Source organism: Mchenga conophoros, linkage group LG7 (genome assembly GCF_057382185.1).
Source record: "Mchenga conophoros isolate Kocher_MC1m ecotype Shallow Benthic linkage group LG7, M_conophoros_male_GT1.1, whole genome shotgun sequence".
Lineage (NCBI taxonomy): Eukaryota > Metazoa > Chordata > Actinopteri > Cichliformes > Cichlidae > Mchenga > Mchenga conophoros.
Window position 1 is genome coordinate 60,949,220 of NC_140532.1, and position 57,121 is coordinate 61,006,340.

At 42.3% G+C, this 57,121-nt stretch overlaps 3 protein-coding genes across 5 annotated transcripts; 1 reads left to right on the forward strand and 2 right to left on the reverse strand.

Moving 5' to 3' along the window:
• The first annotated feature begins 634 nt into the window (after positions 1-634).
• On the forward strand, positions 635-38,400 carry sptan1 (spectrin alpha, non-erythrocytic 1). Of its 3 annotated transcripts, XM_085280570.1 has the most exons (56): positions 635-783; positions 8,134-8,373; positions 8,461-8,586; positions 9,212-9,352; positions 12,299-12,579; positions 12,691-12,835; positions 12,935-13,089; positions 13,564-13,699; positions 13,851-13,952; positions 14,047-14,184; positions 14,268-14,378; positions 14,504-14,581; positions 14,676-14,831; positions 14,973-15,177; positions 16,354-16,535; positions 16,617-16,860; positions 17,024-17,146; positions 17,277-17,494; positions 17,824-17,916; positions 18,014-18,148; positions 18,353-18,501; positions 18,726-18,782; positions 20,070-20,268; positions 21,105-21,209; positions 21,307-21,339; positions 21,445-21,480; positions 21,990-22,037; positions 23,989-24,080; positions 24,223-24,367; positions 24,445-24,626; positions 24,730-24,829; positions 24,932-25,129; positions 25,207-25,353; positions 25,449-25,552; positions 26,787-26,949; positions 27,209-27,223; positions 28,057-28,188; positions 28,558-28,695; positions 28,781-28,885; positions 29,055-29,263; positions 29,348-29,468; positions 29,900-30,021; positions 30,107-30,239; positions 30,336-30,434; positions 30,540-30,699; positions 31,835-31,911; positions 32,116-32,325; positions 32,440-32,736; positions 33,068-33,180; positions 33,543-33,560; positions 34,827-34,881; positions 36,671-36,867; positions 36,982-37,035; positions 37,114-37,260; positions 37,761-37,908; positions 37,983-38,400. In XM_085280570.1, the coding sequence occupies exons 2-56, from the start codon at positions 8,137-8,139 to the stop codon at positions 38,106-38,108; spliced, it is 7,440 nt and encodes a 2,479-aa protein (XP_085136696.1). In that variant the 5' UTR covers positions 635-783; positions 8,134-8,136; the 3' UTR covers positions 38,109-38,400. The 3 variants fall into 3 exon arrangements, with proteins under 3 accessions (XP_085136696.1, XP_085136697.1, XP_085136698.1); XM_085280571.1 differs by lacking the exon at positions 27,209-27,223; XM_085280572.1 differs by lacking the exon at positions 21,990-22,037.
• Positions 38,394-45,739, reverse strand: dync2i2 (dynein 2 intermediate chain 2). The gene is made up of 9 exons (XM_085280576.1): positions 45,319-45,739; positions 44,059-44,319; positions 43,716-43,825; positions 43,413-43,570; positions 42,768-42,877; positions 42,367-42,534; positions 39,113-39,345; positions 38,859-39,016; positions 38,394-38,734 (listed from the first exon to the last, which is right to left on the reverse strand). Exons 1-9 carry the CDS (start codon positions 45,394-45,396, stop codon positions 38,496-38,498), a joined length of 1,515 nt encoding a protein of 504 aa, XP_085136702.1. The 5' UTR covers positions 45,397-45,739; the 3' UTR covers positions 38,394-38,495.
• Positions 45,740-48,794: 3,055 nt separating this feature from the next.
• Positions 48,795-54,028, reverse strand: setb (SET nuclear proto-oncogene b). The gene is made up of 8 exons (XM_085280577.1): positions 53,798-54,028; positions 51,984-52,041; positions 51,750-51,892; positions 51,474-51,577; positions 51,280-51,393; positions 50,932-51,102; positions 49,990-50,124; positions 48,795-48,920 (listed from the first exon to the last, which is right to left on the reverse strand). Exons 1-8 carry the CDS (start codon positions 53,865-53,867, stop codon positions 48,900-48,902), a joined length of 816 nt encoding a protein of 271 aa, XP_085136703.1. The 5' UTR covers positions 53,868-54,028; the 3' UTR covers positions 48,795-48,899.
• Between the last annotated feature and the right edge of the window lie 3,093 nt (positions 54,029-57,121).

The following is a 57,121-nucleotide window of genomic DNA, read 5'->3' on the forward strand; positions in this document are numbered from 1 at the left end:
CATCTGGACATTACTGTTTGTTTGCTTCTCTCTGGATTTTGTATGTTATATGCACTTCAGGCAAAAATAAAAGGGCTCGGTCCTTGTCCATGACATGCCTGTGTCTGTTAGTCCTACATTTGGGTTCTTAACCTGCAATTCTCCAAATTATGACACTTTCAGCTGTACTTAAACTGTGAAAGTAATTTTCACTTAAAACAAAATATCAAGTATTATAGGTTCATATCTTTAAAAATGACTCTAACATACAATACTTCCTCTTGGAGTTAATGTAAAAATAGTATGAAAAGTTTCACAGCTCTGATGTGCACTCAAAATAATTAACTGTAATTAAAATGTTTATTTTAAGGCTTTGAGTGCAAAAATACAAGATTTACGCGTTTCCGGAAGATTGTTGTCTTGTCGAATTTGCACTTTTTATCTTTGTAGATTTGTATCACCATTTTATCATCTTGATTTGATAGCGTCTGTGACCGGAACCGGCAGCACTCATATGGATCGTTACTCGCAGAGAAAGCCCGGCGGGTTACGTTTGTGTCAAGCCAACTAACAGAAAGAAAGCCTGGCGACCTTGGATGAGACTGGACGCTGTTATCAGCAGAGCTTCGGCTTCTCCCGTCACTCCTCGGTTGTTTCCGCGCAGCTGCTGAAAATGACGTCACATTTGGGTTAAAGAAAAAAAAGGCCACCCCCATCTCCATCGACAGCGGTTGTACGTCCTTCGTCGTCGTTTCGCCTGGACAAGCACCAAGTTGTAAACACTTTTTTGATAAACCCACTGAGGTAGGAAAGTGCTGTTATTTTGAATTGAGTATATTACAACAGATTCCATGCACCATGTTTCCAAACTGGAAACGATTTGTTGAATTAATTTCATTGCTCTCCAAATACCGTGCATTCGATAACTGAATGGCTAAGGCTAACCAGCTGCAAGCGTTTTCATTGTTCGATGTTTTCTAAGCTGGTATGTAAAAACCCTAAATGACGAGCGAAGAAGTAAACCTGTTTGGCTCTGAGGCGGTCGGCTTGTTAGCTTTAGCCGCCTACCTAATGACGTTAGCCTTCATTGATACCCGTAAATGTACGCTGCATTCAAACAAAATGATCGGTTTAAACTTGGACAAGTCGATTGATTGATGGGGGTTATCTATAATAAATCTTATATGTAAGTTGTAATGTTGTTATGATGCCAGTCGTGGGCGATTTAATATGCTCTCAAGAGCGAGTATAGACTCATGAGCTGCTAGCTGGCCCGTTAGTCTTAACAGGTTTTTTCCTACTTGTCCAGTGAAATTGATCTTCACTCACAGTTTTTACACTTAATGTTTTGAGAATTAATCAAGCATTGGTTTATAATATTTATGGAAGCGGCTACATTAGCTTGTCGGCCATGCTACAAGGGAGCCGCCCAGTTCAGATGAATACCTTTGAACATCGGGCCTTATCTGTCTCTCCTGCTTGTATCTCAGTGCGGACTGACTCACAGTTAATCATTTATATGTAATTTGGTGGAGACACTGCTAATCAAATAGGCTAGTGTTTAAGGAGTTTAGTAAGGATGTGAAAATGACACTGTCATTTACATACATTTTGCGCTCAGTTGAGTCACTTATATATTAACAACAGCAAGCATCTGTTCTTTTGTAGCCCGGTTATACGATGTTGATGTTTTTATTGTGAAACAGTTTTGCTGTTTCCACCAGTTTTCTTGCAACTTTCCTAAGCATTGTGCTTTGTTGTCAAAAGCAGTTGGACTCACCTACGCTTGTCTCATTAATGTGTGCACTAAGGAATGTAAATACATGGTGCCACTGTATAATCGATATCATGATATGACACTTTTATGTCATAAAAGTTTGTACCAATGTTATCTTGAACAATACCATATAATCCTGTATTCAGTACCTCTAAAGAAAAACTGTTTGTGGATCTGTGTTTCAGTGGGATCTGTATGTGTTCTAACTTTTGCCAGACCACTTTCACAACTTAAAATGTCAGTGTCGCATATTCTGCAAGCCCATGTCATAGTCTGAGCCATTTAATAGTAACAGGAGGGACGGTGGAAGTCACTGGAGAGGCAGCTGACTATAGCTCCTTACACTTACTGTCAGAGTTTGTATAGTATAATCATTTATTTAAGAAAGCATAGCTGTGTCTGCTTTCATGTACAAACAAAACATATCAGCTTATGTGAGACCAGTTAACATTAATTTATTCTGATCTAACTAATATCAGACACAAATTGTCATTGGTTGAGCTAAAGAAATAAAAATCTAAAATATGAGCACAGAATGAGGCTGTCAAATCCACCTGAGATATCGGCCAAGAGTGCTTAAAATTAAAGTTTCTGTTTGATTGTTTATTGGATCAAAAAGCAAATTGGTGGGGATATCTGGAATCCAGAAGTGTGCAAAGAACTCTTTTACTGTCATCAGTATAAAATTTCTATGAGGACAGTCTGATTTGAAACAGTAACTTGGTGAAAAAGCTGGACCCAAGATACTAACATCAGCAACATCATTGCTGCACCAGACCCTGTGGTTCTGTCAATGGAAGACTGAGTATTTCTAACCAGCAAAAGCCAAGCAGCCTGCATTGCTCACAAATTGCTATTCTTCAGTAGAACTACACTGTGACTATGACCTAAATAGAAACTAGGCCCCCTGTCTCCAGGCCTATCAGGTCTGCCTGCAGAGGCACCATAGCCAGTCTACTAATTTTCTTTCTGCTGCATGAACTTTCCGCTCATCCTAACACCCAGTTATTCGATCTCAAATGTATAGTGATGTACTTTAAGCATTATCTGATGAACTTCCTGAAAGCGCCCTCTTTTTGCCACTCCTCCCCTTTGATGGCTTTTTAATGACTGCTGGATCGATGGCATGTACTGTAGCCACCCTATACAGATCTGCAACATGTCGACAATTGATAAACCCAAACTCAAGGTAATGATTGTGTCTGTGTAAGCACTGTGTGGCTCCGTGTGTTGTTAGTGTGTTGCACTTTGTGTTTTGGTTTCTTTAAGAAAGAAGATTCGAGAAAAGCGTAGGGCAGCTGGGATGTTATTTTGCTGAGTAAAGGGATGGGAGGAGGTACAGAGCAGAGGGAGAGAGTGAGAGAGAGACGCATGGGCAGGGCTACATCTTGGCTTATTCTCTTGTACAGCATAGTCATTGCAGGTGCAATGCGTCTGTCTGTGGAGTAGATGAGACAATTCTTTTTTTATCGTCAGTATCAGACTTTTAAGGGGTACAGTAAAGTCTATAGATGCTGCTGCAGGCTACGACTTTGCCACAGATGTAGCCTCTGCTCTTTCAAGATACAAGAGAACCTGAGGAACCAGACTTGACATATCTGGTGTGTGTATTGCTTTGGTTTTGCAGTTTTCTGATCTGGTCTGGATTTCAACTGAGCCTGTTCTCATGGAGACATTATGGGATAACAGGTTTCTTTATTGCATGTCTTGTGTTGCTGTGAAATTCTTTGCATGCACATGAAGTCTGATATTAACATTTAAAAATTTTCTCTGTTAACCTAACAAATGCCCTTCAAAGTCTGGCTGTTCAGTCTTTGAGAAAACTCTTAGATTTGTTGGCTTACTCCTCTCTCGTGCCTGTCAGATAACATTTTTTTTTTCAGGGCTAATGCTTTGATTAGTGCTGGTTTGCACATTTTTTTATCTTCAGTTCTATTTAATGTATTATATAAAGTTAACCATATAATTTCGATGTCAGACATAGATTTAATATTTACTAAAGGGGCTAATCCATGGATAATATGTCTTTTCCTGGAGTCTACTGAAGTAGCTACAAGCAATTTACAGTATTCAAAATAATATTGCTTCCCTTCAGTCTATCCTTAAACAGCTTACCTCGTCTCCCCTGAGGGCCACACTATGTTTAAGATGTGTCTCCCAATTGGCTGTGTGTCTTCGTCAGTATTAGACTATCATTTGAGTGTGTTCGAGATAAGCATATTCGATTTTCTCAGTGATGTCACAGAGATCGAAGAGTAGAGAAACAGTCTGAGCATAATGAGGTGAGGATTTTTACTTGTAAAGGCTTGGGTGTATATGACACTGACAAAACTGTAACACTGTATATGACAGAAAATATTGAAAATCCAAATACTGTAACATTTGTTAGTGATTAAGAGAAGGCCACAAACGTGCTGGATTGCAGGATAACTCCCTTTATACCATCACCTTCATCCTCCACTATTCCTCAGTAGGGAAAAAGGCCTGCCTCGGCTCATGAGACGTGACCCCTATTCAAAACACATGTTTCACCGAAGTGATTGGGTGTTGCTGAGTGAATGACTTCATCCGCTGCTCTGTGGACGTCTCTGATATAAACCCAGTGTTTAGGAAAGCTCAGCGCACTCTTAATCTGAGACATGTACTTGATAGAGTTGATCCTGTGTGGTTTGTCCTTGGCTTGATATTCACCTCCTGTGATCCTGTCTACTACTGCTACTGCAGAGAATCTAAGTTGGCATTAAGCACTTTGTTTAATAAGGCTTAATAGCTGTGTTTTTGTTAGCATAACCATGGCGTTACATGGCGTAGTAATGGGTTTTCATACAATGGCATGTTGTTTCTGAAATATGACCATATTATACAACTCTCCAAGTTGTTTGCCGTGTTACACATGTTAGAGCTGTGTTTATGACATGGAATACCTTCTTACATTTTTATATCTTAATGGTTTTACTTTAATGGCTTTGATTCTACAGAAAGGGAAGCATAGACAGTGACATACAATAAAAAATTCATGCAGGTACTTACAAGCACTTTTCTATCCTTACTGAGCACTCAAAGGGTGTTTTAGTCTACAAGCCACATTCATATGCAAAAATTGGTACAGCACTTAAATGCTTTTTACCTACATACACCAGTGGATACAGTGGGTTCATGTTGAGGTTTAGCATCTCTCCCAGTGACACATTGACATGTGATTTAGAGGTGCCGGGGATTGAACCACTCACCTTCTGATAAGTTGGCATCACAGTTTGCTTCCTGAGCTGCCTGATTATACTAGCTATTTCAGGGTCGATATCCATTGTCCTCCATCCACCCACACACTTTAGTGTTTCATCACCTGACAAAGCAAGTTTTCTCTCAACACTTAGAAGCAGCTGGAATCTAAAAATCTGTCAGTGAACCCAACATTACATTTTTTTAGAACGTTTTCAGACAAATATATTCATAGTTGAGGCAACTATTGTTGTAATTTGGCACTATATAAATAAAATTGAAATGAACAATCGCTAAATTGAGATAATTTGGGTGTTTCTGCGTTAAAGTGAACCTGAAACTTTAAATGTATAGAGGCTAATTTACACCATGGAGCCCTGCTTTCAAAAGCTGACATAGATTTAACCTGTCTATGAAGCTGGATCTAAGAAATAAGTGCCTAAAGTTAGTTTTTAAAACATGTTTAGCACCATCTTGTGCCAGTACAGAACTTTACATCACTAGCAAAACAACTAAGAACCACTGACTGCTTAAGAGATGGAGAGTGAATGTTAGTATATCCTGGGTTTCTTAACATAAAACTCATTGTTGCACCCAGGGATGGTACAAAAGGGGCCTCCTTATACAAAGTTTTGGTTTTAGTGTCCTTATTTTCCCAGAGTTATTGGTTTTTTAAAATTTAACTTTACACACTTATTTCTTAAAGCCAGCTTCACGGTGTTAAATCTATGTCAGTTGTTGAGAGCATGGCTCCATGGTATAAATTAGCTTTTATAGATGAAGTGTTTCATGTCCACTTTAAAGTAGATACTTGGACTTTGGAATGCTGCTGACTTCCACAGTATTATGCAACTGGTTGTTCAAAGTTTTGTCATTCCTGCCCAGTATAACATTTTTAATGTGTCTTGAAGATAGAAGCAAGTGTCACATGACTACAACCATCTGTGGGATATAGCTGGCATGCTAACACGGTTGTGGCCACCCCCTTTGCCTGACTGTCAGCAGTGAGGCTAAAAGAGAGAAAGCTGTTATCTAGTGATAGAGAAGGGGAGGGAGTGCTATCAGCAGATGCAGTCTTGTGTTTATGGCGTCACAGGCCTGTTATTGACCTGCTTTCACACTAATGTTCTTCACACTCGCTCACACTCACATGTTAAATTCCAGTCAGACTTTTACTGAAACGTCGAAGTATTTATACCCGGTATCTGACAGTAATGACTATAATGTATCCAGTCCCCTTAAGACTAGTCATCTTTATATTACATTAGAGGGATATAATGATTGTACAAATTTGCTGGGCCATTGCATTTATGAGGTCAGACCAGCAAAATTTGCAGTATGAAAATAATGATTTAGGGATTAATTTCAGCTTTAAAGGAATTAGAACATAAAGTGATGTCTAAGATTTTATCAGGTTAAAGCAGTAGCAGTAGAGACTGCGCTTATATTGTGAAGCACAGTGCTGTCTGACTATAGCGTATTTACCTTTTTTCAAGAAAGGAGTAAACAGTGTGCATTAGTTGAAGCTTGCAAACCCAGAGAAGAATAAGACAAGTGAGATGAATAATTCTGTTGCTGTTACCTTTGTCAGCAGCTTGAGAATGTCATGTTGGTTCTTAGGTGATGGAGACAGAGATTCACAGTCATATAGCAGCCAGCATGACTGTGCAGAATGAGGCTGAGTCCAGTTAAATCCTTGAAATGATTTAGGCCCTCTGATATGGGGTGAGTTAGGAGAGGGGGAGGGGTGCAAGCTGGAGATCACTTTGTGTCAGGTGGTGGGTTGATGGTCGTAATCGGCTTACAGTACACTGTTGGACTAGATTTTTGTGAGTTTTTGCATGTGTTGAGCCCCTGGGATGCTTGCTTGTCTGGAGAAATATTAGCGTCTATGGGGACCAAACCATCTCTGGTTCTTGATAAAAAGCTGAACACAGCTAGACTGCTGACTTGACTAATACCCCCACGTCATTCAGAGAGGGAATTAGTGGAATCCAGGAAATTGTCTCACATTTATCCATCGGTTTTTGTGTTGCTGTCTGCAGCATCAACAAAAACACGCAGATCTAACAGCATGCATAGCCCCGCCCTCACTCAGTCTGGTCTCAGCTGTTGTGCTTGGAGGTTGATTCAAACAGATCAATACCTCCATCCCTGTTTCTGTTTTGCTTCTTATTAGAGAGGCTAAAAGCTCACGTTTCAGTTTGATAAAATCATAAAACTACTAATACTCACATTGGAGTGGCTGCGGTTCAGAAGACAGAACAGGTTTGATACAAGATAAAACCCCAAGTCTGATGCATCCATCCAAGTATGATTGTGTGTTGCTGTTAGTTAGAAAGCACTTGCATAGAAAAAGCATAGAAAAAAAGTGCTTGTGTGAGTGCTCACTTAGAGTATTAAAGAACCAAATAAGAACCCGTCCATTTACCATTTATACTTTTTAGTTTCTTGTTACTGCTTTGATTAAGAATTTATGAGTACGTTTAATCAGATATGTTGTTTAAAGCTAAGCTGCTGGAAATGATAGATTAGTATCCTGTTTTGTTGGATGTAACGTTCCTACTTGGTTGTTGGCCACAGTTCAAGGATACTTTAACCATGGGGCCTAGGGCACAGTGGGAATGAGCTGACTGCTGCACTCTCTTTGTGTAGTGAAGCCTAGTTACTGTTCGCATGCATGTGGAATTTCCGCCCCCACCCCCATTTGTCATTTTTAGTATTTCAGCTGCCGGCCCTTTGGTTGCTTAGCTAGAGACAGGATAGGGTGGGTGGGAGTTAAAGCATGCAGCCTTGCTCTTTGTATCCATGTTTGAGTCCAAAGAAAAGCAGTAAAGTGGGATGTGAGAAAAATAACAATGTTTAAATGTAAACAGGAAAATGCAAAGACTGGGGTCTTTTAAAGAAATATCTAACCCTACTCAGACACAGCAAGACAAGCTGAAGATTGATTTTAACCTTCTTTTCTTTAAAGTTCATGTTTTCCATAATGTGATTATGTGGATAGGATGTGTAGGCGACATATTTTTTCATCCAAATAAATTTCCATTTTGAGATATGTTTCATTCGCTTTTCCATACACAGCTGATTTGTCTCTGCTGTTATTTAAATGTGCATGCAAAATAATCGCACGTATGTCATTGATGGTGCTTTTCCAGAAAATGGACACCGCAGGAGCCAAAGTGCTGGAGACAGCTGAAGATATCCAGGAACGTCGGCAGCAGGTCCTGGACCGCTACCGGCGTTTCAAGGAGCTGTCGATGGTGCGCCGGCAGAAGCTGGAGGACTCGTATCGCTTTCAGTTCTTCCGCCGTGATGCCGATGAATTGGAGAAGTGGATCCAGGAGAAGCTGCAGATTGCCTCTGATGAGAACTACAAGGACCCTTCCAACCTGCAGGTCTGTCAGTTATTTAATGTATATGTATTTAAGTCCTGTTAGACCGTAAGAAGAGCACCTTCTATCATATATGTTTTTCATACACAGGGCAAGCTGCAGAAACATCAAGCTTTTGAAGCTGAAGTTCAGGCCAACGCTGAAGCAATCATCAAACTGGACAAGACTGGAAATCTAATGATCACTGAGGGCCACTTTGCATCTGACACTATTCGAGTAAGTTACCAAAATGCACACTAATATGCAGTGTGTTGACATTTAGGTATGCCTGTGGTGGGCTTTGGGGTTATATGTATGTTCACGATGGATGTAGCCACTGTGACACCAAACATTGCTTTCCTGACTATTTATTAGTTGTTGTTATTATTAGAAAGCTACATCCCTAAATATACAGGAGCAACATACAGAGACAGATACCTGATAATTAGTGCAACATAAGAGAAAAATAAAATATTAGAATTTCACTCACATAAAATGTAGGTCTTCTTGATGACTATTAACCCCTTCCATCCGATTCAGTCCTACACGCCTTACCGGACACAACAGAGGCCAATAGTTACAAGTGTCAATATGGCCGAGTATATAAAAGTAGGTGCTGACCTGTGGTGTGACTCTTGAGTGCTGTGAATTCTTAAAGATTCAGTCAGCTTTCCCCTATTTTTGACTCAACGGTTTCAAAATGTACTTTTTATCGCATGCTCTGTGTTTCATTTGAATCGGCTCTTCCACGATCTTCAGTGGAAAAGACTTCTCTTTGGTTTTCCAACATATATCCAAGATAATTTTCTAATTTCTTGTCACTAACTTTATTAACACTTCCCACCTTTGTCACGTGCTCTAGACTCGTCTGGAGGAGCTGCATCACCTGTGGGACCTCCTGCTGGAGAAAACCAAGGAAAAGGGCATGCGTCTGTTGCAGGCCCAGAAACTGGTCCAGTATCTGCGTGAGTGTGAAGATGCCCTGGACTGGATTAGTGACAAGGTTAGATTCATATCTCTGTGTTTGTTTTAAACATAGAAAGAAAGACTTGAGCATGAGTATATGAACTTGATTTCTCTCCATTTCACAGAATGAGGATGAAGGCAGATGTAGTTACAATTACAGTTACCATAGTTTACCAGTTCAGTTTAGCCGTCGTCATTGCAAGAAAATTAGACATGACCTGTAAAGTGGACATGAAACAATACATGTATAAAGGCTGGATTTAAGAAACATGTGTTTTTAGAACAAGTTTAGTGGCGTCTTGTGCCAGTACAGAACATTGGTGGGTTGGTTGGTTGCAGCTAATAGACCTACATTAGTTTATGTTTGCTAAGTAGTGACGGAACTGATAACTCGGTTGAAAACAAGGAGACAAAAAATAAAAATCAGTCCAAGTTGGTCACTTGGTCAGATTTTGGCTGCAGAAATCTATTTTATGTTAAGACATCAGGGAGGAGCTACCCTCCTCCCTATAAAAGGGTGTGATGCAGCGCCACTTGTCATTCAAGATAAGCGCACTTCTTCCTCGCTTTGTGCAACGAGTGTGATCTGGTGAGACACCAAGTTCTCCTTCAAACATTTAATTTGGTGTCTCACTATGGGGATTTGCATAGTCCCGTATTGCCAGCTAAGCTTATCTGAATGACTGAGTGCCATCTTAAAAGATCTCATGTGGACCCACACTTAAGACAGTGTGGGCTAGGGATGGTGCAGTGATATCTAACCTGTAGAACCTTGCAAAGATCAAAGGTGAAGCCCAGCTTGTTGTTGCAAATATTTTCTCTACAGAGACACCCCTAAAGATGACCCAAGAGGTTGCCATCCCTCTAGTAGAACGTACATAAATCCTCCAAATGACATCCCGGCACTAAGGTTAAATCCTACGTAGACACAAGAAGTTTAGAGAGAAAGTAGAGCTGTCGTGCCCCTTTCATAAAATGGCAGGCTAGTGGTAATGCCTCACCGGGCTATCTGTAAAGCTCCTTTGGCAGGCTGAAATGTCTGCCAGAGATACTTTAATTGTGGAAAAGGCCTTTCCTTTATCTAACAGCCCCTGCAGAAAAGTGGTGATTGCTGTTACAGAGCATCAAAAAACAAACTTATTCTATTACAGTGACATTGTGGAGGGGGCCCTAGCACTATGAATAGTGACTATGACCCTCTAAGGTAGTCCTTCCGTACTCAGATTAGCCCACAGGGCAAGGCAACCTGGGCGGGGTTATACGATTCCCCCCCCTGGCCTGGGAAACTAGGTCTCGTTGGAGGGGAAAGACCTTCCTGGCTGTGACAGCTGCCAGTGACACCCACTGAGTGAAAAATGTAGGATTTCTCCAGTGGCAGAGTGCTGCATTGCAGTGCGCTGTCACTCTGATATGGTAGTAGGCATGGCACTTTGGGCATAGTTTCAGGGATGCAACCCATCACTGAAATCCCCTCACATGCAGTCTGCCTAGTGGGATGACTGCCAGTGAAGATGCCATTAATTCCAGCATCTGCCGGCATAGCCTAAATAGGAGACATCTCCACACCATGAAAGAGATGGGCTGAGCTGGCTGCAGGACACTCTTTTTGTCGATTGTAGTGAAACCCAGAGCCATCAGGTGATCCACTGCCACCCTGGCATGCTTTCTTCCCATCATTTCTGACTCTGATAGCAGCAGCTAATCGTCTATGCATGTTGCTAGGTGCACTTCACAAATACCCAAGGGCTCAGTGAGACAAATGGCAGGACTAAGTACTCGTGCGTTTTGCCCTGAATCACCAATTGCAGGAATTTAATGTGAAGTGGGTAAATGAGATGTGAAAATATGGGTCCTTCAGGTCTATTAATGTAAACCAGTCACCTGGGCGCACTACATGTAGAGCAGAGTGGCATTTGTCAGCATCCTGAACTTGTAAGACCTGAAATGCTGATTCAGTGCCCTTTAGTCCAGTATCAGACGCAGTCCCCCTCCCTTCTTGGGAACGAGAAAATACTTTGAGTAAAATCTGCATTGGCTCTGCTCCTGAGGTATTTCTCATATTTATAGCAAGGTAGATATTTCTTCTTGCAGTATTCTGGCTGATTGAGAGGAAATAACTCTGTGAAATCTGTAAGGGTTGGTTGCAAATTGCAAGCGGTATCTTCGCTTGAATGCCCTCACAGCCCACTCTCCTCATCTCTCTACTCTTGCTGAGAGAAGGCCCAAAGCCAGGCAGCCCACAGTGGAAATTACTTTGGCTCCCTCTTGTGATGGGAGAAGGTTTTGCAACCAAATCCCAACTGCCCATGCGGGTGGTCTGAATTTGACCAGCATTCATGAGGCCAGCATTTGACCAGGATTCACTGAGGAAATGCACCCCAGTGGTGTTTGGGGGTGTGAGGGGATTATGCCAAGGGCATGGGATTATTTTCCCAATTTACATTTAGGCTTCACTTTTCCACACCTGTAATATGAAGTAATCCAGTCAGTGAGATGATGTGAGGGAAAAGAAAGACGTCCACAAAGCGTGGACATAGACTTGTATGTTAGGATTCCTGATTGTCCTTTGGTAAGAAAATTAGTTGTGTTTGTGGTGTACTAAACTGTTTGAGTGGGTTTTGGAAAGCTTGGAAAAACATTTTATTTTGTAAAATAGTGGCGATCGCATCTTTTGGCCAAGCTGTTTGTGCCGCTCGGTACATCGGGCCAGAGAGGACGAAAAGAAGCTCTAATTTGTCGACCTGGTCAGTCACCTGTCACCCGACTCAAACAGGCAATCCTCCAAAGAGTCCTCATTTATACACTGCTTTACAAACCTGAAGATTACAGAGGTCGTGTCCGCTTGGAGACTTGAGGCCTATATTTGTTGCAATTATTTTGAATTCTAACGAAAGCCAGACTCATTGTATCAGATAGTAAAGCACCAAGGCATACTTTCTCTCTTTTTTTTTTTAACTTTCTCTTTCTCCACTTTTACCTAAAGGAGGCCATTGCCACATCAGAAGAGCTGGGCCAGGACCTGGAGCACGTACAGCTCCTGCAAAAGAAGTTTGAGGAGTTCCAGACGGATCTGGCTGCCCATGAGGAACGCGTGAATGAGGTGAACCAGCTTGCAGCTAAGCTGATCCAGGAATCCCATCCAGAGGCAGAGCTCATTGTGCGCAAGCAGGACGAGGTCAACGCGGCCTGGCAGCGCCTGAAGGGCCTGGCCCAACAGAGGCAGGGCAAGCTGTTTGGAGCTGCTGAGGTGCAGCGCTTCAACAGGTAAGCAGCGTCATAACCATAACACATGAAAAACTCTTACACTGTGTGTTTGTTTAATTTTTCCTTTGTCATGCTGCCGTTAGTAACAGACTGTGTGTTTACCTCGAATAGGGATGTGGATGAAACCATCAGCTGGATCAAGGAGAAGGAGCAGCTGATGGGGTCCGATGACTTTGGGCGTGACCTGGCCAGTGTTCAGGCTCTGCTGCGCAAACATGAGGGCCTGGAGAGAGACCTGGCAGCTTTGGAAGATAAGGTAGGGCAAATGCCGATCTCCGCTATGTTAGCAAATATAGTAAAAGGGAAGTTAAAAACTTGATATCCTGACTTGCTGTGTTCTCCTTCCTTAAATCAGGTCAAAACTCTGGGCGGTGACGCTGAGCACCTGCAGCAGACACATCCCCAGAACGCTTCGCAGATCCATTTGAAAAAGGACGAACTTATCACCAACTGGGAACAGATTCGCACTCTGTCTACTGAGCGCCGTGCCCGTCTGAACGACTCCTACCAGTAAAATACCAATAAATGCAGTAAAACAAGCAAATCATTCATCAACCTTTCACAGAAGCCAGGAGATAAAGTTATATGCAAAGGCCATGTGTTGGAGCATATCACTCTGTTTTAAACAACAAGCTGTTCACAATATATAATTACTTTACCTGACATGTTTTTAGAATTAACGCTGATGAACAACAACAACAAACTAATGTACCCAGGTCTATATATGGGATATAATGATGATGATAACAGTGAAATACTACATACACAACAAAAGTATAACTTATATCGGGGAATGAAAACACACATGCACATAAACCTTTCTAGGATTTATAACTGATTTAGACTTCTGTGTGAATCTTTGGGGACTTTGTGGGGTCTTATGTACAGAGTAATTTTCAGTTCATATTTGCCAAGAGCTCAGGCCTGTCCAACTTGTCCAACCAAGTTTGCTCATTCTGTCTTTTTTTTGATGATTTGTTTTAGGCTGCAGCGTTTCACTGCTGACTTTAGGGATCTGACTAGCTGGGTAACTGAGATGAAGGCTCTGATCAATGCTGATGAACTGGCCAATGATGTGGCTGGAGCTGAGGCCCTGTTAGACCGCCATCAGGAGCACAAGGTAAAATCTTCTAAACTATAGAGACCTCCAGCCTAAAGTGTCTTTGCACTTAGTGTAAAGGCTCAAGAAAGTGTCAAATCCTTTTGTCTCATAATTCACACCCTGTGTTAGTCAACCTGTTTCCATGTTTTTCTTATTTATATTTTTTTAGGGAGAGATTGACGCTCACGAGGACAGTTTTAGAACTACAGATGAAGCTGGCCAGGCCTTGCTCAGTGCAGGACACTATGCCTCTGATGAGGTGAAGGAAAAGGTAGGATTATGACACCGTGTAGGTAGAATTTTCTCCACTCTTCATCTGTGTCATACTAGCATTTAAAATGCTCTTCTTGGTGTATTTTGTGTAGCTTGGTGTCCTTGCTGCAGAAAAGGAGTCTCTGCTGGAGTTGTGGGAGGTTCGCAGGCAGCAGTATGAGCAGTGCATGGACCTGCAGCTCTTTTACAGGGATACTGAGCAAGTTGACAACTGGATGAGCAAGCAAGAGGTGAGTTACCACACCAGGAGAGCTTGGTGTTTATTAGCAAAAAGATGTGCTGTGGCAGTTTTTCATGTATTCTCCTTGCGTAGGCTTTCCTCCTGAATGAAGACCTTGGTGACTCCCTGGACAGCGTAGAGGCACTGCTTAAAAAACACGAAGATTTTGAGAAGTCGCTGAGTGCTCAAGAAGAGAAGATCACTGTAAGTTTATTAAATTTGCCCAGTTACATGATGATTATTGCATCTTCTATTCTTGAATTATTGCCACTGTGTGAGAATTGTAAATTGAAATTAACCTTTAATCTGTTTGTGCTGCACATCTCCAGGCTTTGGATGAATTTGCTACCAAACTGATTCAGAACAACCACTATGCCAAAGAGGATGTGGCTACACGCAGAGATGCTGTAAGCACTGCTGTCTGCTTTCCACATCAGACATAAAATCAAATACAATAGGCTTTCTTTGAAAATGTGTTTTCTCTCCTTGTTGCATTTATAGCTACTCAGCCGCCGCAATGCCCTGCATGACCGTGCTCAGTCTCGTCGTGCTGCCTTGGAGGACTCCTTCCACCTCCAGCAGTTCTTCAGGGACTCTGATGAGCTTAAGAGCTGGATCAATGAAAAGATGAAGACTGCTACTGATGAGGCTTACAAGGTAATTTGTGAAAGAAATTGATATTGTCTTCTCCCGATATTTGTGTCTCCCATTTTTTTTTCATTTGTGCATTGTGATGTTTTCTTTTTTGTCTGTTTTCTCCATTGCTGAAATTCTGTGTCTCTGCTCTCCTGTCAACAGGACCCCTCCAACCTGCAGGGCAAGGTGCAGAAACACCAGGCCTTTGAAGCGGAGCTGTCTGCTAACCAAAGCCGAATCGATGCCCTGCAGAAGTCAGGCCAGGAGCTGCTGGATGGAAAGCATTATGCCTCAACTGAGGTTTCTGGTCACATGGAAGAAGTCAGCTCTCAGTGGAAAAAACTGCTGGAGGCCACTGAGCTCAAAGGTATAGTTTGGAGGAAAAGTGAACATAAAGATTTGATTTGAGCTGTGCACAGTGACAAAGTGCATGAAGAGTGGCAGGGCTTTTGTGTATGTTTGTGCACACACACAAAAGAACAAATAAACTGCTGGATACCCACTGAGAAAACAGTGCAACAGTTAGAATTTTATTTATTTTTCTCTAAACCACACAGGGACAAAAGTCATTCAGTTATTCTACCATGGGAAAAGAACAACTCAAAGCAATTACTGTTACATTTCTGCTCATGATGAGTTAATGTCAACATCTGACCACAACTTTAGCTGAGGAATGGGTTATTTGAAGAGTTTCAGTCAGGTTTCAGAGCTCCTCACAGCACAGAAACAGCTTTAGTGAAGGTTACAAATGATCTTCTTATGGCCTCTGACAGTGGACTCATCTCTGTGCTTGTCCTGCTAGACCTCAGTGCAGCGTTCGATACTGTTGACCATAATATTTTATTCCAGTGTTCAGGGCATGCTGTAGGTATTACAGGTGTTTTGAATCATATCTATCTAATAGACTCCAATTTGTTCATGTAAGTGGAGAGTCCTCTTCGCACGCTAATACTCATTATGGAGTTCACAGGGTTCTGTACTAGGACCAATTCTGTTTACATTATACACGCTTCCCGTAGGCATTATCATCAGAAGACATAGCATACAACTGTATCTATCCATTAAGCCAAATATACACCAATTAGTTAAAGTGCAGGAGTGTTTTAAAGACCAGGTTATTGTACTTGGCCCTGACAATCATAGAAATATGGTATCTAACCAGATGGCATTATCTTTGCCTCCAGTAACACGGTGAGGAATCTTGGAGTCGTTTTTACGAATATTAAACAAATATGTGGGACTGCTTTCTTCTGTTTGAGCAATATCTCTAAAATGAGAAACAGTCTGTATCTGAACTAGTTCATTGGTTCTAGTTTTTCCTTCCCACTGTCGCCAAAGTGCTTCCTCAAAGGGGGCCATATAATAGTTAGGGTTTTTTATTTTCTTTGTTGAGTCTTTATCTTGAGTTATTTAGTACTGTATAAATAAAAATGAATTGAACTGAATAGCTGGGCCATTAATGTACTTGGAAAGCCCATGAAAGAAAAGTCTGTCCCTGGTGATTCGGAACAACAGTCAGAGCTTTTTTCTTTTTTCTTTAAAGGCATCAAGCTGCGTGAAGCCAACCAGCAGCAGCAGTTCAACAGAAATGTAGAGGACATAGAGCTGTGGCTGTATGAAGTGGAGGGCCACCTGGCTTCAGATGATTATGGAAAAGACCTGACAAGTGTTCAGAACCTGCAGAAGAAACATGCACTGCTGGAGGCTGATGTGGCAGCGCACCAGGTAACAAGCACTCAGCCCAAATTATGGAGCTCCCATACACTGCTTTGGTGAATGCGACACTAATGTAAATGTCCCCATCAGGATCGGATTGATGGCATAACAATCCAGGCCCGCCAGTTCCAGGAGGCTGGCCACTTTGATGCTGACAACATCCGCAAGAAGCAAGAGGCTTTGGTGGTTCGGTATGAAGCTCTGCGTGAACCCATGGCTGCACGCAAGCAGAAGCTGTCAGACTCTCTAAGGCTGCAGCAGCTGTTCAGAGATATTGAAGATGAGGAGACTTGGATCCGTGAGAAAGAGCCCATCGCTGCCTCTACTAACAGAGGTAAAATCAGACTAATTGTCTATGCAGCTCTAAGAAATTAAAGTTTGTAATTGGAGGTATATACTCATTGAAAGTGATCATTTCAGAAATAAAGTTTAAACTGGAGCCTCATATTTCAGATCACTGGAGCTCCATAAAATGTTTCTCTGACGTTTTTTCTCAGGCAAAGACTTGATTGGTGTCCAGAACTTGCTGAAGAAGCACCAGGCTCTGCAGGCTGAAATCACAGGTCACGAGCCTCGCATTAAGGCTGTCACCCAGAAGGGAGAAGCTATGGTGGAGGAAGGTATTGATTTAAATCCTAAGATTCCTCTGTTATCTTCAGTGAGATGATGGTGATGTTTAAATGCAAGTAAAATATCACTGCAACAGTGGGGGGGAAAAAACAGCTGAGGTTTCATGGGTGTGGTGTCCAGGTCACTTTGCTGGTGAGGATGTGAAGGCTAAGCTGGCTGAGCTGCATGGGCGTTGGGACACTCTGAAGGCCAAGGCCTCCCAGAGGAGACAGGACCTTGAGGACTCTCTGCAGGCCCAGCAATACTTTGCTGATGCTAACGAGGCCGAGTCTTGGATGAGGGAAAAGGAACCCATTGTTGGGAGCACAGACTATGGCAAAGATGAGGACTCAGCTGAGGTACAGATTTTACAACAGAAGAATATACAGTGGTGTGAAAAAGTTTTTGTCTAATATTTAAATATGTTCTGAAACATTTAAGTGTGGCAAACATACAAAGAAATAGGAAATCAGGAAGAGAGCAAACACTTTTCACACCACTGTAACTGTCACTACCAATGAATTATTGTTGTGCTGTTAAAGTTTAAAATCTTATGATGTCGTTTTGGGGGGTTTTGTTATTTTTTTTGTTTTGTTTTTGCTCTATTAAAAGTTAAAGCGGGCTTAAAGCTTCCAATTAGTTCCCTTTGTGAGAAATGTAGTTGTGCTGAGTTGTTTCTTCTCCACAGGCTCTGCTAAAGAAGCACGAAGCCCTGATGTCTGACCTGAGCGCTTACGGCAGCAGTATCCAAGCCCTGAAGGAGCAGGCCCAGTCCTGCAGGGTAAGTTTAAAAAGTCCCTGAATTCTCATCTGTTCTGAAGCATCACTGTCTATTCGCAGAACACAAAATCAGTAACAAGTTTCTTTTAACTAAACAGCAACAAGTTGCACCAACCGATGATGAGACCGGGAAGGAGCTGGTCCTGGCCCTGTATGACTATCAGGAGAAGAGCCCACGTGAAGTTACCATGAAGAAAGGAGACATTCTCACTCTCCTCAACAGCACTAACAAGGTACGGCACTGTGAAGTAGTCCAGCATCAGTAAATATCGTAATTTAGTATCTTGGTCAAGGATATTGCAGATCTGGCATGCAGATTGCAGCAGCCAGGGATCAAACTACCAACCTTCCTATTAGTAGATGACCAGCTCTACTGCCTGACTCTCATCCACCCCGCCACATTACATACTAATGACTTCATCTCTCCCCTGCTGCAGGACTGGTGGAAAGTGGAGGTGAATGATCGCCAGGGCTTCGTTCCTGCTGCTTATGTGAAGAAGCTCGACCCCACCCAATCCTCATCCAGGGAGAACCTGCTGGATGAACATGGCAGCATTGCACTCCGCCAAGACCAGATTGAAAATCAGTAAGAAACCCACAGCCTGAACTCTCCTGTTTCAGAATCGGGTCCACTAATCCACTTTAACCTGTCTGCTCTGCACTTTAGTCTTTCTTTACTTCCATCCAGTTGTTTAACACTAATTACCTTGCTCCTGGCCCCTTGTCCTGTTTCGTCTGCTGTCCTATCTCTGTGTTTAACTACTTAATCTTTTCTTGCTGTGCTTTCGCCTTGCCTTGCCGCTTGTGCAGGCTTGTCACCAAGGAGGCCTGCAGCGTGTCTGTGCGCATGAAGCAGGTGGAAGAGCTGTGAGTAGGAACCAGTGCCCCTCTGCGTGTACTTGTGGTCGTGATACCTATAATAGATATCATCCATCACCCACCCCAAATTCCATGTTGTGTGACACTGTGTGTATTTCAACCCTGGCCTCTATTCAGTCCAGGATAGAAGCAGCTTCTGATGCACATCTGTTACATCCTTCTTATCCCAGGTTACCCTATAGGGATGTCAGTTTATGTTCTGCCCTACACACACTGGGATTTGATTGGTTCTTAGGTGTCTCAATGAATCAGTGAAATATTCAAAAATTATTTGAAATTTGTGTGACATATGTTTGTGTAACAAACTGGCTTGTCGATGTGTCTGGGTTTAGTTTGGAACAACGTTACTACAGCTGTAACCCCAGAGGCTAGGTGCCTTGCTGGCACCTAGGTTTCACAAAAGTGGATGAAAAGTTATTAAAAGGAGCATACAGTATTTATGTCACTACTTTTATTTTACAGCAACATCCCAGAGCCTTATTAAAAATCTAACAAAGCAAACACAGCTCTCAGGAAAAATGACCACACATTATTTTAACTTTATGATGCCTTTAAATTCAACACAAAATGTGCTTATTTACTTTTAGACTGGTAGAAAATAAATAAGTAAAGAAGGATAAATGATTAAAAGAAAAAAAATTAGTCTGACTTTGACCAATTAGGCTTTTTCCCTGACATTACGAATTTCCAATGTAATGCTTGCTAAACTTCAGATTAACATTCCCTGCTAAAATAACACATCTCATTTTATTATCATTGTAGTAGTGTTGTTGAATACTCTAAACACTTCTTAGCCCTGCATGAAAGTGGCAACCTGTCCAAGGTGTGCTCTGCCTTTCACCCCATGGTAGCTGGGAGAGGCTCCCCCCCCCCTCTTTTTATCAAGATTTTCTAGATGCTTTGGTCCTTAAACACTCCCCATCATCAGGATGATGCCTGCCCCCAGGTACTGGTTTTATTAGATTATTCAATGCATCTATAAAATGTCATGAAGACCAGAGAGAAATATGTGTGGATGTTTCCTGACACAAGAGTAAAACGTTGTGGAGAATGGGACCCCTTCATTACTACACTACTCATCAATTATGATAATAAATTTCTGTCAGCCATACCATGCAAGGCTTCCTTCTCATGTCCCATGTCTACAGACTCCAAACACAAAGCATGTCAGTGTCCACCCACTTTTTAAATTTTATTTCACTTTTTTAAAGTTTGTAAAAATCTTTTTCTACTGCTTCGCTTACATTCTCTTTCTTTAATGTTCTTTTTTCCAAGATATGGTACTCTGTTAGAGTTGGGGGAGAAGCGCAAGGACATGCTTGAGAAAAGCTGCAAAAAGTTTATGTTATTCCGTGAGGCCAACGAGCTCCAGCAGTGGATTCATGAGAAGGAGAGCACCCTCACTAATGAGGAGATGGGCTCTGATCTGGAGCAGGTTGAGGTTCTACAGAAGAAGTTTGATGACTTCCAGAAGGTAATGTCTGTTGTTTTTCGTTTGTTTTGTTTTTTAAGCTTGATCCTTTTCCCAAAAATTCTACATGACTATTGACTTAAAGTTATCTGAATTACTTGCATATGGTCTTTACTTGTATGTGAATTGTAAACACAACAATTCAGTGACCATATAACAACTAAATTTGGCCCATGCAGTAGGACAGTGATCCAGAGCACAGAAGCAAATCTACAAAAAACAAAGAAAAAAAGCATAGAGGTGTTGCAAGGCCCAGTCAAAATTCAGAGCTCAGCCCACTGAAATGATGTGATTGGATGTTCACAGAGTTGTGCAGAAGCAAATTCCTGCGAACTGAAGCAACACTGTAAAGAAAAGTAGGCAAAAAATTCCTCCACAACAGTGTGCGAAACACACAAATAATTAAGTTGTGTAACATAGAACTGCAGCAGTCATATGAAAACCTTCTTTTTTTTATGGTAAATGGCCTGAATTTATATAGCGCTTTTCTAGTCCCTAAGGACCCCAAAGCGCTTTACATATCCAGTCATCCACCCATTCACGCGCACATTCACACACTGGTGATGGTAAGCTACATTGTAGCCACAGCCACCCTGGGGCGCACTGACAGAGGCGAGGCTGCCGGACACTGGCGCCACCAGGCCCTCTGACCACCACCAGTAGGCAACGGGTGAAGTGTCTTGCCCAAGGACACAACGACCGAGACTGTCCAAGCTGGGGCTCGAACCGGCAACCTTCCGATTACAAGGCGAACTCCCAACTCTTGAGCCACGATCGCCCCATGTATGTATTTGAATTTGAACAGACAGTGTATGACACTGTTCTTTCTCTCTTTCCAGGACCTCAAGGCCAATGAGTCTCGTCTGAGGGATATCAACAAAGTGGCTTCAGAGTTGGAGTCTGAAGGCCTTATGGCTGAGGAGGCCCCCATGGTTCAGGCTCAGGTAGGCGCTACCTCTCTGGATCGTATGTTATGTCACATAAATGAGCCATAATTAGCTGTCCTTTTAAAAAAACGTTTTTTTTTCTCCTCATCTCCAGCAACAAGAGCTGCTTGGTGCTGCTCCTGGCAAGGTTGGTGTAGTTTCTGTTATTTATATTTGCATCCACTATAATAATTAAGACATTTTTTAGATATCATAGCAGTGTGCTTACTTGTGTGTCTCATTTGTTGAACAGGATGAAGCGGATTCTAAGACTGCATCTCCATGGAAGGTAAGCTCTAACTAACAGTAATTGGCCTCAAGACATCCTCAAACCTTCAGATGATCTTGTAAAGAACATGCATCACCTGAAAATACTTGGCAGCTAATCAGTCTTGATTTGATACTGTAACCATGCATGACTGCTCAGTGTTTGATACTTGTGTACTTGTTTCCTGCAATCATGCCCAGAATTACATTTTACTAGCATGGGGCATGATGACTCATGACTTTGTAGAATATGATTAGACATTGATGAGACAACTGAAGAGCTTGGAAACTCGTAATTTATTCCTAAGATCCTTTGTAATGGTTTTCATGTCTCGGGATGTCTCGATTGTAAGAAAAAACAGTGCTTGATTCATTCTCCTCCAGCCATGGTTGCAGTGCTAGTGAATGGTGTCTCAGTTGGTCTTGTGAGAACCAAGATTAACCCCGGGATTTTCCATAACGCTCTTGACTGGTGTGGTGTTTTTTGTGTCCTTCCCTCCATGTCCATGTTTGGTTTACCTTTGACTTTAGAATATACGCTTGGCTGTTCAAACAACGGCTAACTTTAATACAATCAAGGTAAGATGAACAAGTCCAATCCAACCACTCTGCGCATTGCGATCAGAAACACTAACCATACTGTGATAGTGTCACATGATCTATCCCCTCATGTTCACTGAAACCTGACTTCAGTATGAGCAGTGTTCCTTTTGTTTTTGTTTTTGTTTTTAACACAATGCTTCCCGCACCATTTGTCCTGTCCTGGTCCTAATTATTGTTGCTGTAATATGAATGACATAATGCATAAGTTATGCTAAACCTGTCATGTTCTTTGTTTGTAATGTTCTTACCATGCAACCAGTCCTGTGCATCTCATCTCCATCATCCACCTACTTTTGTTTGTCCATCGCTGTCTGTGCTCATCAAATACTCAGTGCAAAGTAGCATAAATTGAGCACATTATTTGCATGACTGTGCTTGAGTGAAATATGTTAAATCTAGCTTTCCTTGTGTCACTGTTAAACTGTTCTTGAAATGTATCTGTTAGTGGGAATGACTTTGACCCTCTTAGCCACTTTTCCACCAAAAGTGCAAAAAAATTTAAAACAGGATCTCTTTTCAGGAGCTCCTTTCAGTCCACTGATGTTCTGTGTTTACACTCTAGCCTCAAGATCAGTATATTTTATACAGTCTAACTGCAAATGCTTAACCAGTTAGATAACTTCATTTTTGCAACCCCAAAGCTTATGAATTCTCATAAAGTACCAACCTGTAATTGTGAGCTTTTGGTGATGGAAAGTAATTTCTCTGGAGCTGATTTGGATTTCTGGCCCTGCCGCAGAAGCACTGAGGGTGTTGTGGAAACGTGGCTTAGTTAGGCGCTTTCAGACTGCAGGAGCTCAGGTCCTAAAACTATTGTAGGAAGTTCCCCTTTTCTTTCACCTCGGAGGATTTTAACTTACCTTTACTCAAGATGTGATTGAAGTCCAGACTTTGAATTGAAGCAGAATAGAAACAGAATAACTGTTTAAGATTTGTAGCTATTTCTATGAAGGCCACCATAGTTAGTTAGTATATAAATATACAAATATATTTAAAACATAATTTTGAATGAACGCTGTTTTTTATTATGTGGATGAAAATGAATGCCTAACATCGAGATGCTCTTGGCAACTTTTTTGCTGTCTCCTATAGGCTGAAAAACAAAAATAAATCTAAAGATTTCCTCCTTTACTTGAATCTACGTCTCTTCGTACCTTATATTGAGAGTTGCCATACTACTTTTTAATAGTTTGACCTAAAATCCAGTCAAAATATTAAACGAAATAGGAAGAATTAACAATTTTGACTCATCAAAGCTAAGTCTTTTCTTCTCGTTACGTGCGTTGTTGTCGTCACCCCGGTGAGAGGTGGGGCAATGTTGACCCCGAAGTTTGTGAATGCAATAACTCGAGGATCATAGTTGTGACGTAGGGTTCTTAAATTAATACCATAGGTGCATGTACTAGGAGGCTGACAGCTGCAGGTATTTTTATTTATTTTTTGGCTATGATTGTCATCCACATAAAAGAAAAAGTATTGTAGAAATGGAAGAAGCTGAAAAAGCATTACAAGGAAGTGAGACCACAAAAGTTGTTTATAAAGCCGTCTGCTTAACACGTGTCACAATAAGTGGATAACATCATTAACTTACAACCAAACCAAACATGGATTGAACTTCCTTTTCAGGCCTGTCGTCATCAAACCCATAAAGCACAATAAACACACAGCATGCTCCTTCTTGTTGTAGGGCCAACTGCAACCTGTTGTGCCACATTGGTTTTCCTATTTTATTGCAAATCCAAAATAAAAAGCACTTAGAGTTGTGCTCCCTGTGAGTCTGAAAGCGCCTCTTGTTTAGCGTATGCTCATTTCAATTGGTATACTGCAACTCATCTCAAATGTTACCACTAATGTCAGAAAAACATGCTCCAGACACAGGGAGCAGTGTGTGGGATGAGTGCTGTTTCATATTGTATGCTATGTGCAGGAGCTGAACAACCGCTGGCGATCCCTGCAACAGCTGGCTGAAGAAAGGAGCAACATGCTGGGCAGTGCACATGAGGTGCAGCGCTTCCACAGGTACAAATCCAAAGTGGGATATCGCCTGTGATCATCAGTCATCGAGTTCACTCTCTGCTTTGTGTTATTTATTAGAGAAACAGGCTTTTGGAACATTTTGTCAGCTACAACAATTAACTTGAGTTGTGTTGTGTGTCCTAAGGGATGCTGATGAGACTAAAGAGTGGATTGAGGAGAAGAACCAGGCCTTGAACACTGACAACTACGGTCACGACTTGGCCAGTGTCCAGGCTTTGCAGCGCAAACACGAGGGCTTTGAGAGGGACCTGGCTGCCCTGGGGGATAAGGTCAGATTTACTTTTAGTAATTTTAAGCCTGAAATCTTGTATTTATTTTTTATTAATTTTCCCATTTCTCTACTTAGGTTAACTCTCTTGGAGAGACAGCAGAGCGCTTGATCCAGTCTCACCCTGAAGCGGTGGATGACATCCAGGAGAAATGCACAGAGCTGAACACTGCCTGGAGCAGCCTGGTGGGACGTGCTGACCAGCGCAAAGACAAGCTTGGCAATTCCCATGACCTGCAGCGTTTCCTCTCTGACTTCAGGTGGGGGCGGGACTGCTGGATCCAAAAATGTTTAACATTTTTTGAGGAAATGTCTTAGAGATATGCAGGGTTTTGACTGACTGCAATTCTTTACTGTGCATAGAGATCTCATGTCCTGGATCAATGGCATCCGAGGATTAGTGTCCTCAGAGGAGCTGGCTAAGGATGTGACTGGAGCCGAGGCCCTTTTAGAAAGACACCAGGTATCAAATATTTAGTCTTGTTCTTTCTTTGCGTGTTTTCCAATATAAGTTATTGCTTAACTCTAACTCTGTCTTCTTTCTTGTTTGTTTTTCTCTCTCCAGGAACACCGTACAGAGATTGATGCTCGGGCTGGTACTTTCCAGGCGTTTGAACAGTTCGGACAGCAGCTGCTGGCTCGAGGCCACTATGCTAGTCCTGAGATTCAGCAAAAACTCGAGGCTTTAGACCGTGAGCGCGCTGATCTGGAGAAGGCCTGGGTGCAGCGCCGCATGATGTTGGATCAGTGCCTAGAACTCCAGGTAATGACATCCTTGGACATGAAGCAGACAGTTAAAGACCATATTTCAGCCACTGAAGGTTGTTTGCCCATCCACAGCTTTTTAACAGAGACTGTGAGCAGGCTGAGAACTGGATGGCAGCTCGTGAAGCCTTCCTCGCCAGTGATGACAAGGGTGACTCCCTGGACAGTGTGGAGGCCCTCATTAAGAAACATGAAGACTTTGACAAGGCCATCAACGTTCAGGTCAGTGAGGCATTTCGTTGCTCCGTGAAAGCTTTGAAAACCGACTGCTATTACCCTCTTTTGTCTTGATCATTAAATCCTGGCTTGATTTACAGGAGGAGAAGATTGCTGCTTTGCAGTCTTTTGCTGACCAGTTGATTGGAGCCGACCATTACGCCAAACCTGAGATTCTTAACCGCCGCAATGAAGTTCTTGACAGGTAGAAAACGTGGTTGTTAAACTTGATCACTGACACAATCCTAATTTTGTTTATCTACAGATGCTCAAGTTGTGTGATAAAGTAGTTTTGTGGACAGTTGCATTTGCATTTGGAAGTTGTTGCTTGCACTACAAAAGGGGAGCTTAATTCAAAACGCACATATGTTAGTGACGCCGCGAAATAGAAATAAAAAAATAAGACGCACCTGAGAAAAAGCATTTGGAGTTTCTAAATAATGAGGAAGCAATAACACACAGGTGTGCTGTGCAACAGAACAAGACCTAAACTCCCATAGAAAACAAAAGGACTTTCCATGGTTAAAAAAGAAAAGTCTCTGCTATGATAAATAACTTCCAGTTGCATTGTGTCAGGAGATGAGCACGGTTGTGTGTTATCCTATGCAGAGCCTACACACAGCTCTGTGGGCCATTGTCTACATTTTGTAACTGTTGTAACATATTTACAACCAAGGTTCTGTGGTCTATTCTTGCTTGTGCTGGTGGTAGTCCTTCAGCCACCTGCAAAGAAGAGTGCAGTTACAACAGACGAAGCGCTGAAGTGAAACCAGTATTTGACCTACTCACAGTCAAGGGTCCCAAGGATTTTTGAAGGACATTTGTGGAGGTGTCAGTGGACTTTCCATATGAAAACACCTACACTAATGGCACAACAGATGAAAATGCCCTAAAGATAATGCATTGCCTTATTTTATTTTATTTTTTTCATCCCCTCAAACTGATTTAAGAAATGGCGACACAAACAAATCGGTCAGCTTTGGAATGGAAATGGAAATAGAGGCCTCCGAGTTGAATATTCTCACTTTCTAATGAACACAAAAAACTTGATTTTATGAGCTAATTCATTGTTATGACAGAACGACCACTACAGCTTTGCAGTTTATACACTGTGTACATATCATAACTTAAATTATATAGTCTTCTAACAGTGGGAACTCGTCTGAAGAACGATATTCTCATTACTCCCTACATCTTAAAATTCTCGAGTACGTTATTTTCTTAATGTCATCTTGAATTGTACCATTACTTATGATGAGGTGATAAGAAAAGCTACATTTTCTTTGTTCACATATCATAAACGTTTTGGGGGAAAAATCATACATGAGATCTCCCAAAGCATCAAGAATCTGCCAAACAAACCCGTGGCGGATTCTGTAAAATGTTTGTGTGCTGTGTTTGAGCTTGCCTTTAAAAGCTAATTTAATGATGTTTGAAAGGTGGCGCCGGCTGAAGGCACAGATGATCGAAAAGCGCTCCAAGCTGGGTGAATCCCAGACCCTGCAGCAGTTTAGTCGTGATGTGGATGAAATTGAGGCTTGGATCAGTGAGAAACTGCAGACTGCAACTGATGAGTCTTACAAGGATCCCACCAACATCCAGGTACGCACTTGGGAAACCCGACTCGGAGCTGAAGCTCTGCTGCACATACAGAACGAGTTTTAAATGGGAATGTACGTCTCACATATGGATTTAGTGAAGAAATATGAGATAATTTACTTACGTTCTAAGGCAAGAGGCTAATCCAAATATAAACATTGTTTGTCTGTTTTGCCTTGTTGATACTCTTTACCTGATCCCTTCCAGTGCCCTGTCTGCAGTAAGACTGAATCTTTCTCTCACTCTTATTTTGTTTTTATAGCTGTCCAAGCTGCTGGTAAGTCTGAGTAGTGTGTCAGCTGACTAACAAGCAAGCAGAATATCTGCTGTGTGTCTATGTCTGTGCTATGTGTGTAGACACAATAGAGCGTGATAAGCATTCCAACCGTCCTCATCCAGCACTGTTGAGTGCCAGCTTCTTTTCACTTGAGTTTCAATTCAACTCATTCATTCTTCTTTAATTCTGTGTTAATTTTGTACTTTATCCCAGGTTAGTTTATCAAAGACTGCTGGTTGGTGGGTGTGACTTCCATTTTTATGTTGATTTCTTGGTTGAGGAGCTACTTTAAGCTTGCTTCAGATGTTTAAATCCAGACTCAAACTGATTAGAGTAATGATTAGATAGCACTACATACTGATAGCTGTGGAATTTTCCACTGGTGCCATTGCATCTCTTCAGAGCAGCTGTAAAGGAAACGGATGGATATAAACAAGAAGCAACTTTGCAGCGACTCCTCCCCCTCTATATTTCCTTAAAGTCAGGTCCGTTGCAGACATTGCTGCCATTTTGTGTTGTTTACTCATTTGTTTTATGTGTCTGTCAGTGTCTTGAAACATTGCCTGTCATAGTTGCTTTTAGGTTTTTTTGTGTCCTTGTACATTAAAGTGTTTCCGTTACAATAATTATATAAACTAATTTACATCTGACGTTAATATCGACTGCATATCAGTTCGTTGGCTTTAATTTTGGCTTTTGCATTGAATGTAAGTATGAAAGCATTGCTGCGTTAAATGACTTTGTGAAGCTGTGAGCTGTAAATATTTCCGCCGTTAATAAGGATGATGTAGTTCTAATGTCGTGGTTCTTTCCCCATCTGTGTCCACCATCAGAGTAAGCATCAGAAACATCAGGCGTTTGAGGCCGAGCTGCACGCCAATGCAGACAGAATTCGTGGAGTCATTGACACAGGCAACGCCCTGATCCAGAGAGGAGCCTGTGCCGGCAGCGAGGATGCAGTCAAGGTGCATTTATCAAGTGTGCATACTGTGGAACATTTCACCTGTCAGCACCTATACATGAATGTCATGACTATAGTGACCAAAATGAAGACTATCGGTAGAACGTGTTTAAGAAGCATGATGCTGACCATTTTATTTCACCAGATTTTACAGTGAACAAGAAAATGTCCTGTGCAAATAAGGGTTAGAGAACAGAAAAAACATATTGAATATTGAAAATAATCATTTGTTTTTGTTTTTTAATGAATGTGAAGCCGATCCCTCACATAGATTTCCACTTCTCTGAACAGAACATACATGGCAGCATCATTTTATGTCAAAAAACGGAGATCTGATGTACAAACCTATAAGCTGTACCTGTCTGTTGCGCAGGCACGTCTCAGTGCTTTGGATGAACAGTGGCAGTTCCTCGTCAACAAATCTGCAGAAAAGAGCCAGAAACTCAAAGAGGCCAACAAGCAGCAGAACTTCAATACTGGCATCAAGGACTTTGACTTCTGGCTCTCTGAGGTAACAATCTGCTTGCCGACTATAAACACTGGTACTAACAGAAAGCAGATGATCTCAAAGACGGATGCATGGTGTTGTTTCTCAGGTGGAAGCCCTTCTTGCCTCAGAGGATTATGGAAAGGATCTGGCTTCAGTCAACAATCTGCTGAAGAAACACCAGCTGCTGGAGGCTGATATTTCTGCCCATGAGGTACACAGCTCATTTTTTTATATAAATGTATATCATTCTCTACGCAATACATACTAAAGTAAAGCCTCCCTCTGACTGGGTATTCTGCTACTGTAATAAATCAGTAATTCCAAACGCAAGTTGTCTAAAATATAGTGAAGTTCTCTCACCGTATTTTTTCTGCTTGCAGGATCGTCTGAAGGATCTGAACGGCCAGGCCGACAGCCTGATGGCCAGCAATGCTTTCGATACTACTCAGGTGAAGGACAAGCGTGATGCTGTCAACGGCCGCTTCGCTAAAATCAAGAATATGGCAGCCAGCCGTCGTGCTAAACTAAACGAATCCCACCGCCTGCACCAGTTTTTCAGAGACCTGGATGATGAAGAGTCTTGGATCAAGTGAGAAAGTGCCCTATGTTCATATTCTTTCTATGAGGAGAATCTCCACTTAAACATGTGAAATTCTGCCGGTGTCCCACACAGAGAGAAAAAGCTACTTGTGAGTTCGGAGGACTATGGACGTGATTTGACAGGAGTACAGAATCTGAGGAAGAAACACAAGAGGCTGGAGGCTGAGCTTGGAGCCCACGAGCCAGCCATCCAGGTAGAATTTGTCATATTCATTCTTTAAGATTTTTCTACTTAGCCTAAGGAAAATTAAGCGATCCAGATATTATACAGTACCGCTGGTTTCATATTTTCTTTTCAAAATATGAAACCAGCTGACATTTTTTTATTTCCTTTTAAATCTGTTTTAGTCCCTTCCACAGGGGGAAATGATCCAAGGCTAGGTTATGGCTAGATGGGTGGCACGGTAGTTAGCACTGTTGCCTCACAGCAAGAAGGTCCCGAGTTTGCATGTTCTCCCCATGTTTGCGTGGTTCTATCCGGGTACTCCAGCTTCCTCCCACAGTTCAAAGACATGTAGTTAAACTCTGAAGGGTTTACTCTAAATTGCCACATTGTGAATTTGTCGATTATGCTGTAAAATTCTTGTAGAATGGCTGATTGGATCTGTGTTGTGTGTGTTCCAAGTCTGTGCTGGACACTGGGAAGAAGTTGTCAGATGACAACACTATTGGCCAGGAGGAGATCCAGCAGAGGCTCGCCCAGTTTGTTGACCACTGGAAAGAACTTAAGGACTTATCTGGAGCGAGGTGGGCTCCCTGGGTTACACAGATTCACCCAACTCGCACACACACACTCTTACACATCTGCTTTTGTCTGTGTTTGTGGTCCCAGAGGAAAGAGGCTTGAGGAATCGTTGGAGTACCAGCAGTTTGTGGCGAATGTGGAAGAAGAAGAAGCCTGGATTAATGAGAAGTTGAATCTAGTGGGAAGTGAGGACTACGGAGACACGCTTGCTGCTGTGCAGGTGCTTCATTGTTACACTATGTTGCATAACAGATCCTGAAATGAGGCTTGTTGATGGGTTTTACTGATTATAACTGAAAATTGTTGTTTTTAACAGGGTTTACTGAAAAAGCATGAAGCATTTGAGACTGATTTCACTGTACACAGAGACAGAGTGAATGATGTGTGTGCTAACGGAGAGGAGCTCATCAAGAAGGTACCTGCTCTGCTCCATACCGAGTAAAAACACTGTTTTGCAACTATATCAAGCAGTAGAGCTGAAAGAAAAGTTCCCAACATGGCTTTTGTGTATTTGCAACAGAACAATCATCATGTGGACAACATCAGTGCCAAGATGTCAGCTCTGCGAGGAAAAGTGTCTGAGCTGGAGAGGGCTGCAGCACAGAGGAAGGCCAAGCTGGACGAAAACTCTGCCTTCCTGCAGTTCAACTGGAAGGCCGACGTTGTGGAATCCTGGATCGGTACAATAACAGTTTGTTCAGTCTCTTCTATAAAAGTCTATCGTGAATATGTGGCAAAGTACTATATAGATGCCAGTATAGTTCTACTTTGAGTGTACACCTTCCATAAGTGTTTAATAAGAGATGATAGTCATTGTACTCAGTTTATTAGTGTTAATCCTGATTAAACAATATCTTTCATATTTTTTCTTCAGTTACAGTTTTAGTTTCATGCTTTTTGTCACCCGAGTTTACAATGGGTGTGTATGGGATGGCATGTTGGCTGTTTCAACTGCTCGAGTTTCAGAAATGATAAAAATTAATCTAAAAACTTTCTTTCAACTGCTGCTGTGTCCAGCGTTCACTCTATAGCAGTCGTTTAGCCTCAAAACATGGCCACCACTGCTCACTTTCCAACGATTCTTTCCTAGAAGTTATAACTTTTTAAACTTTTTGAACTGTGTGGATCCAAGTGAAGGGAGTAGCCGTAATTTCTAACCGACTGATAGAGATCTATTGTATTTTCAGTAAGTAGTTTCTCTCAGCAGCACTTTTTAACCACATTTTTGACACCAGGAATATTAAAAAAACACTGTTTTGTAGAACAAGTCCTTGAGACTTTCACCTTGATAGGAGTTGTGGTCTTGAATTTAGAAGCAGTTTTTCAGCAGGTGCACTGAGGCAGATTTGACAGGGATTTGTCACAGAGTAACAGTATGTCAGTAGTTACTGCTGTCTAACCGAAAGCTGTTGGCTCCATTTTCAGTTTATGGGAATGATAGAGCATTCTGATTGGCACATGAACTTCAGGGCTATTTTTCATTGGTGGATTTGTCTTCAGCAGACAGCTGGTTCAAATCTGGCCAGTTGGAGGCGGTTCATGAATTTTAGAATTAACTTTTCTAACCCGATGATTAGAAGTGAAGTCATTTACCTGTCAGTATTTTTCTAATGTACATTTTAAAGTTATTCAGCCACTTCTGTGTGAACTTGGGCTTTCAACAGTTCTGAACTTTGGCTTTCAGGTGATGATTTGGTCTATTTCAGCTCATTCAACTTTTTTTTCCACCAAAGCTTCAGCAATTATTTTTCTTTAGGAAATGCATTCTGTAGTTTCCTGCGTTACCATAATTTATAACTTGCACTTTGTGTTTAGGTGAGAAAGAAAACAGCCTGAAGACTGACGACTATGGCAGAGACCTGTCCTCTGTGCAAACGCTGCTTACCAAACAGGTCCGCCCTCACCCAGAAAAGTTCCCTGTTTTCCATCCACACCATTTTGTTGTTTTGCTCTGTGCTGGGCCTCGCTGTTTGTCATTTGTATTTCATATATGGATTTGGATGAGCAGATTGCCATCAATTCTATAACACTGCAGATGGAAACAACATACATCCTAGACTAGTGCAATCCTGATCTTTTTGTATCTCTATGTACAGGAGACGTTTGATGCTGGCCTGCAGGCCTTCCAGCAGGAGGGCATCACCAATATTACAACTCTGAAAGACCAGCTGCTGGCTGCCAAACACGTCCAGTCAAAAGCCATCGAAGCTCGTCACGCTTCCCTAATGAAACGCTGGAATCAGCTACTGTCGAACTCTGCTTCACGCAAGAAGAAGCTTCTGGAAGCCCAGGAACATTTCAGAAAGGTAAATAAATGTTTTAAGTTCCCCTCTCAAATCGGAGCATTTTATCAATCCCGAAGGACTTATCTTAAAGTTTGACTCATTTTAAGGATCCTGTCTTCTCTCCTCCTTCTCTAGGTCGAAGACTTGTTCTTGACATTTGCTAAAAAGGCGTCAGCCTTTAACAGCTGGTTTGAGAATGCTGAGGAGGATTTGACAGACCCTGTGAGGTGCAACTCTCTGGAGGAGATCAAAGCCCTGCGTGAAGCCCACGAGGCTTTCCGTTCCTCACTGAGCTCAGCTCAAGCCGACTTTAACCAACTGGCAGAACTGGACCAACAGATCAAGAGCTACCAGGTGGTGTCCAATCCCTACACCTGGTTCACCATGGAGGCCCTGGAGGAGACCTGGAGGAACCTGCAGAAGATCATCAAGGTTCTCCATGATAGAATATGTACTCCTTACATTCACAAATGCACTTCTGCACTTCTTCTGTTGGCTTTTCCAATGACATCTCTCCACGTGCATATCGTTTCTTACCAGAAAACTTTATACTTTTCTGTTTATTGGAAATATTCTACAATATACAAACTATCTGCCTTATCTTCCTCTTTAACCCAGCTCAGTCTGCCATTTCTTAATTTATGTCTGAACCATCATTGCTTCGCATCTTTGTACACATGCAAAGATGTGAAGTGGTGGTGTAGTGTAGATTTGTGTGCCTTCAGTTCAGTTTAACTGTTGCATTCTCCGTAAATGTGTGTAGGAGCGTGAGCTAGAGCTGCAGAAGGAGCAGAGGAGGCAGGAGGAAAACGACAAGCTGCGTCAGGAGTTCGCGCAGCACGCCAACGCCTTCCACCAGTGGCTACAGGAGACCAGGTAAAGGATGTGCTTATCCAGCTGACCCTGTGATTCATGTGGCGTTTGTGCTGTGTGGCTCAGGCTGCTTTATCAGAAGTGTTCAGTAATCTTGTGGTTTTAGAAGACAGGCTGACTCAGTTGCATGATTTGAAACGCTGCTAGTGACTGAAGTTTGTGTAAAGGTGCTCTCTGCATTGTTGCATGTCTGTGTTTGTGCTGAGGTAATATTAGGTAGATTTACACAAAGCAAAGTCGAGCTGTGGTACGTTGGCAAGTAAGCAAGTGTGATGCTGTATTGTCATCTCATGTTGTTAACGTGTATTTCTCTCTTTCTTTGTCCCTCCTTCCTCGTCGCTGCTTGGGATCACTGTGCTAATCAGGACATATCTTCTGGATGGGTTAATATCACTTAAACTTTTATTATGATTAAGTGTGTGTGAGTGTGAAAGTGATGTAGGATGTGAAAGTAAATCTTGATCTCAAAGGTGGGTGATGTTTAGAAATGATCTCCTTCCATGTTTTTGTGTGCTGTCTAATCTCTAGTTCTTCCTGCCCCATCCTCTTCTGAATAGCATATCAGTGTCTATCAGTAACAAATTGCTGATAATCTTTCTGGGAGGCCAACCTCTTTCAAGGATTGCTCTTGTTTCTGGGGCTTTCTCTTAGGGCTGTGACCTCATGCACTTAGGTTTAAAAGAATAGCACACTGAGCCCTGGTGTGCTCAGCAGCACCTAGCTACTCCACTAACACTCCTCACTCAGTCCTTGAACTTTAAGCACCAGGCAGCTCTGCTTTCAAGCAGTAGTCTGTTCCCGTGTACGACAGGTAAGGAAACTGCAAACAGTTTGAATCCATAATCTGCTACAAATTAAAATGCCTGCTCACACATGCGGCACCTTTTTATAATTAGACAGATGAGCTGTCAGTGGAGGATGAATAGGGCCAATCTGTGAGCGTATTGTGATGTCTAGCAGTGCAGTCAATCTACACCAAACTCTGGAGCTACAAAAAACGAAACAACGATGGAAGAGCCAAAAAGTGTAGTTCCTCTAATGGCCACTTGAGTCTGCTTCCACAGACTACCAATTTTACAGCAGAAATATACACGTTTACCTGGAAGCACGAACCATTTTCGTCTCTGAATAGTTTCAGAGGTTCTTGGTCTTCTACATTGGCACTGTCAAAGTAACAAAGTGAAACATCAATGCAAGAATTACCTCATAGTTAGTCTTTGATTTTAATGCGTTGTGGCTGATGAATGTATATTCACACAAACATGCAGTGACTTTAGGGCCCACATCATTCCCTGTAACAGAAAACTGATGATCCGCTGCAGTTTTCACTCCTCTTTGCATGGTTTGGATTATCATTAAATTTATATTATGAAAGCTGCTCTTCTATGTGGCAGTTAAGTCAGCATAAAAACGCTCAACTTTCAAATGGGAGGAAAACAGTTTGATCTTAGAGGTGACGGCCCAAATTATACATTAAAGACGCTGAATTATTTGGATCTGCAAACACTGTTTGGTGCATCATTTAGAGTGGTTTTTGTGGGAACACTGGGTGTAGAAGAGTGTGTCTAATCCTATTAACAGAGTGTGTGTGAGATTGATTCCAAACATTATCTGTTTCTGCTTTTATAATAACTCCTTGTTGCTGTCAGGTCATGTATGGTGGAAGAGTCTGGTACCCTTGAATCCCAACTGGAGGCCACCAAGGTAAATACTACTTTTACTGTTAAAGTCACATCAAGGGATAAGTGTGAGGGGTTCAAGGCTGTCTTCACACAGTATGACGACAGACCATGGCCCAAGGCAGAGGGGATATATACCTATACGTTTCAGGCTTCACTTTGTATGGGGTGATGGTATGCACTGCCCAGCTGAAATGTTGATCTGTTACTTTGCTTGTAATGTACTGACCACTCAAAGCATTTTAAAGTACAAATCGCATTTTACACTCCGTTCTTCTAGACTCTTACATCCATGATCAATTCAAATTTTTATATAGTGCACTAAATCACAACAGCAATCGTCTCAATGCGCTTTATATTTTAAGTTAGAGACCCTACAATAATACAGAGAAAATCCCAACAATTATACGACCAACAGGGGGGAAGAAAAGCTTCCTTTTAACTGGAAATAACCTTTGGCAGAATCGGGCTCAGGAAGGGGCGCCCATCTGCCGCCACCAATTGGGGGCAAGGGGAGGAAGACGGGACAAATACACACCATGGAAGAAACTGTGACCAAGTTAGTTTGTATACAACTGGGCTATTATTCACCACAGTGATGAAGTTCCCCTTTGTTTTGATGCCATACAGGATACTTTCATGACATGATTTGATTTGCTGATGCCAACACTAGAGCCTTTGAATAAATTGACAGGTTAGCGATTAAAATGTTTTCTCAACTTTTAAATGCAAGGGCTTAATACCATTCTACCCTAAAAATTTCTGTTCTGGTTCTGCCTGAAGTTTCTTCCTGTTAAAAAGGAGTTTTTCTTCTTCCCACTGTCACAAAGCGCTCATGGATAGGTTGTTTGATTTTTGGGGTTTTCTTACTATTATTACAGCAGGGGTGTCGAATCCCAGGCCTCAAGGGCCGGTGTCCTGCAGGTTTTAGACCCTGAGTCAACACACCTGAATCAAATGATTAGTTTATTACCAGGCTTCTGGAGAACTTCAAGACATGTTGAAGAGGTAATTTAGCCATTTAAATCAGCTGTGTTGGATCAAGGACACATCTAAAACCTGCGGGACACCGGCCCTTGAGGCCTGGAGTTCGACACCTTTGTATACACGTTCTTCACTTTACAACAGGGGTCTCAAACTCCAGTCCTCGAGACCTGGTGTCCTGCAACTTTTCCATGTGTCCCTGTTGCAACAAGTGGCAGTTCAGCCATTTGATTCATGTTACAGCAGCTCATGAGTGAATGAACAGTGCAATAAAAGTACACTTAAATTTATTTGAGTAGTGTTAGGGGTTGCCACTTCAGCATGCAGTCAAGTTCTGTACTCTTGCTAATGACCTACTGATTTTATTCAGGTGTTTTGCAACAGGGACACATGGAAAAGTTGCAGGACACCAGCCCTCAAGGACTGGAGTTTGAGGCCCCTGCCTTACAATATAAGGCCCCTTGACACTGTTGGTGATTTGGTAAATCATCATTAAAAAGAAAAGAAAGAAAAGCAGAAGTAATAAGCAGCTATTTAACTGCTAATGAACTCACAACTTCCCTTGTGAGTTACTCATTGATGTCACTAGATATAGATTTCCTAGTCACTCCGGTAATGATGAGGCACACTCACTGTCAAGTCTTGAAGCAAGATGGGCATGTTAGTTTCCCCTTAATTATGCTTATTGTTCAAAATTAGGTTGATAATAAACACAGACTAAAATCAGAAAGGAAATGCATTGTTAAGCATCGCACAGTTGTTTGCAGCTTTTATTGAAGGGTGTGTGTGTGTGTGTGTGTGTGTGTGTGTGTGTGTGTGTGTGTGCACAGCGTAAGCACCAGGAGATCCGTGCTATGCGCAGCCAGCTGAAGAAGATTGAAGACTTGGGTGCAGCTATGGAAGAGGCACTGATCTTGGACAATAAGTATACAGAGCATAGCACAGTTGGCTTGGCCCAGCAGTGGGACCAATTGGACCAACTGGGAATGAGGATGCAGCACAACCTGGAACAACAGATACAGGCCAGGTATACAGTGCAACAGTAACTGCATGTCACTGAAGTGATGTGAATCTCAAACACTCTACTGCTTTTACAGTTGCTGCGTGAAATGCATGTTTCTTTTTATTCTTCCTCTTTCAGAAATACCACTGGAGTGACAGAAGAGGCTCTGAAGGAATTCAGTATGATGTTCAAGTAAGTGGCTCTCTCCTGACTGCATTAGGTCTTTCTGTGTCAAGGTCAAAATCCTTATCTTCACCCATTTCTTTGTAGACACTTTGACAAAGAGAAGTCTGGCCGTCTGAACCACCAAGAGTTCAAGTCATGTCTCCGCTCACTGGGCTATGATTTGCCCATGGTGGAAGAGGGAGAACCTGATCCTGAGTTTGAGGCCATACTCGACACTGTGGATCCCAATAGGTCTGTTGCATTTCAGGGCGTTTAGAGATCATTTATCCAATCCATATTAATTACCAGTGTCTTAGAAGACAGCACGCACTCACTGCAAATTCACCACCTTGTAATTGTTGCACTGCAGTTTTAATTTTCTTCTCTGCCAGACATGCTGAACAGGTCTCCTTCAGTGCATGTTTGCTTCATTTTTATGATACCAGTTTAACTTGGCAGGAGTTACAGACCTTCACATTAACCAATTATAGTGTCCAGCACAAGCTGACCTCCAGTCCCCTGCTGAGGTTTCAATTTCCAAGACCTGTAATGTTACCACTCTTACGAACAGGATGCAAACACATTAGAAAACTCTGCTTTACAGCGCTGTCTCCTTTGGCATCATTATTGGATCATTATTTGATCTCAAATCTTTTCAAGTTCTTCATTAGAGCAGCATTTAAATGTAGCATATGCTCTTTCCTATGAGGAGGAAAGCTAGTATGTTTCCTGACTGTGAGAACTGTCTGCAGGGATGGAAACGTGTCGCTGCAGGAGTACATGGCGTTCATGATCAGCCGTGAAACTGAGAACGTCAAGTCTAGTGAGGAGATCGAGAGCGCCTTCCGAGCCCTCAGCGCTGAAAACAAACCCTACGTCACTAAAGAGGAGCTCTACCAGGTCAGACATGTTCTGCTCAGTGTGTCAGTGTCAGGTTATCAGTGGTGGTCTCATTGTTGCCTTCTTTCTTTCAGAACCTGACTAAAGAGCAGGCAGACTACTGTCTGTCACACATGAAGCCCTACCTCGACAGCAAGGGCCGCGAGCTGCCGTCAGCTTTCGACTTTGTCGAATTCACTCGCTCGCTCTTTGTCAACTGATCCTTTCCCCACCAGTGACCAATCGGGAAGCGTTTCCCACACACACTTCAATATGAACACACAGCTGAAACTGCATGATCGTGGCACTAGCAATACTCACCAATACCAAAACTCTGTACTCTATTTATCTCGCTCTGACCTAACTCTTTGTGCTTCTCATGGTAGTGAATGTGATTGTTTTTAGCCATTTTAGCTTGTGCTTTCAGTAAATTTAAGAACCTTGCAACAATGCTGTAACACCACCTTAACATTTGCAGTGTGCTTTAATAAACGCTACTGGTTAAAACTGGAATCCGCTTTTCTGCATTTATTTCTGTTTTCAGACTTGGAACCACAGTTGTTGTCAGTGAGTCAGGCTGGTGCAGTCTCTGTCCTAGCTAATCTGTGTCACTCTGCCACTTGATTGGCTATTTTCTCCAACTGGCTGATCTCTCTGGGGCTCTGCTCCATCAAATCGGCACTCAGCTGCCAAATGTTGACTGTCCCATCGGTTTTTCCAACCGCCAAGAGGTGAGGTTTCTGACAGTTGAAGGCCAAACAAGTTGCAGCTTGGTCCGCATCTCCCTGCTCAATTGTAGCTGCTGCTCTCAGTGACCTGTGGCTCAGGTCGAACATCTGCACCTCACCTAGGAAAGTTACACACATGAAGAATCTGTTTTACACGCTGATGTACTGTTGGCTTTCTCCAAGAGGCTTCATTTCTTCATTGTAACCCCACACACGCAGGTACATTTGAAATCAGTGTACTACCTTTTCCAGTGGCTGCAGCAAAAACCAGTGGCCTGGTTGGCGACCACTGCACCTGAAAAATGTAAGAGTCTGAAACTCTGAGAGAGAGCAGTGGGCTGGCCTGCAGCAGCGAGTGAAGGTGGACCAGACCATCAGTTGATCCACTCACAAACAGATTCCTGTAAAGACCATGAGACAGATGTCACTCATGACAAATGTGAAAAGTAAACCCCCTCCTCTTTAATGAATTTATTGTGTGTGTTCTGCAAGTTTACCTGTGGAAGGGGGAGCAGTGTATGGAATGGACAGGGCCGCTGCGGGGCCTAAATGAGAAGACTGCCGGGGCTCTTAGTGTTGCATTCTGGCCCTCAAAGGCTGTTGCAGCTAGTGTTTGAGAAGAGAAGGAGCATCTGAGCAGCAGGCCTCCCTCAGACCCCACGAGGAAGGTGTCAGAATCCCATGGGGACAGAGCCATTGACGTGATACCTACAGTGCTGTTGCTGCGGGCCTGAGGACAACACAAAAATCTGTCTTTTACACAGAAGCATGGTGAGCAGAGGACTGCAAGAAGAATTATGTTCTGTGTCTGGAAAAATTTATGTGTATTATGACCTGAACTGGACTTTTGCATTACTCAAACTATGACCGTCTAAGTAAGTGGGCAGTGACAAGTCAGCCAGGGACTAGAGTCTGAACCATGGTTTGAATAACCCTCATCACTCAGACCACTCAGACCAAGTCCATTCCAAAGACTTTGCAACCTGTGACTTTCTCTTTTTTTCTATATATTCCTCCTGTTTGTTATTTATTCCTGCTGTCTTACCATTTATATTTTATTCCTCTTCAGTTGGTGCAGAGCACCCACAATTTCATTGTACATGTACAATGACAATAAGGAGCTATTCAATTCTATAAAGCACTCTACCAAAACCACTCAGTTGGCTCTTTTCAGGGTCACATTTTCACTGATTCTCTTCATTTTTATTGCGCTCTTAGATAGAAGCCATATTATTAATATAAACAACAGGAAGTCAGCCAGTGGGGTCTTTGCTATGCTACTGCCTGAACATTTCCAAACCATGTGAAACATCTCGGTACCTCATGAAAAAAAAACAAAGAAGATCTAAAATGTTTACTCAGTAGTAGGATGGTCTATCCCCTGAATCAACACACTGATCCAGGGGATAGACCATATTCCCTCCTTCCAATGTTATTGCTAACATTCATTTCAATTTTTTTTTTATATAGCGTCACTGAGGCGTTCCCTGTCCAGCTGTCTCTCCAGTGTGTCCTGGGTCTGCCCCGGAGCTTCCTCAGGGTGGCACATGCCCAGAACACTCAGCCAGGAGGTGCCCAGGAGGCATCCTTGTTAGATGCTCAAACCACCTCAACTGACTCCTTTCGACGTGGAGTAATTGCTCTACTTTGAGCCTCTCTTGGATGGCTGAGCTCCTCACTCTGTCACCCTTTGAAGAAAGCTAATTTCTGTTGTTTGTATCTGCGAGCTCGTTCTTTCAGTCACTACCCACAGTACATGACCAGAAGTGATGGTGTGGACGTAGATCGCTTCGCCCTTATACTCAGCTCCCTCTTCATCACTGCAGCCGCAACCCCAATCCGTCTGTTGATCTTTCCCCTCACTCGTAAGCAAGACCCCGAGACACTTGCGGCAGCAACTCGTCCCTAACCTGGGCACTCCACCCTTTAATGGCTTAGCACCATGGCCACAGAATCAGAGGTGCTGATTCTGATTCCTGCTGCAAACCATTCCACTGCGACCTGATGAAGTCAAAAAAATCAACATCATCTGCAAAAAGCAGACAAGATTCTGAGACCACCAAAGTGGAAGCCTTCCACCACTTGTCAAAAAATCATGAACAGAATCTGTGAGAAATGGTAGCCCTGTTGGAGTCCAACACTCACTAAGAACAAGTCCAACTTATTGCTGTTAATGTGGACCAAGCTCTTGCAACAGTGGTATAAGGATCAAATGGCCCGTTGCTATGAGCCAGACAAAATACTCAGAGGGTCTGCCAATCCAGAAGTACCCCCCCCCCCCCCGCCCGATCTCCATATCCAGATCATTACAACATCCAGCGCTTTCAGGAACTCAGGATTAACCTCATCCACCCCAAGGGCCCTGCCGCCAAAGACTTGTTTAACTGCCTCAGTGACCTCACCCACAGTGATGGGGTGATGAGTTGTCCCCCTTATCCCACTGGGACACTCACGGGGAAAACCTGGTCTTGTTAAGAGAGACACCATCCATCCCACTTTGGATGGAGCAGCTTTCATTTCTACAAATCTGGCCAAACTGACTGTGTTGAACTTGCCTTGTAGTGGTACCCCTTTGTCTTTGCTTATACATGAAGGTGGTTATCAACTCAAACAGTAAACTCAGGGTGTCCCAATCTAGCTATGAGCAAGTTCACATAAAAGGGGCAGCATACAACCAGTCACAATAAGGATGACTAGTGGCAGTACAATAGCCATACAAAAGAGAAGACTATAATCCCTTATGTTAATTCTCTCAGCTGCATCGGTGAGTTTGAGATCAAGTAGAGAAGGAGTATAAAATGTGGAGATTTCTGTGAATGAGACCAAACAACCTTTTATTAGCTGCTACAAACAGGAAATACTATTTAGTGACAAGGTTCCGTCCAGTCACCGGTACTGGGTGCAATTACAATCACATTACATTTATCAGTAACAGTAGGACATCCATCCATCCATTCGCTTCCGCTTATTCTTTTCAGGGTCGCGGGGGGCGCTGGAGCCTATCCCAGCTGTCATAGGGCGAGAGGCGGGGTACACCCTGGACAGGTCGCCAGTCTGTCGCAGGGCCAACACACAGGGACAGACAACCATTCGCACTCACATTCACACCTAGTGGCAATTTGGATTATCCAATTAACCTATCCCCACAAGCTGCATGTCTTTGGACGGTGGGAGGAAGCCGGAGTACCCGGAGAGAACCCACGCAAACACGGGGAGAACATGCAAACTCCACACAGAAAGACCCCGGCCTGATGGTGGAATTGAACTCAGGACCTTCTTGCTGTGCAGCAGCAGTGCTAACCACCGTGCCACCGTGCTGCCCTAACAGTAGAACATGCTGTACTAAATTGTTATTTTTGGGTTCATACCTAAAAACTAAGAGAAAGATCATATGTGTATCCTCATTAGGATAGGGATTTGTGTTGGTGTGTAGGGCTGTAGCCTCGGGTTTACATTGTTAACTGGTAATAAGAGTAATGAGCAATGAGTGATAAGTAAATAGGAAGTAATGTGACTAGTTTAACGAATTGCTTTCTCCAGCAGGTAATTAAGTAATTTTAGCTGCATTACTTTTAAGAAAAGTAATGTGTAATACATGACATTTTTTGAGTAATGCCCCCAACATTGGCAGTCAAAAACAGAAAATGCTGTGCCTACCTTTTCCATTGTGTTGCACCTCCACACCACCATAACATTCAGGAATTTCAAAGTGTTGTTTTTCTGCAGATGAAGAGTTCAGCCTGAAGCTCACCTTGAAACGGCTGCTGCTGTGGGGAACCTGCTGTTGTAGCACGGCATAGGCGGCTTTCTGGACAAAACTGCCTTGCTCAAAACCAACCGTCCACAGCAGCACTCTTCCTCCCGAGCAGGCACTGAGCACCCCGAACTCTCCCTTCTTCTGCAGAGGCACCCAGGAAACCTGCACACATAAATCCTCCCTTCACACTCATGCAAGACCACCAAGCAGGGTCATGCCTGGTTAATATTTGCATGGGAGACTGCCTGTCCATTTACCATTTACTTTACTCTGGAATAATGCTATTTCAGGTTATCCTGGAGTGCTGTGATCAAGTTCAAGTGTGTAAGATCAAGCAACATGCAGCAGGATGAAGAGAGTTTAGCAGAAATGCCAAAAGCATTGTTTCCTCTTACCTGGTAAACAGGGTCTCTGTGGCTGTCTGCAGACAACCCAGTTTGAGCCACTACAGAGTCTTGAGTCCGACTGGTGTCCCAAATCACCACTTCTCCACTGTACAGACCCCCTGCAGCGACAGCATTACACACAATAAATAATTCAGTATTAAAGCTATTAAAATAGCTACTTAGAAGAAGCTTTGTGAAGTCTGGGAAAGGCAGCACCGATCATGCTGTCAGTGATTTCTCAGCCAGATTAGGAGCAACAGTCAAGAGACAAGTAGCAGCTGATGAAGATGGTCAGACAGACCAAGATAGGGATGAGGCTTTATGATAGCTTTATTAACTTTGAAGGATTTAAAACAGCTAGATTTATTTTGGCCAATACAGCTGAGCCTAGTATAAGACAAAGGAGCACCAATGACAGCAGACAATGCTCAGATATTACCAATACTCTGAACCAAAGATTATTCTCAAATATGGTCACAATGTCCCCTTCGAGTCGTGAATTTCTGAATATTAAAGAAGATCAAGTTCACCTCACATTTCAAGCTGGCAGTAGTTAAACTATTACTTAAAAAGCCATCACTTAATACTATGTTTAATACTTTGGAAAAGAGTTATTAGGGCATATTTATTTCTGTGAAGGTGGCATCACTGTACCTGCGATGAGGGAAGGCTGGTTGGGATGACAGCACAAAGCTGTGACTGCAGTAGGAACATCTATGACCAGGTCCGCCTGACTGTGATGCAGGCCTCGACGGTCCAGGTTCCAGGTGCAAACACATGACTTCTCATTGCTCCAGTCTCCATTGTCAATCCTGCCCACCACAAACACAGATCTGAGCCACAATGATAACAGCAGAGCTTTTCCAGCAGTTTACACTTTTTATGACCTGGAGAAAAACATCAGGAAATAATAAGTGGACTGTTAGTATCGTATACATTAACATCAGACACACATACCGACCATAGGCACAGGCAATGACTGAGCCAGTACAACTCCACGAAACACTAGTGACATGCAGGCCTTTCTCTTTAGCGCCGGGATGTTGAAGGGAATGGATGAGTAAGACCTGAAAGATGGAACACCGTCATACAGAGATGTGAACAGGTTTTAGGCAAATCAAAACAGCGATCTGCTGTGCTGATGCCTTGTGAATAACGGGACAGCTGAAAGTAACTTTTTAGTGCAATGTTTCACTTTCACTTCATGATAAAGACCATCAGGTAGTAATATGACCATTCTAGATTCCTTCTGCAGCAGATGACAAACCCTCTCTGACATACAAACGAGTGTTCTGCTTACCCGCTGACTGTGGTCTTCCCAGCTTGCCTGAAACCCGTCAAAGGCATGGCTCCTGACATTTTTCACTAACTCTCTGACGACCATGTCTTCAACCTGCTGTAGGAAGTCCTTCAAGCCAGGCGGCTCTGGTTCATCTTGGTTTTGCTGGATGAGCTGCTCTGTGGCCTGCTCCTGTAGCTCTGTCTGAGTAGAGCTAATGGTAGTGGAAATGACCTGGACCTCTGACTCAGCACTGCGAAACATCTGAGTCTGACATCCTTTCTGAAACCCCAGCAAAAATAATGGTCTTTTTACTAAGGAAGCAAGAAAGGTGAGATGCCTTATGTGATTCACAGTTCAACATAATCCTTATGTATCTTATAAACCCTGGTTTAGCCCATCGCTTCATCCACAGTATGCATAAAAGAGAGACAAAGCCACAGTGGAATCACTCATTGGTTTCGAATGTATTTTGAAGGCTAGCATTTTGGCCACTGTCAACCAGATGTTTGTGTGCTAAGTCCATGGTGTGTCCGCTCCAGAACTGCATAAGCAGATGGATGGAGAATTGGGTTTTCCAAAAGGTATGAACAGCACAGATACAGTTAAAAGAGCCTAGCAGACACGTATCAGCTATTGCTGCCCAGGGAAATACCTGTTATTTAAAAAAGCCACACTCAGAAATTTAAGACTTTCCTGTTTAATTACAGGATGAGCTTAAAGGCATTAAAATAATTTTAAAAAAGAATGATGTTTTGATTAGCTGTCCCTTGCAAACAGAAGGTCTGAACCCCAGGTAGGTGGGGCTTTATCATTACTCAAGGCCACAGCTGTGTGCCTGATCTTACTGAAACAGTGATATCTTCTGCCACTGATATACAGAGAGCAAACACTGTGTCTCAATGCGTCTATAAGTGATCCGCCCTCATCATTTGAAATCGTGGTCATGTTTAATAGATGTAACCTGCCATAGATAATGCAACATTATCTATGGCAGGTTACAAGAACAAGAAGAAGTGTTTTCTATCAACGTTAAGTCGGTGCAGTCTGCATGAAATGTCCCTGTTTGCTTGATGCTGCATATTTCATGATGTCATCTTGCAATGCATTCTCCTCTGAATGCAAATGTGTCCACCCAGGAACACCTGAACACGCATGTGTTGCATCAGCTAAAGTTAGCTTCGGATCCAACCAATATTCTGCAACTGTAGACAGCAAGCACGTCGCTGTCCAGGCTAACAGAGTTCTGTGGGGGGCAGACTCGGTGCTGCCCAAACTTACCGACTCCTGCGCCGCCTCGTGAGACTTCCTCCACAGTGACTGGACACTCACCGTGTCCAGGGCTTCGTCTGCGAACATGCTAATAAAAAGGCATTATCAAATATTTTAACATTGATCAGATAAACTCTAAGCACTCCGAGGGCCGTTTGACGCCTTTGGAGCCATTTTACATAAAGCTGGCGTTACCGTGGTTACTGAGATTATCACGCGAGGCAAGAAATAAATCCCACATTCACTTCCGTGTTTGTAGGCGTGAACCAGCGGACATCTTCAGCGTTAAACCCGTGTTCACTAATTGCGGCGGTTGATAATTACATTTCTTTTAAAATACATACAAACAATGGTGTATAGTCTAAAAGATTACCCGTCTGTATGTTGTTAAAAAACGAAGACACCGCCCTTTAATAAAAACTAGGAGTTTATCAGCCTGTCACCGAACTCCGAATGATCTCAAAAGGTCGACTTCGTTCATTTGGACATGGCGTTTGCAGTGGGAGAAACGTTTCGTCATCTAAGCGATTTCTTCAGTCTCAGCTGACTCCAGGTTCCCCCTCCTTATTATAAGCAGTACATTTGCACAGTGACTGAAACTAGCACCACTGAATGAACAATGGGCTGTGAGGACGAATTTTGGGCGCAGTGTGTTTTGAGCTTTAAAAGCTCGGATGAGTGACGAAACGTTTGTCCCGCTGAAAACGCTACGTCCAGATAAACAGAATCAACCTTTGGGGATTTACTTATTGCGTTTTATGATTTGCAAACCTCTGTGATGGGTCTATGCAAGACAAAACCTTTCCATGTATGAATTTGGCCAAGTATTCTGTCAAGATGATCTCCTTGTATGTGCTTGAACCATTTTCAGAGCAGTGGCTGTTAAGCGGTCATCTGTAGTTGTATCTCTTGATGCAAATATAGCCAGTGGTGAGTGAAGATTGTGTTTTTATGCTTGCAGCCCTTTTGTAGTATTTTCCCAAAAGTCTTGAGGATCATCAAGATGTTTTCTGGCAAAACTCGGAAGACCCTTTATGTTCCTTTTGCTCAGCAGTGGTTTTCGTCTTGGAACTCAGCATGCAGGCCATTTTTGCCCATTTCTGTCTTACGGTGAAGTCTAACTCTCATTCAGCCTAATGCAAAAGTTAATAAACTTCTGTTTATTAAAACAGACCGAAGGATGACAACATAGAATCATAATTTATGATTTACATCATTTCCATTAGTCAAACCATAAAGTAATCTCTTTTGTCCTGTGGCTGAGAGGTTTTATCATTCTGGAAGAGATAACTCCCATCAGAATAGAAGTTATTTATTCAGCTAAGAGGATGAACTGAAGGAGCACACAGCATATGATAAATGAGGATTATTCTGAACTGTGAAACATGCAAAGCTACTCTAATAGCTTTCAAGAATAGTTCAGGAATAAATCCAGAGTTGGGAATGATTACAATAGGTCCACATTTACTGGTTCTTTATCACGCCTCTATATAAATAGCAACACTATGTACTTGCCGTTAGAAATAACTTTTCTAGTCTTACTGACCATTCATGTTCCTTTAGGCCTAACACTCCCACAGCACTTTAATCTACTTCATATCTATAGCCAAGTAAGAAACCCCAGTTAACTTAACATGTCTTTGGACTATGGGAGGAAATACCTAGGGGAAACACACTAGAACAGGGAGGGCATATAAACTGTAGTTAGAAATTCCTTCACCTTATGCTGAGATGACTGCTTACTGCCATCCACTATATGTGATCCAAACAACTAAGAAGTAAACCTGACTTTGCCATGCGATGACTCTGCTGGGTCCACTAAATACACTTCTTTGATTGCAGACAAATGGTAGTTTGTTTAAGTGACCAAAATGTAATTTAAATAAACACGTGCAAAACTGTTTTCAAACCTGAGGCAGCCCAAATAATTTATTTTAACATCCACTAGCAGCAAAGTCATAAACAGTGAGGGTAAAGGTCACACTGAAGAGCTAGTAGCTTCCAATAATTTACTTTGCCTTTCTTAAAAGTAGCTAATCACTAGAGTCAGCCAGAACCTGCTCCCAGTTGTAATTATAAAAGTGACATTCTAACTTTTCTGGACAAATATTTCTGGAAGTCAATTCACTTTTGCCAAATACAGATAATTTTTCCCAGTATGATTTATCCTTAAACAGTGCTTACACCATTAAAGAATCACACACCAAACAGATTTTGTCAGCTGTTTGACCAGAGGCCTGTGCTATGTAACAGGATCAGGGATCAAGTCAAAGGCTTTACAGGGGTACACCAACACAGTAACATATGCTGTAGACCTAACCTGCTACAGATGTTCAAGATGAACATGAAATCAATTCTAGCATTACTATTCCTGGAAAAGAAGAGCACTCAGATAGTGGTAGGGTGTAAAGTCGTTGGACAGGCCTAATAGCACTAATCCTGTGAGCACATGAGAAAATGGGATGTTGTGAGATTGGTTATGTTAGCTGAACTGGCTAAATGTGATCAAACTACTCCAAACATCATGTATACATTTATTTATTATAACAAAGTAACTAGTACACTTAATTTAATGGGAACAGGTCTCTAGCAGTACAGGAGAAAAGCTGCAGACTCCAGAGGACTCAAGAGAACAGCGTAGTCTCCCATCTGAATGTGTTACACTAACCTAGAACTCTTGAGTTTTAGTGTAATCTCATATATATATGAGAAAATGTACATTACAACTCTTTGTTGTGGGTGCCTGGAAAACAAGACAATGAAACTTTATTTAACAGAAGTCCAGAGTTGGTGTCAAAGTCCCCCTGCCCAACCATACCCTCCCCCATTAAACTGTGTACAATTAACTGGCCTACCAAGATACATGGATATCCCAAAACATTTACAACAGTTCAAAGGAACAAGCTGGTGCTTTTAATCAGTTCATTAATACAATAAGTCACAAAGGAAATGCAGCTTCTAATAAGCCTCATTACCCCCACCACTGAATATATAATAATAAACACATACACATATGTATACACACACACACACACATATATGTATATATATACATACGTGTGTATTGATATATGTGTGTATGTTATATGTACGTGTGTGCACGCATATTATATATATAATATGCGTGCACACGTATGCGCTAAGGATGCTATGATTAAGTTATCACTGCACCATAGCTTATTTTTATTGAACTCACAACTTCAACAGAAACTGTTTTTATTGTACATACAAATTGTTATTGTATGGAGTTTAAATCTACATAGAATGACGTGCAGAATGCTACAAATTTTTTTTTAATTCTTTTGCATGTCTTTGGGAGATGTAGAGAAATAATGACAGGTGAAAAATCCAGAGAGCCACTGACACCTGCACCTCCACCCCTCTGCAGACCCGCTGTGTATGGAGCTGGTCCTCAGACAATATCTGCAGGCTGTGGCTGCAGAGGAAGAGGACGGACAGGGTGACAACACACAGACCCCCCCCACCCCCCCACCCCAAAAAAAAAAGAAAAAAAAAAAAAGAAATTTGCTCCCATTGAGTTGAAGAGAGACCACGGAGCGAGGATGGAGAAAAGGTGTTGACTGAAACCTTTAATCATCTTCGCCGTCATCCTGGAAGACGAAGAAGAACAAAAGTATTACAACACAATCATTCAAAGATGTCACCACAGCAGTTTTATTAGCACTCACGTGTGCTAATTACAAGCAGCTTCCAACTACAGCAGCAGCTTTTACATCAACTTGCTACAGGTCTGATAATTTAATTAACTCCGCAAACACGGAAGACAAGGAATGTCACATAAACCACCCGATCCTATACTACGACAACAAATACAATACTACAGTAATGCCACCAGAATACTGGAATAATACAATAACAACAATACAATAATATGGTAGCAACACTAGAACAGTACCAGGTAAAGCCACAATAATATCACTGTAATCCTGTAATAAGACCAATATAATAGTACCAATATAATTACTAGTTTAAAATAGCCTGAAATACACAATGTCTCTATATCATAAGACTTACTGGTCTACAATAACTACACTACGATGTGACAACTCATGTTATACTAACTAATACTATTAATAATGCATGTGTCAGTTGTTGCCATGTTTATACTGCAATAATACCACCATAACAGTACAATATCACTGTAATACTAAATTTCTACCAATGTAATAATATAATACTAATGTAACTCTGTAATACTGCATTACCAACACTGTAAATGTGCAGTTATATCACTCAGCCGATTGGGATATAAGAACTATAATACTACAGCCATGACACCGCAATTATAGCATTAAGTTAGTATTTTAACAGTAATATCATGCTAAAACACTAAAGCTCCGAGAAAGCAATGATACCACAGCAATGCTACAATAGCACTGTAACGATGCAACTTTGTTAACTATAAAATTACTGACTGTGCTGGTTTTGTTTAGTTTTATTTTTGTAATTTTAGATACACTTTACAGATGAATGAGCCACCAAAGGCCATTTATTCAGAAATACTGATAATACCATGAAACTGCCAGATTATTAAATGACACCACTACATCAATTTTCAGCAATACAAAAAAACTGAAATTACAATCTGATGAATGACAAAGACATACTTTGCAACTTCATAAAAACAGTCCTAAGGACCCACTGAACCCCTTTCCTCACCTCTCCATCTTCCCCATCACCGTCCTCATCTTCATCTTCACCCTCTTCTTCCTCCCCTTCATCAATATCTTCCAGTCCCTCTTCTTCTTCATCATCATCATCGCCATCGCCTTCCTCATCCTCCATGTCTGGGACCTTGGGAACATAAGAGAAAGGTTGAACAGATTGTTACTTTAGCCAAAGATTCACTTTGGTTACTACTTCTGTTTACTAAATATTTCTGGATACAATTCCAAAACTAAAGCATCTATCAGTTCCCTTAACTTGCCACCAACAACCACACTCAGACAAAAAAGCACCTCCTGTTTTTACTGGCTCACTCACTCAGCCAGAGTTAAACGGGTCAAAATGAGATCTGGATCTGCCAGCGAAAGCAGCTGTGTTACTTGGGTCTAGACTCAGTGAGAAACAAAACAAAACAAAAAAAACCCCTCCAGTCTCCTGGAACTAAATCTGAATTACATCGGCATTGTGAAAAGGAGCTTATTCCACTCTTTGAAATTGATGATGACTTTGTTCATTGTGCTGAAGGCGAAACTACGAGTACGATGCAGATGAGTGGAGGCTGTTCATTGATGGTCCAAAACTCAAAAACTGTCCTACTACACCACTCAGACTGGAAGCCAAGACTTTGTCGAGTGTTGTCAAGTTCTTTCCACAAAGTCGAGTTTTTAAACCGTTATAACATCTCCCTCTGGTGTCAGTATGTCTGAGCTTCTGTGCATGATTCTCATTAAAATGGCGGTAAAAAACGATATGGTCATAAACTTGCATCTTCAACCCAGCTGCGACAGCTGAGATGCAATGCGCCAAGTTAGAAAACTCGAGAGGTATACAATTGGCCGAGGCGACACAGGATGTGACGTGAAAATCGTCACCAGACACCGACACAAGGGACACGGCGAGCATAAAAATAGCGTGTGTAGAAGAAACCAATCTTACCAGGTAGTACTGCAGTGGGTTTGGCCAAATGTCATCCTTGATCACTTCTCCCAGTTCATCAGCCCCTGCATCCGAGTGGTCAGTAAACCAGGTGAAGAAGCTCTCTGGCTCCTCATGCTGCCTTTTCTTCCCAGCTTTGTTTGGCGTCTGACCCGTACGTTTTGTCAGGTCCTGATGAGCCAAAAGATGACATTTTTTTGACGAACATAATCAAAGGGCAACTTGGGGAAAATCATTGTAACCGTATTGTACAGTAGTACATATAAACAGAACTGAATTTATAAAGGAAAAAAAATCCAAAGCACATAAAAGTCTAACGGGGAAAAAAAGAGAAAAACAAAAACCAACCTTTCCAGCTTTCCATTTGATTTCAGATGATTTGGAAACCGGGTCACCGCTCTCGTTTACATTAAACTCTTTGGAGAGGGCTTTGTTCTCGAAGTACGGATTCTCGTCAAAATACTTCAGGAAAGAAAACATTCCAATCAGAATATGGCATGCCAGTTACAATCTATGAATATTACATGAACCTGACAACTCACAAAATCTATTCTATATCCAGACTTTATGTCCTCAAACTCCGTGACCTCCACCCTTGACAAGTAATGAAGTGCTTCCTCGTCCTCCTCTCCCAGAAGAGCTGAAACTAGAGATCAGGTTATGCTGTTAGATCCCATTTCTTTATGTGAACATTTAAAATCACTTAATAATAATTTACCATAACTGATTAACTTTTAGTTCCCGATGGTGACTCTTACGCTCTTGACAGTTCAGAGTCACCATAAACACAGCAGCAACAATCATTTTCATTTAATTACCTTGTGGATGGTTGACGAACGTTGTGACCCAGAAGTTGGGGATTTTGGCTATGATTTCTGATCGCTTCTGAAAGAATGGCTGGCGTAATTTATTGTACTTCTGCTCTACTTTTAAAATTTCTTCACTAGCCTGTTCATTCAGTCTGATGGAGAGAGAAAGACAAAAATGTGATCAATAAAACAGTTTTCTGCAAATTTTCCCCCCCAGTACTGATACAGAAGATTCAAACTCACCTGTCAATTTCATTCTGTACTTCATCAATGTGCTCAATTGCTTCCTGCTGCTCTTTTTCTGAAAGAACAAAGAAATGTTTGTTTTTTTTAAATTAAGGATTTTGGAGTTTTAAAAAAGTTCAAAATAACACCATTCAGCCTATTCGTTAAAGAGTATTTGTGAAATTAACATGACATGCAGACAAAGATAACAATGCACACAATAGACATGTTACACCATAAATGAGAATTATATATTGATATTTTCACTGGACTGTGCACACCGCAGCATTTGATTTCATTTTGGTTTCATAAACTTAGAAATAGCAAAATTGTACAAGGTTAGTCTCGAATCCTTTTGGCCTAAAGAATTTAGGTAACATTCAGAAAAACTGCCATGAATAAAAATAAGAATATCTCAATATATGTCATGACAGAAAATAATATTGATATGCTTTTATTCATCTTCATCAACCCGGGACGTACAACTATGACTTTTTTCTTTTTAAATAATAACTTGGCTGACAGCCAGCGCACTTTTTCTTAGAAGCAAAGAGACCGTCATTATAAAAAAATATTTTAGAACACTTCAAATTATTTTTGAACTTCAGGAAACAGCACGTACAATGGGTAAGTACCAACTGAACGGAAGGTAACTGGGAGCATGTCTGCATTCCTAATATTTACAAATAGAGCCTGGTAGTCTGCCGTGTTAAATCAACTATATGCTGATAAAATGCCATTTACTTTTAGACAAATATAGTTAGACAAGTAGATGTTTTTTGTTGTTTGTTTTTGCTTCCCTCGTACAAACCGGATGATACACAGAAACAAAAGAAACAGACTTGTGAAGTTTCAACTTTGGCCAAACTGCAACTTTGATCGGTTCAGAACTTCAATTCATAGAGACATGAACCAGCTTAACACCTCATATCAGTATATAAATAAAATGCATTGTATATAATTATTTCGAAAAAGTGAATCAAGAAACCAGGCTTTATACAGCCTGAACATGATCAGCGTATTTAAACATTTTAAAAGTGCTATGTTGACTGGATGTTGAAGAGACTGATGATGGTCCATGGCAGACAGACCCTGTGCCTCCTGCAGTTTAGGCGCTTCCTGTTACTGCTAAAGGCGGCCTGGTTTGAATGCGAGGCTTAGCGACGTCTCCGCTGTCTGCTCCCCTCTGATAACAACACACCACCCGGTCCACCAAGGATCCCTCCGCGTGTTCCACACATATACTGTCCAAATCCCCCATTTCCAATCCTGTTTAAATGACCAAGTACAGAAGCGCCGGTTTACCATATACACAGACACGATCTCAATAGACGGGCTCCCGTGAACGTTACCCCGCAGCAGCTAACCTTTCCGTTATCGCTGCTCGGCCTCTCTGGGAAAGACTTCTGCACTTGCTAACAATGAGGCCATTTAAGAAGCTACAGCAACAAACGCGTGTACGGAAATGTGCAGGGGCGTGCAGTTCCATCACTACTTCTCCAAGGGCAAACTTCTCAAACCGAGAACAATAACCACACATCCCGCTAAACGCAAAGTAGACACTGGCCTCCAACACGCTCATCAACTAACGCTGGCAGCTAATTTAGGCTAACAGCTAGCACCCGCTCACGCTGCCTAGCATGCTACGTTACTGAAAAGCGCTCCACAGCAACATCCTACCCTGACGTGTATCTGCAGGAAAATATTAATTTAGCTTTTCATCCGCAATCACGCGGACCAAACCACACACCACACTGAGCTGAGAATAACAAAATCACGATAAACAAATGAAAATGGCGTTGTACAGGATAAGCGCCATTCCTTAACGTTACCAGAGGTCTCGTCCGCTCCGTCGTGATTTGAATTCTCCTTCCTACTGACTTTTGCCGATGAGGCCGACATGGTTATCGTTTGTTGTGACTCTTTCGACCAGACGTATATCCAAGGCGGTTCAAAACTCTTCTCCACAGGACAAAAGTTACTTCCACCTTGGACAGAGTGCGTGTCTCGCAGTACACGATAAGGAGGAGGACTGAGCGCAGCTTTGCACGCTCGTTTCTCTCTGCGACTTACCGTAGCTAAACATATCTGTGGTGCTCTACTGCCTCCGACTGGTTGGAGTCCGACACTACAACTTAAAGCGACAGCTTGTACAAAGAAGTTAAGCCTCCACTACCCAGTAAACCACCTTTTCTTTTAGTACGAAATTTCACGGCTACTTCATAACACACACACACACACACACACACACACACACACACACACACATATATATATATATATATATATATATATATATATATATATAACATAAATAAACATAAGGTGATGGGGGTGTCAGTCAGGATGAAACATAAATAAACAACAACAACAACAAACCGCACACCGAGATCAATTCTACAAATTCTCTCTAGGCTCCTTTTGTCCATGTGTTTCTTTTATCTGTTTATTTATTCATTTATATTTTTGTTATTACATTATGTGTAGTATAGTATGACAGACAGGAACAAAAAAGGGAAGGGTCAACAGCCACACCAGAATCAGAATCAGAATCAGAAAGGGTTTTATTGCCAAATGTTGAGCGGGTTTCCAACATTAGGAAATTGCTGCGGTGCTTCAGTGCAAACATACTGTTATAAATTAAGCTTAAATAGACATGAAAATAAAAATGAGAATAAGAATTAAAAGTGCTAAGTAGATAGATAGATATATACATGATATATAAGATAAGATAAGATAAGATAAGATAGAACTTTATTAATCCCTCGGGTGGGTTCCTCTGGGAAATTCGATTTCCAAAAAAGCACAGCACCGACAGAAGTTACAGAGTTATACACACACACATATATATAAATACAGAGACAATATAAATAAAATATACGAAGGGGATAAATAGAATAAATAGGAATAAAAATAAAAATACAAGTGAATTGCACATTTCAAGTATTGAGTCTATTGCACCGTTGACTATTTACAAAAGTATTGCACAAAAGGTATTGCACAGTGAGGTGAAGAGGCACTACAGCTTAGTTGTTCCCTCCTTTGTCCTCCTGTTTCCCCTCCCTCTCCCCTCCAGAGAGGAGGGGAGAGGGAGTGCAGGTGGTGATCAGTGCCAAACATGGAATGATGCAGTGAACACAGCGTAGGGTCATGTGTTAGTGGTGGGAACAGTCATACGGTTATTGTTCATGTGTCCAACAGCAGAGGGGAAGAAACTGTTCTTATGGTGAGAGGTTCTGGTGCGAATGGACCGGAGCCTCCTGCCTGAGGGGAGCAGGTCAAACAGACTGTGTCCAGGGTGAGAAGGGTCAGCTGTGATCCGAGCTGCACGCCCCAGTGTCCTGGAGGTGTACAGGTCCTGCAGAGATGGGAGTCTGCAGCCAATCACCTTCTCAGCAGAGCGCACAACACGCTGCAGTCTCTGTTTGTCCCTGATAGTGGCTCCAGCGTACCACACGGTGATGGAGGAGGTGAGGATGGACTCGATGATTGCAGTGTAGAATTGCATCATCGTCCGTGTTGGCAGGTTGAATTTCTTCAGCTGCCTCAGGAAGTACATCCTCTGCTGGGCTTTCTTAATGACGGAGGTGATGGTGGGCTCCCACTTCAGGTCCTGGGAGATGGTGGTACCCAGGAAGCGGAATGAGTCCACAGAGGTGATGGGGGTGTCAGTCAGGATGATGGGGGGGAGTGGAGCTGTGTGTTTCCTGAAGTCCACAATAATCTCCACTGTCTTCTGGGCATTCAGCACCAGGTTGTTGTGGCTGCACCAGGACACCAAACGTTCAACCTCCCTCCTGTAGGCAGACTCATCCCCGTCCGAGATGAGTCCAATAACGGTGGTGTCATCTGCAAACTTGATTAGCTTGACAGACTGGTGGGTGGAGGTGCAGCAGTTGGTGTACAGGGAGAAGAGCAGAGGAGAAAGAACACAGCCCTGAGGGGAGCCGGTGCTGATGGTCCGGGAGTCCGAGACATTCTTTCCCAGCCTCACATGCTGCTTCCTGTCCGTCAGGAAGTCAGTGATTCACCGGCAGATGGGATCAGGCACATTCATCTGGGAAAGCTTGCCTTGGAGATGGTCTGGAAGGATGGTGTTGAAGGCAGAGCTGAAGTCCACAAACAGGATCCTGGCGTAGGTTCCTGGGGAGTCCAGATGCTGCAGGATGAAGTGTAGGGCCATGTTGATGGCGTCATCTACAGACCTGTTGGCTCTGTATGCAAACTGCAGGGGGTCCAGGAGGGGGGCCGTGAGGGTCTTGAGATAGGAGAGAACCAGGCGCTCAAAAGACTTCATGACCACAGATGTCAGAGCCACGGGTCTGTAGTCATTTAGTCCAGTGATCCTAGGTTTCTTGGGCACAGGGATTATGGTAGAGGACTTGAAGCAGGCAGGCACATGACATGCCTGCAGTGAGGAGTTGAAAATGCCTGGGGCCAGCTCGTTTGCACAGTGTCTGAGGGTGGCAGGAGACACACCGTCTGGAGCTTTCCGAGCATTCAGACTCTTAAACTGCTTCCTCACACCTTCTTCATGAATATGAAGAGTTGTGGTGGGAGGAGGTGGTGTGAAATCCTCTTTTGTGTGGGGTGAGGAGGGGGGTGTTGTAGGTGAAGTGTTTGAAGGTGGTGATGGCTCTGTGGAGGGGGGAGAGGTGGGGGAATGAGTGTCCAAAGTGTCTCTATTGTTGGGGCCGTTGGAGGTGTGAAGGCTGCCTGATGGCTCGTCAAAACGGCAGTAGAAGTCGTTAAGGGTGTTGGCCAAGAGCAAGTCATCAGTGCGCCCTGGAACCAACAAGAGGGTAGCAGCATCCACAGGGGCCAAGGCTCAGCAAGCCTTCAGACCCAGGCCCAGCCATTCTCACACACACACACACACACACACACACACACACACACACACACACACACACACACACACACACACACGCTGATTATGCATGATAGTTTATTTTTCCATAAAAATAAAATAAAAAATAACAATAAACTTCAAATAGTTTATTTTAGGCAGAATCATCATTTTAATGGCGGCAACTCTTCCCAAGAGTGATACAGGTAAAATTCTTCAACGTGTGAGATTATCATCTCCTGTTTTTAGCATAGGAATATGATTTAACCATAGGTCTGAGAGCATGATGGAAAAATTGATACATCCA

Excerpts from the sequence above, each read along its gene's own strand:
- sptan1 (XM_085280570.1), top strand. The coding sequence starts at position 8,137 with ATGGACACCGCAGGAGCCAAAGTGCTGGAGACAGCTGAAGATATCCAG. Across the intron at positions 17,147-17,276 it reads AGAAGCTATGGTGGAGGAAG|GTCACTTTGCTGGTGAGGAT; the intron begins GTATTGATTTAA and ends TGTGGTGTCCAG. Across the intron at positions 20,269-21,104 it reads AGTTTGATGACTTCCAGAAG|GACCTCAAGGCCAATGAGTC; the intron begins GTAATGTCTGTT and ends CTCTCTTTCCAG.
- setb (XM_085280577.1), bottom strand. The coding sequence starts at position 53,867 with ATGTCGGCCTCATCGGCAAAAGTCAGTAGGAAGGAGAATTCAAATCAC. Across the intron at positions 51,893-51,983 it reads GTACAGAATGAAATTGACAG|ACTGAATGAACAGGCTAGTG; the intron begins GTGAGTTTGAAT and ends TCTCTCCATCAG. Across the intron at positions 48,921-49,989 it reads GTGATGGGGAAGATGGAGAG|GATGACGGCGAAGATGATTA; the intron begins GTGAGGAAAGGG and ends TTCGTCTTCCAG.
- dync2i2 (XM_085280576.1), bottom strand. The coding sequence starts at position 45,396 with ATGTTCGCAGACGAAGCCCTGGACACGGTGAGTGTCCAGTCACTGTGG. Across the intron at positions 44,320-45,318 it reads ACGAGGCGGCGCAGGAGTCG|AAAGGATGTCAGACTCAGAT; the intron begins GTAAGTTTGGGC and ends CTGGGGTTTCAG. Across the intron at positions 42,878-43,412 it reads CCAGCCTTCCCTCATCGCAG|GGGGTCTGTACAGTGGAGAA; the intron begins GTACAGTGATGC and ends CTGTCGCTGCAG.